This window comes from Diospyros lotus, chromosome 8 (genome assembly GCF_014633365.1).
Source record: "Diospyros lotus cultivar Yz01 chromosome 8, ASM1463336v1, whole genome shotgun sequence".
Taxonomy (NCBI): domain Eukaryota; kingdom Viridiplantae; phylum Streptophyta; class Magnoliopsida; order Ericales; family Ebenaceae; genus Diospyros; species Diospyros lotus.
This window is the reverse complement of record NC_068345.1, coordinates 31,368,818-31,428,760: the sequence shown is the minus strand read 5'-3', so window position 1 is coordinate 31,428,760 and position 59,943 is coordinate 31,368,818. Positions and strand designations below refer to the sequence as shown.

The 59,943-nt window shown below is 35.9% G+C and overlaps 3 protein-coding genes across 10 annotated transcripts; all 3 read right to left on the bottom strand.

Moving 5' to 3' along the window:
* Positions 1 to 5,787: 5,787 nt before the first annotated feature.
* Positions 5,788 to 11,130, bottom strand: LOC127808601 (SKP1-like protein 1A). Its single transcript, XM_052347173.1, has 3 exons — positions 11,116 to 11,130; positions 10,454 to 10,606; positions 5,788 to 6,175 (listed from the first exon to the last, which is right to left on the bottom strand). Exons 1-3 carry the CDS (start codon positions 11,128 to 11,130, stop codon positions 5,984 to 5,986), a joined length of 360 nt encoding a protein of 119 aa, XP_052203133.1. The 3' UTR covers positions 5,788 to 5,983.
* On the bottom strand, positions 10,898 to 38,105 carry LOC127807413 (SKP1-like protein 1A). 8 transcript variants are annotated; one of them, XM_052345243.1, is made up of 4 exons: positions 37,725 to 38,105; positions 28,211 to 28,551; positions 25,583 to 25,622; positions 10,898 to 11,344 (listed from the first exon to the last, which is right to left on the bottom strand). In XM_052345243.1, exons 1-4 carry the CDS (start codon positions 38,023 to 38,025, stop codon positions 11,196 to 11,198), a joined length of 831 nt encoding a protein of 276 aa, XP_052201203.1. In that variant the 5' UTR covers positions 38,026 to 38,105; the 3' UTR covers positions 10,898 to 11,195. The 8 variants fall into 8 exon arrangements, 7 of the variants coding, with proteins under 7 accessions (XP_052201203.1, XP_052201207.1, XP_052201206.1 ...); XM_052345246.1 differs by lacking the exon at positions 10,898 to 11,344 and adding an exon at positions 12,969 to 13,428; XR_008024679.1 differs by lacking the exons at positions 10,898 to 11,344; positions 25,583 to 25,622 and adding exons at positions 27,099 to 27,148; positions 27,282 to 27,451.
* Positions 38,106 to 55,338: 17,233 nt separating this feature from the next.
* On the bottom strand, positions 55,339 to 59,011 carry LOC127808600 (SKP1-like protein 1A). The gene is made up of 2 exons (XM_052347172.1): positions 58,681 to 59,011; positions 55,339 to 55,410 (listed from the first exon to the last, which is right to left on the bottom strand). The coding sequence occupies exons 1-2, from the start codon at positions 58,972 to 58,974 to the stop codon at positions 55,339 to 55,341; spliced, it is 366 nt and encodes a 121-aa protein (XP_052203132.1). The 5' UTR covers positions 58,975 to 59,011.
* Between the last annotated feature and the right edge of the window lie 932 nt (positions 59,012 to 59,943).

Here is a 59,943-nt window from a genome sequence, read left to right as displayed (position 1 = left end):
ACCCCCACTTTAACTTGGCCCTAGGATCCCTTCGTCTTCCTCTCGCATACACATTCTCAATCTCCTACCAACCAAAACATCTCTCTCACTCGTTCTCTATTCTTTGCATTTAGGGTTGTTACTTCTTCGTCGGTCGTCACTTTCAAAGCCATTAATTGCAGGCATGTATTTGTTTTCTTATCCTTAAAACCTTTGGCCAAACACGATTAGTATTCTCTTTAGGTGATTTCAGAGTCTTTTACCCTCTTCAATGCAATTTTTTAAATGACAACGTAATGGGTATGCAAATTAACGTTGCTCTGGCTCTACATTCTAAAGCTCGATTGAGTGAAGGATATACATTTCACTGATTTGAACATGTATCGGTTGATGTATCGATTAGATATCGATATATGTCAACCGATATAAGTTCAAACCAGAAGAATCCCAAAAAATGTTTTATATCGGTTCGGTTCATATATCAATTGTGAAAAGATATAAAAGTATATGTATGTATGTACCGACATCCTATAATAAATGCTAGATCGGTATACTTGTATCGGTTTTAATTTTATGTAAACTGATTATAGTACCGATTTCTGGAATGAATTAATTACAATGCCTACTTCGCAAAGAAAAGAGGCCTCCTCCTAGGATCCATCCATTTTCAAATTGAAACAAACCAACAGGGGTGATGAAGATACTCAAAGAAGAAGAATAACAAAAATGAGGTTCAAATGACTGTTAGTTAACGAATGTGGGAGGCAATTTTACCATTGTGTCACAAGCTATGAAACTCTTTCTTATGTATAACTAATAGTCTAATTTGAATCAAGGCTTATTTGGTGTATTGTGTGCATGTTTTTATTCTATATAGATGACAAATGATCAAGATACAAGTTAGGGTAGTGGTCGAGGGGGAGGTCGAGAAATTAATACCAACCCCAATGCTTTCTCACCCTCCCCACAACCTAGCACTCCTACCACAACCATTTTTCGCTCTTACCACACATCAATCTTTCACTCCTACCACACAACCAAATACTTTTGCGACCACACAATTGTCCAATCCATCCTTAGCTGGGGAGCTGGATCCTACAGACAAGTGTATATGGATCCAACCTATCCTTGGATTATAGTGAGTTTTTACAACTCAAACCTTATCTATTTTTTAGCTAACATATATGTGTGTGTGTGTGTGTGTTAATATTGGTCCTGACAAATTTTTGTTATACTTGTAGTTTTGACCCAACTATGGGACCTGCATCCTATATTTCTAGTATACTAAAATCCAAGTTTCAAGGGGGCTTGGAGATCGTGAGGCGAGGTGGATCTTGTTGTCAAAGATATGTGGTTCGAAGAGTTTAAGGTCAAGTAATTGAGTAATAATATTTTTTATGTAACTATTAACTCTTCATGATTGTTTAATATATTCTTAAGTGTTGGTCCTTTAGGGTATGGCCACTCAAGAGGGTTATGAATTGAGTGATTAAATTTTTTTTTAATTTTAATAAATATTCTCGATTAATGATTTTATTGAAAAATATATATTTGATAAATATAATAAATTATATTTGAGATTAATAATAAATGTAAGCCACAAGATATAACAAAAATAAATACAATGAGGCACAAGACAATTTATAGTGGTTCAGCGTTTTCACATACACCTAGTCCACTCTCCCAAGATCTAATCACCCTTGGGGTTTCACTAAAATAATTTCATTAAGATTTCCACACTAATTCACCTTGGAAACTAGATACACACCTAGATTACAATGGGTTCTAGGAAAACTATCAATACCAAGGTTTTCTCCCTAACTTATCTTGAAAACTAGATTCACCTAGATTTTAACGGTTTTAGGAAATCTATACAATCCATGATGATAATTCAATTGTTACAAATAATTTGTCCACACTTGGACACAAATAAACAATTAAGCACAAAATATACAAGGCAATAATATTTAAATAAATAAATAAACGGTGACCTCAGTTTGAATAGAGAAGATCGGATTCGGTTTTGCAATCTCTTTTTCTCCTCTTGCCTTGTGGCTCTTCGGTGGGTAAACAATGAAAGGAACTTTTGCGATCTCTTTTTCTCTTCTTGCCTTGAAAATTAGCTTGAGAACTTTTGGGAGCTTTAGATATGTAATATGTGCAATAGATACTCAAAAAATGAGTTTGAGGGGTATTTATAGGCATTTTAGCCACTAAAGAAATGATTAATATGGAATTTAAAATTCAAAAAATGTTTAGACTTTATCAAACAATAAGAAAACATGTCTCACCTTTAATTCAAAATAAATTTATTTTTTGCATAAGAAATCAAGATTTGAAAATTCAAATATAAACTTTTGAGATATAAATGATTAAAACAAGAAAATATGTCTAAAAGCAATCTCTTATAATTCAAAATAAATTTACTTTTTGCATGAGTAAGAGAAAACATGTCTAAAACTAATTTTTTTTAATTTAAAATAAATTTATTTTTGTATGAGAAAGAGAAAACATGTCTAAAAGTAATTCTTCTTTAATTCAAAATAAATGTACTATTTGCATAAGTAATAAAAACATTTATCAATAAATAAAAATTCAAATATAAACTTTTGACACATAAATGACACAAAGAAAGAAACATGTCTAAAGATAATCCACCTTTAATTCAAAATAATTTTACTCTTTGTACTAACTTTTAATTCAAAATAAATTTATTTTTTATATGAGAAAGAAACACATTTATATCATAAAAATATTTTTGTTAATCATCAAATTTTAATTAATATGAGCAAGTTGGCTCAACATCAAGTATGCGTGCAGAAAAAATAAAAGTGGTCGCCACATTATGAGCAAGAAGTTAGGAAACATTTCAATAGCAAAGGCTCGTAGGCATTAAAGAATGCATTGAAAAAAGTAAGGGATGGGCATGATAGAGAGGCAAATGGATTCATGATAATATTTGGAGAGTTTTAAAACAAAAATGGCAAGACATAGATTGGGTGCAAAAGAGTCTAAAGAATGTCCAAAATAGATGATCTGGAGAGGATTCCTCACTTGACACAGGTGGTAGCATATCAGCAGTTGAGCATAGGAAAAGATTGGTAAGTTTTAATTACGCATCATTAGTACATGAATTATTGTATTGAGTTCAGTTACGTTCCATGAAGAAACTGTATATTTAACTTAATAGATATTATGTTCATTTGTTATCTTTTGTAGAGAAAAAAGTTGAATAGGGAACCAACCAGTTTTGAACTTTTTACAAGAATAAAACCCTACAAGGAGAAGGACGGTTGGGTTTCAAGCAAAGCTGCATCAGTTGCTGTAAGCACCTATTTTTTAATAAAATTTAATTTTTGAATGGTCATTGTCGGTAAATGTTTAATTTGTTAGTTATCTACTTGACTTGCATCTAAATTTCTTGTTTTAGGATGAGTTTTCTAGGCAATGAAGTGATAGAGACTCATCCCAAACATCTGAAGAGAGGAGAAATTCGGCTTAGTTGTTAAGTACTTCTGACAATGATATATTTTTGGACGAGGTAGGAGGACACAACAAGAAGAAGCGTATTTTTGGTCTTAGGACACCGTTTTCGAAGTATTGTTCGATGCCTTCATATAGTACAACAGTGAGTCTGACTAAGTTGGATGTTATGCATCGAATAGTCTCTAACCTATCAACGGAGATGTAGTTTGCGCAAGAGTAGATGTGCACCTAAGAAGATATGATACAATTCCAACAATCAATGATACAATCTCTCTTCCAACACTTGGGGATTAGCCAGATACCCCCAAGTCGTCCTTCACCAACTTCCACTCATCTAGTGGTTCCAAGTTAGCCAATTGCACCATCCGACCCAAGGACTTCACCTCTTCTTAACCCCCTTAATGATGACATGTATGATGATGACTTGGATGGTGATGACTGTTATTTTTAATTGTGCAATTATTAGTGTGTTTGGAGTTTGGTTTTGTGGATATTGAATTTAAAATGGTTACAAGTTTTGAATTTGATATTTTTGGATTGTGAGGCACTTGAGAATTAGAGATAGATTTGTTTTCCATCTCTAAATTTAGAAACGGATTCAAATCTGTCTCTAAACGTAGAGACAAAATTGTAATCTATCTCTATAGCGACGAATTTCATTCCATCGCTAAGTTCACTTACAGTTTATTGATGACATTGAAATCCATCGCTATAGAAATGGATTAAAAAGTCAGATTTAATATGTCTGTAAACTAGCAACAATATTGTAATCTGTCGCTATTAGTGATGGATTGCAATTCTGTCGATAGTAACAAATTTAATTCCGTCAGAATATAATTCATCGCCATAATTAGTGACAACCTAATTCAAGCGTTGATTAGCGACGAATTCAAAAATCCATAGCTAAAAAATTAGCAACGCCTACTGTATTGATGAAAATATTCTGTCTCGAACGCTAACAAAATAGCGATAGATTTTTTCCATCACTAAAACCCTATTTTTTGTAGTGTATTTGATGTTTTATACTTATTCACTATCTTAAAAATTGTGACGTGAGATTTACTAATATGTTTGTTGTTTATTTTCACATGTTTTCTTGTTTAGTTTTTGATAATTGGGCACAATATTGTGTTAGTTTATCTCTTGTAATGAATTTTGGAGCAAAAAATATCTAGACATAGTCAATTTAATCTAGTTAATTAGTCTAATTACGTTGTTCACAAATAATTTATTATTCATGTTTTGGCTTCTGAGATCAAGTTTAGACGCCTCAATCTTGTCTTAGCCTTCCTACGCTAAGAAATAAGAAAACAACCTCTATCTCGCTAATATATTAGGTGAGATATAGGGCGAGATACCAAGGTTTAGGACCAAGGATGGACAAACCTTGCAATTTTGTTGCTAACATTGTTAGTGAATGGCCAAGAAGGCGGTATTTTGAAAAATATTTTTAAAAGGTGATAAAGTAAAAATTAATTATAAAAAATTGGTAACTTTGACCCAAAAAAAAAAGAAAAAAGAAACTCTAGTTTCTCCCATTAAACAATCTCTCTAGACATATTTTATTATCACCTTTTATTAAAGTAATTTTTTTTGCTGAACTTGCAGCTAATATAAAAGATGTGAAATTAAAATTGTATATAAGGATATATTTTTTCTTGAAGTAGTCTAATTGACGATTTCGCTGGGTGGTGCGTCTTTAACTAAGAGTATTATTGGGAAGGGATATCAATTATTTAGATAATTATCACTATTATATGTATGTATAGAAATATATAAAAATAAATAAGTATATTATTATTTTTCTATTTTTCTCAAAAATATATTTCTCTAAAACTAGGCATGTTGTTTAATAACAATTAGCCCTCAAAGTGCCAACCTTCGAGAGAGTTCAGACTTCAACGAAAATAGGAAATTTAAATTTAGTATCATATTTAAATAGAATTTAAAGGCATATCTAAAATAATTATTTTTCATAGTTTAGATGACCCTTACATACAATATGAGTAATAACATGTCAAACTAAATTCACAAATCCTACCTTTATAAGTGAGACAGGAGTTGAATGAGATTCATTACACTTGAAAATCCCTTAATTGACACTAATTTAATCCTTTACTCAAAAAATCAAAATAAAATAAATGCCCTTAAAAACTTTTTTGTGATCATATATGGAACCATTATACAAATACATACAATCATAGACTCAATACCAAACCCGAGTAAATCATTCGAGCCAATATTAGGTGAAGACGTTGGATTGCTCATTTGTCTATTTTGCAAACAATGGTTAATACATAAAATGAAAGTTTTTTTTTTTTTTGCTATTTTAATGCTGGCATAATTTTATACTACTATTATAAGAATAGGATTCAAGTTTTCCCACTTGGATGGGAGGAATTACAATGACCCTTGCTCAGACTAAACCACATTTTGACATGAGTTTGCAAAATAAACTTGGATGGATGAAAACGAGGAAACAACCATCATCACAAATGTAATCAAGCGGTTAAATCTTTCACTCGAAGGCCCACTGGTTCTCCATGCGGATTTCCTCTTTCTCCTCCGGGGTAAAATATTTTATATTGAATATTTTCTTAATTTCTTCAGGGGTTTTTTCCTTGATCATGTTCGCAACTGTCTGGCAAGTCAGGTCCAACAAGCTCTTGATATTCAGACAATTTGCAGCCTGAAAGCCGAAAGCAGAATTAGATTAGAATAGTATGTGCTACTTGAAACGGAAGATGCATAATTCCATCATCCAGCTGGTATGTAAAACCATGAACATGTCATTTGAAATAACAAATAACCCTCCATGTATCTTAGCTAAGCACCTGTTTATTTACAGAAGATGTTAAAAGATGATCTTATGCTAATGCAACAGCGTATATGGAAAGCCAAGAACATAGTTGCTGGGTTCCCACCCCCCAGGCGAACTGCGCGATTCGGATCACCCATTCCAAATCGTAGCTCTTTTACATCCTGGAATTGGAAGGACCCCAATCTAGATCCCCAAGAAAGGGATCCCATGCAGTGCATTAGTTTAGTTAAAACAATTAAAAACTCGGGGAGAAACTTAAAGTTGGAAAAATTTTCAAAGAAGAATAGAGTAAACAAAGCTCGCCTACCTCAATTTCATGTACATTCCAATGCATTTTGAATTATATTCAGACCTGTCTTCGTGTGCATTAACAGGATGCTTCATTCCATTAGTTGTACAAGAAGGTAGAAAAAAATTCAAAACAAAATAAAACAAACTAACTTCTATGGCTACCCTCTCGGTACCATAAAATTAGCACTAATGTACCCTATACCTGTTCCGATACAATGACCAAATGTACCACATTCCTGGTAACTATGGCTAAGCACAAATGATAATAAAACCAACTGACAAGATATTGGGGGGCATCTATTCACGGAAAAAGGTTTGTGTGATCTTTACAATGAAACCTCCCCTGACTTTGTCTGAAAAGATAAAAACAATAACAACACCACACTTTTTTTTTTTAAAGTTGTTACTGGAAAGGTGTGTATATGTACCTAATCCCTTCCATTTTGTGGGTTTTGTGAATATTGAATTTCTTTTCACTTTGTCTTTCGGGATTCATGGATCCCAAATAGATAAATAGTGAAAAAATAAATAAATTAAAATTTTAACCAAAGACAAAAATTTTCTTGACTATTTTATTCCAGTATTGTTTAACCAAAGATTTCTTTTGGATGCGTACCCTTAGCAAGAGTATTTCTTGGAAGGGATATCAATTATTCAGATAGCTTCATCCGATGATTGGAACTGGAATTTGAGGGAGGAAAAGAAAAGAAAGTTAGACAATGTTATCATATTTATGTGTGTATAAAAATATATGAAAATAAACATTTATTATTTTTACTTTCCACAAAAAATTATTCCTCTAAACCTAGGCTAAAAGAATATGCTCATTGAGTACCAAAATAACAAATGAAAATGCTCCTTACTCTTGTGTTGATCATATATGAGAAAGTAGCAGGGGAATGATTAAAACAAGCATTATATGGATACATGCATACAATCCATAGATTAAATTCCGAATCCAAATTAAGCATTTGAGCCAGTATAGGCCAAGACCTCAATGCACAAGCAGCAAGAGGAGTTTAGCGAGCAGCCAAGCACACCATAATGACAAGCAATAGTCCAAACATAAAGATGCAAATCCAGAAATAAAAGGAAACAGACATTTATTTGATATTTCATTGCTCAAATAAGTTTGTTAGTATGATAAAGAATAGGGTTTGAGCTTCCCCAATTGGGAGGACTAAACTAATCCATCCTTGCAATTTTGTGCAGATGGAAGATGACACTCGAGTAAATCACATAGCTCAGACTCCAGATTTTGACAAGAGTTTGCAAAATAAAGTGGGATGGTAGAAACAGTCACCCTCAAATGTACTCAAAAGTTAAAAACATAAATTAACACAATCATATTACATATTCAATGGTTCTCCCCATGGAACTTCTCTTCTTCCTCAGCATTACAATATTTAATATTGAATAATTTTCTTATTTCTTCAGGGGGTTTTCTCTTGATCATGCCTCCATGATGTAGGAAAGAATAGTAAATTTAGAAATTAGTATTCTTTATTTTATTTATTTAGTTTATTTCTTTTTTATTTATTTTCTAGTTTCTCTTAATTTCTTTTATTATCTTTTTGTTTCCTTTAGCTAGTAAAATCCTAATTAGATTGGGATAATGTTTACAATCTTAATTAAATTGGATCAAGGAATCCTAGTTAGAGTAGATTGTAATCTATTAGTTGCTCGTTAATAGTTCATTTTGGTTGTAATTGAAGACAGCCTTGATTATTGACATTGATTAATGATATTATTTTTCAGTAATTGAGATTACTCTTGTTATTTGTTTCGAGTTCTGTGTCACTCCAATCATCTAGCAAGTTAGGTTCAACAAGCTTTTGACATTCAGAAAATTTGATGCCTGGGAGTGAAAAGGAGAGTTGGACTACAGTAATATAATGTATCTGAAAGTTGAAATGACAAATGGTAGAATCCTATCATTCAGATGGTAAAACTATGAATGTTTCATTGAAAAGACAAATAACTCTCCATGTATTTTACCTGAACAGCTAAATATCTTAGAGAAGATGTTAAATGATCATCTGACAACTAATTTAAGAGCATGGAAGGAAGCTAAGCATAAAAGATTGGAAAACTAATAAGATAACAGGAGGCAACTATTATAGGACAAAAGTTCATGTGGACATTACCATCGATACCAAATAAATACAAAGACGACACACAAACTTAATATGATAAAACAACTACAACAACTAAAATGTTAAGGCGCATTCTTTTTTTTTTTTTTTTTAAAGAAAAATGTTACTGGCATGGAGGTGTCATGTGCATATAACTCATATAACCTAATCTCTTCCATTGTGGGCTTTGTAAATATTTATTTTTTTTTCACCTATTCTGTTGGGATTCTTCTTTTAATATGAATATCAGAAAGATGAAAATGAGAAAACTAAAACATTCACAATGCCACCGCCCCCAAAAAATTTTCAATTTTTTTATCTCCACTTTCACAACTGCCACTCCCTTTTTTTATCTCCAATATAACCCTAATGCGCTAGTCCAGGGACTATTGACGAAAGCATTAAATAAACAAGTTTCAAATTGAAAACTATTAATAATCAATTTAGGGGGCGTTCGTTAAAATGAGCAAGATAAGGTGGTATCAAGATAAGATTGAGATGTTTTTCGGATCAAGATATGGAATGATCAAGATAAGGCCGGGAAGTATTCCAAAATTTCTATCAGACTGTTTGTTAAATTTTTTAGAATCCACTGATAATTGTATTTTTTCTTTCCATGTGTTTATTAATACATATGATAAGCACCAAGATAAGGGTTTTTTTTTATCAAAATATCCGTATTATCAAATTTATGATTAAAATAGTATTTTATGATTAATATGAATTGTCAAAAAAATTAAGATTAAAATTAAAAATAATATTTTATTTTTCAAATTCATGTCCAAAAATAAATTTAAAAAGAGTTGAAAAGAGTTAAATAAAATATATATAGAGAGAGAAATTTAAATTTTAAAAATCAATGAAATGAATAATGTCATTTAAATTTTAAAAATTGTCAAACATATAATAATTTAAAAATATATTAAAAAATATTAATTATAAGAGTTAAATAAATAAGATTTTTTTAATAAATTTAAATCTTTAAAATGCACTAAATGGCATTAATTATCTTACAAGGGACAGATAAGTAATTCAGGCTTATCTTGAAAGAGCAAGATAAATTTATCCGATAGAGGAGGTCGAATAAATTTATCTTGAAAGGGGGAGATAAGAGGTCACGTGAAGCATTTTTCGGAAATGGTCAGATAAGGTTAACAAACGCGTTGGAAATATCAAACATCCGGAATGCTTCCCATATCTAAACTTTTCTCCCTCTTATCTTAGTTAACAAACACCCCCTTAGTAAATCCCATCTAATTTGTATAAATGACTTATAATTCTATAATGATATAGGCATTAAATAGTTTTATTTGCTAGAAATGGCTTGCAAACCCACCCTAAAGTAAGCCAACATTCTCAACACTCTAAGCCTAGCCGAACGCCGTCCCAATTACTTGAGATGAGTTCAACATGGAATTTTCAATTCCAAACTTATGAATTCAATAACCTTCAAAACAACAAAAAAGAGAAAAAACACTGCAAAGCTATTTAGAAATTTAGAATTCAAGTGGTTTAGGGAGAAATCAAGAGTAAAGTTCTGTCATACGTGTTAACGTTAGGAATCCGATTCAATTAAGTGTAACAAAGGCATGAGGGTGTTATACCATAATGAGCTCGATCAGAGCGACGAAGCAACTTTGACAGATTCGAAATCAAAAGTATTGAGGTTGTTCTGTGTTGGTCGATCTACAGACTCTTCAGCCTCTTGACGTGTCTCTTTCTATAGACTATACTCCATCACATTCTCCAGAATCTCATTGCTAGCATCGGGAAACTGAATGAAACTATCGCCGCAATATTCTATTGCGAACTTAATCACTAGCGACTTGAAAGCCACCGCTTCGTTGATCTCAAAAGCAACGCCGTCGGAGCTCTTCAAGATCACCTTTCTCGTCTACGACCACAACATACTTCTCTCTTGATCGAAAGCCTCTCAATTCTAGATTTTCAGACCAGGAAGAAAGAAATTTACCAGAGAAATCAAAATTTGAAAGCATATTACAGGGAAACAAGCAACTTCTCGAGGTTTGATTTGTGGTCTGCGATTGGACTTTTTTTTTTTTTTTAATTTGTATGTAGTTATGAGCATACATCAGAATAAGAATAAGAAAAATTCTATTTGCAACCACATTTTTGCTATTCGTAGTCATTAAAAATTCAAATTTTTCTTCCCATCACGTGATAACTCTTTACAGCTAAATTTTTCCAAAAATACCCTCTTTTATCACACCTTTGAAATACATCAGCAAATGAAATCACGACAGATATATATATTTATATATACATGCGTGCACACATACACATATATACACACACATACATACATATATATATATACAGGAAGCGTGGACATGAGAACATATATACACACACATACATACATACATATATATATATATATACAAGAACCGTGGCCATCGGGGTGACCATAGCCGCCGGAGGTGCCAACTTCACAGCCACCCAAACCTTGGGGTTTGGGGCCTTCAGTTTATTGAATCTTTGCTAGTTTTAAGATCCCATCTTCTAATTGAATGATCCCAGGATGCAGAATTTATTGTTTCATTTTGTGGCCAAACCACAGAAGACACACACTGAGAATGACCCACCAACCAGTGTAGAGATAGAGCCTCTCCTTGTATAAGACAAGAAAAAATATGAGTTGTAATGTTAAAGCAGTAAAATATTTAATGTAGAGAGATCAAAATCTAAATAAAGCATTTAGATTAATATAATGTAATAAAAAGGCAGAATAAAGCAATTAGATTGATACTAAGACCTAAATTCATCAAAAAAAGATAGAAAAAATAACGCATGGGGAAGCACCTCAAATAAAGATTCATAGATTTTATTACTACTTTCACTTTCACTTCCTATATATATATATATATATATGTGTGTGTGCGCTTATATATATGTGTCTGCGCGTGTGTGTATACATATATTTATGTTTGTGTATGTGATGCAGGCATGTGTTTATATGTGATTGTCAATATATATATATGTGTTTTTTTCTACTCTTATATTTTAATCTATTTTTTCGTTTTCGATTGCATCATATTTGATGTTTTTTGTTGCATTATCTTTATTATGAATGAGTGGGTGGCTACGTATGACTGGCAAGTAATTGATCGGGAGAGAAAATAGTTGTGAGGGTAAAATGAGTTTTCAAAAGAAGATATTTTAGGCATATTAAAATGTGGCTGTGAAGCGAAAAATAGTGGATGCGAATAAAATTTCTTTATAATAATTATTTTGTCCCTCTTCCTTCCCCTTTGAAGGATTTAGGGAATGCTCCTTAATGCTGTGCAAGTCAATTACGATTCAACAAATCAAAATGTTTAAAATTTAAAAAATTATCAAATCAAACTAATTACTCGTATCAAATGGTCAGTTTGAAATTGGCTAAGGTAAATTTAATTATATAAAAATTATTTGATAAATTAATAAGTTAAGATTAGCTTCAATTATTATTATTTTGTAAAAATATTTTTAATCCAGGTAATATGTCAAAATGTTTAAATTTTTTATTAATATTTTATTTTTAACCATAAATTCAACTTAATACAGATTCAAACTCAAAATCAAATGTGATTATAATAGGATTGAATCTTAGATATGACCCTAACTTTGGCAAAAATAGATCATCTTTCTCGAAAATCTCATTGGGCAAAACGGTTAAGGTATCCTAAATCATATGTTTATTCATTTGAAACTAAAAACGCCAACACTTTATTAATCTTAAAAATATAACTAACTAAATCTCCTCAATACCACTTTCATAAGCAATTTTTCTTCAAAAAATAAAAACTCTTACCCTTTATATCCAAACCAAGGCCCCACCATAGGAGACAAGTTTAAAATTATTAAATTTCCTGTAAACAAGTTCATTTCTAATGTTTAACCACCTTAAGGATCCAATTGGATAAAAGAGCGAATTTTTTTCTATTTAATTATACCAAATAAAAACAGCTAAAATGATCCTATAACAAATCCCTCAAATTAGATTGAAATGTAGTTTAGAAACGGCCTAGGCAAACTCCCTCAAGTCACAGTTGTGTTAAATTTTAAAATATAATACAAAAACTATATATTTTTACCATTTTTTAAAATTGTTTTTTGAGGAGATATTTTATTATTTAAAATAATACATTTTCTTAAGATCAATATTTTCTATGAACTCACATTTCAAATCATATGAAATTAACAACTATGGAAAGACACATGGCTTTTCCTTCACTATTCCATAAGCTTAAAACTTAAAAGAAAAAGGGAATTTTAACCATATTCCTTAAAAGAACAGAATTTGAAATTTCCCACCTGCAAGGACTACACTCACCATTCTTAGCAAAGTTCTGTATGGATGAAGACCACACACACTCATACAAAGCACAACAGTTGAGTCTTGGACTCCACATATTGACAAGAGACTACAAAATGTAAAGTTCAGGGATGGAAGACACAAACAAGCATTCTCAAACGTAATCAAATTAGTTTAAGACACAAATTAACGTGAAATCGTATCGCATTAATTATTTAGATCTTTCACTCGAAAGCCCATGGGTTCTCCCTGCGGACTTCCTCTTCCTCCTCTGGGGTAAACTCGTTTTTAATGTTGAATGTTTTTAATATTTCTTGAGAGGTTTTTCCCTTGATCATGTCCCCAACTGCACCGCAGGTCAGGTCCAACAAGCTCTTGATGTTTAGACAATTTGCTGCCTGAAGAACCCAAAACGAGACTGGGATTGGAAGAATGTATGGGGCATGAAATGATGAATTCATGATGCTATATTCAGATTGGTAAAACCATTAATATTTCTTTGAAATGAGAAATTACCCTCCCACTTCTTTTAGCTATGCCCCTAACTATCTTACAGAACATGTTACACGCTCATATGATTACAAATAAAACATTCTGAATGGCAGCTAGGAAGAAATTATCAGAAAACTATTACACAAGTACAAGGGAACATTACAATCAAAACCAAAAATTCTGAAAACAAGATGCAGGTTTTGCCCCAAGAAGATAGAAATCAGAAGAAAAACAGATATTCAGAATGCAACAGTCATAAACTTAATCCCATTAAGCGGGGGTTGAATATATGAATTCCAGATCTTCAGCTATTTCTATTCATGGTCATATCCAAAAATAAATATTCAAAAAGCTGACAACAGGTAATGGAAAAGATATATGAGCTATATGCATGCCCCTACTAATCCGTAACGATTAGAAAAAATAATCATCCATTGGTCATTAGACCAGCACATAATTCAAGTAAAAACGTTCCAACAAATTATGCTAATGGAGCTCAATACAAGTCCTTGTTTGGTAAAATCCTTCAAAGAAAGGACTCATAAAGACTAAAAGTACGACAAAATAATGCATTGGAAAGGCAAATGAGATTGAACAAATAACGGATACAAGAGCGGGTCCTGAAACTTCGTCACTATTGCCTCCCTTTCCAATAGGTTGCCATTCCCCGTTAATCACTTGCCTCTAAAAAGGAAGAGAACTACCAATAATCCCAATTCTAGCAAAAGGTTTGGCTGGTTCCCAGCTCTATTCAATTAATAGAAAGAGGACATTCCAAATATATGAACACCATGTTCCTACAATTGACGATTCAAGAACGTTTGTTTTGAGCAACATTCACATCTCTGGTAAGTGTGGTCTGCAACAATCATCTTGCAGCAATTTTAGATCAAAAACATTACGTTCATCTCCTATGTTTTAAAATGGCTATCAAAGCATATCATCATCTGTAATTTCTACATAACACAAAGATGGATCAGAGAAACAAAACATACAAAATTAGTATTATTGATCCATCAGTTTCCAGTTTTTGAAGTTTAATTCCATTTTCCTGTGTTAATGGTCGCTGTGTCGTGTGAATTGAAGACTGTCAATAACCAATTTAGTTCAGATGAGTTCAACATTCGAATATTCTATAGTAAACCTGTGGTGTGCATCAATAACCTTAATAAAGGCTATTACAACTCATGTTGTTTTAGGGAGAAATCAAGATATGCGCAAGTTTTTGTTTTTGGGTAACTGATAATAATTGATTCGCAAGAACGAGGCATGGGGATCTCATATGTGAATGAGATCAAACAGAGTGCTGTGATCAACTTTGACAAATTGGAAATCGAAAGTCTTGAGGTCCTCTTGGGTCTGTTTGTATGGAGAAGACTGTTCATCCTTGACGTGCCTCTTGCAATACTCAACCAGCTTCTCCAAAATCTTGCTCATCATGTTGGGCAATTGAATGACATTGTCATCGCAAACCTAAATTGCGAACTTAATCATCTGCAACTTGAAGGCCACTGCTTCATCAATCTCAAAGATAATGCTGTTGGAGCTCTTCAATGTCACCTTCCTCCTCAACAACGATGGCGACAATGACATGCTTCTCTCTCGTTTGAAACCCCAAAAGTCAAAATGCTTCATTTCTAGAGGATCAGACCCCTTGGCACACTCCAAAAATCAAAGCGCGGATTAAGCATATATATATATATATATACACACACACACACACATAGGAGAAAGGGATGTTGTGCTGTGCTGCCACACTTTGAAGTGGATTTATTGCACAGCAGATGCACGCACAGTTGGTTAACAACTTGTGTAAACTACCTTTGTAATTTTATTTGAGGTTGCTCGTGCGTGTCGTTCATCTCTAGCCTTGCAAGTTTTGGTTTTTAGTTTCTGGAGGTAAATTTTAATGGTCAAATTAGTATTTGATCGGAAAAGAAGCAAAGACCGATAGAATAACAAGTAGGAGGATAGCAAATATTTATCTACCATTGAAACATTAAAGGTTTTTATAGCTCACCCAATTATGGTTTCAGTGTGATCTTAGTTGAAAACCTTACATGGGATGTGACCTCGAGCATAGTTAACGAGTGGTCTCAAGACTTCGAACCATATTAGTAGAGTCATGTGCATTAATTAGTAAGGCACAAGGTCTTGCCACATGGCGGGTCCCCCCCTAGATGTTTTCCAAGTAGTCTTCATGTTAGGTCATCAAGATTACGTCACGTGTCGACCTCCCATTAGTCCACATGTCCCCTTTGGAGTCGTACATGTGGTGCTTTGAGAATGGTTGGTAGGTTGATTAGTTACCTCTATTACTTGCCCCCCACTCCTACAACTGAGCTCGCTCAAGTGAAAGAATACTCCAAGTACGACTCTTCCTCTTCCATTTCTCAATGTTCATTTTTCTTCTCTTTCTTTCTTACTCAAGCACTTTGATGAACACCTTAGATTACACCATGTCATTGTATTTGGAAGAAAAGCAAGAGGCATTGGTCTTTATAAGTTGATCCTCACCCTGCTTGATAACTTCTTGCTTGGTGTCTCCCGCTCGACAATTTCTTGCTCGATCCTCCCTTGTTTCTTTGCCTACCTTCTTCATAAATAGGCATGTCTTATGCAGAAAATTGAATAAGCAAAGAGTGAAATAATTTCTCACATAGTCGGAATGTACATGATGGGATCCCCTTATAGAGGAGTAGAGAAATCACATAAAGAAACCTACCTTCTACAATAAATACAACATATGGAAAGAATACATATCTGCACTATTAGGAAAGTTTCCTAAGTCTAACTTAGGAAACTTCATATTCCAGATTAGGAAGGCATCTAAAGATCTGCTGCATTCTTTGACCACCACACGCACACATATCACCACACGCACATATTTCTTCGTATGCATCAACACTCTCCTTCAAGCTAGTGAATATTCCTATCATTCCTAGCTTGTCTATTAAATCTTCAAACCTTTTGACCTTTAGTAAGGAAATATGCTACTTGATTTTCTGATGACACGTAAAGAATTTGAAGTAGCCCGAATCCAACTTTTCCTTAATGAAGTGTTGGTCTAGTTCTATATGCTTTGTTCTGTCATGTTGAACATGATTATGAGCAATACAAATAGTTTACTGATTATCACACAAAAGTTCAATAGGACCTTGCACCTTGACCTTCAAATCCTCTAGGATGATTTGCAGCCATAACAACTCACACAAACCAAGGGCCATAGCCCTGAATTCTGCCCCATCACCTGATCTTGTCACAACTCCTTGCTTCTTACTCCATTGACACCAAATTGCCTCCTAAGAACACATAATATCTAGTTGTGGATCTCCTGTCAACTAGAGATCCTTCATAATCTGCATCAGTAAATCCTTTGATATCTAAATCAGCCCCTGGTGCAAACAGAATACCTTTGCCCGGTGTGGCCTTTAGGTAGTTCAAGATCCTCCTCACTGTATACATGTGTTCCTCGGTTGGGCTATACATGAACTGACTCACTAGGCTGACAGCAAAAGTTATGTCAGGCCTAGTGTGAGAAAGATATATCAACCTGCCCACTAACTGTTGGAACCTACCCTTATCCACTGCCTCTCCATTAGGATTCTCCTGCAATTTGATGTTAGGATCTCCTGGTATGCTAACCCGTTTTCCCCTTATCATACTTGTTTTAGCTAGCAAATCAAGTAATTCCTTACGTTGAGACAAGAAAATCCCTGCCTTAGAGTATGCTACTTCAATCCCCAAAAAATATTTTAGACCACTAAGGTCCTTAATTTCAAACTCCTTAGCTAAATTTGCCTTGAGAAGCTATTGTTCTTCCTCATTATTTCCCATAACCACAATGTCATCAACATAAACTAGTAAGGTTGTTACCTTATCTCCCACATGCTTGATGAAGAGAGTATGATCTCCTTTACTCTGATGGTATCCTATAGATTTCATGGCCTTAGAAAACCTGTCAAACCAGGTTTGTGGGGACTACTTGAGCCCATATAAAGCCTTCTTAAGTCTGCATACTTTTCCTACACCTTCTTGCTGAAATCCCAGAGGTAACTCCATGAATACCTCCTCCTCTAAATCTCCATGTAAGAAGTCATTTATTACATCTAGTTGTTGTAGCTTCCACCCAAAATTAGTTGTTAGAGATATGAGAACTCTGACTATGGTCATCTTTGCCACGGGGGCAAGGGTCTCAAGGTAGTCTATGCCATAGGATTGAGTATAGCCCTTGGCCACCAACCTTACCTTATACCTTTCTAGGGTTCCATCAGTCTTGTATTTTAAATTGAAGATTCACCTGCAGCCCATTGGCTTGACTCTCTTGGGTCTAGACACCAATTCTCATGTCTTATTTTTATTTAGGGCCCTCATCTCCTCCAACATTGCTTCCTTCCATTTTTAATCTTTTAGAGCCTCTTCTACTGACTTTGGAATAACAATAGCATCCAAAGATGTTAGGAAGCTTTTATGGCTTTGGGAAAGGTGACGATATGATAGGTAATTGGCCAAGGGATGTTTTGTACAGTTTCTGACCCCTTTTCTTACAACAATGGGAAGATCCAAATCATTAGGTTTAGGATTAGATAGGGCTGGAATGGAAATTGTGTGAGGTGCAAAATTCCATACCTGGGTTCGGATCTAATGTTGATGCAGGCTAAGGATCATCAAGGGGCTGTCTTCTTTTGAATACATAAGGAAAGCCCTTTAAACTTAACTGGGGATGGCAGCTGTTGGACTGCTTGTTCGTTGCAGTTTGCATTTTGATGGGAGGAATTAGGTAAAGAAGTATGTTGTGGAGAGGGATAAGGGATGAGATTAGGAGGCTGATCAGTACCATCAAGCTCACTGGAGCTTGGTGTTGTTGATTCGAGGTTGGGGAAGAAATTCCTAGGGTCTTAATCCTCATCCCCTACAATATTCGCCTAAGGACCAACTTGAGGAGAACCAAAAAATGGCTGAGACCCAACAAAGGTGACATCTTTGGAGACATAAAACTTTCGTGAGGTAGGGCTATAACATATGTAGCCTCTTTGGGTAGGAGAATACCCAAGAAACATCTTTGAGCTCTAGGATCAAGTTTGTCCCGATTGACTTTAGGAATGTGAACAAAACACACACAACCAAACACTTTAAGAGGTAGAGGGGAATGCAAACTCAGATATGAGAAAAAAGATACTAGACATTGGAAATAACTTTGGTTGTTTAGGACCTTAGATGGAACCCTATTAATCACATAAGCTACTATTAGAACAACTTCCCCCAAAAAATGTTTAGGGACATGGTGATGGTGAAGAAGAGTTCTGGTCACATTGAGGAGATGTCTCATCTTCTATTCAGCTAATCCATTTTGTTGTGGAGTATCCATGCAGGAAGATCATGGAATATCCCCTCTTGTTGCACAAAATTTTTGGATGGATATGCCAAATTGAGTGGAAATCATTTCGCAAAAATAGGGCAAGACAGTCCCATGGCAACCTTATCTTTTAACAGAAAAATCCAACACATGCAAGTATAATCATCTATAAAGGAAATAAACCATTTTTCCCTAGAACAATTTGGTATCTTGGATGGCCCCCAAATATCATAATGGACTAAAGAAAATGGCTTAGATGACAATTTATTGCTGATTGGATAGAACACTCAATGGTGTTTAGCCATTACACACACATCACACTGAAAACTACTAGGGTCTAGAGTCTTAAACAAGGTGGGAAACATATCTTTTAACAGAACAAAGGGGGGATGGCCTAGTCTAAAGTGATGGAGCCAAATGGTGGAGAGATCCGAAGTTGATTGGGATGAACAAGCAAGCCTCAACTGTCTCCTTTTAGGACAATCACTCTCCTCTTGTAAGACATACACTCCATTTTGCTCCTCAACCACACTAACCATCTTCCCTGTATCCCTGTCCTGAAATTTTCACATGTGAGGAGAGAAGACTGCTTGGCAATTTAGTTCTTTAGTAAATTGATGAATAGAAATAAGGTTGGTAGCCAAATTAGGTACATTAAGTACCTGGTTGATAGATAAACTAGGACTAAGATTGACTTTGCCCTGGCTTGTGATGGGAATTGAAGTTCCATTGGCAATAGTTATCTGTTTAGTGGTTTCAAGAGGCTCATATGTCTCAAAAACAGGGAGGTTAGGGGTCATGTGATCAGTGGCTCCCAATTCAAGGATCCACACGTTTTTCCTATCAGTTTTAGAGGTTGAAAAAGAATTAGAGTTTATGTACTTACCTTGTTGTGCAAGAGAACAGGATGCTCCATCCTGGATTGTCCTTAGGAAGAATTTAAGCTTGTTAATCGTCTCTGCATTCAACTGATTAAGATCAGTTCCGGAGGATTCTATCTTATCAGTTACTTCCTCTTGTTCCTTGCTTGTAAGATAGACCTGGTACTTTAGATTTCTGAATCCACCTATCTTGCTCAAAACAACCTCCTTGCCATGAAGCTTGAAGCATGTATCCCTAGTGTGCCTAGGTTTTTTGCAGTAGGTACACCACTGCCCTTCACAACCTAAGTTCTTGGTTTGAGCTTCTAACTTCCCCACTTTAAACCTCACTCCCTCTTTGTTGCTAGTCATCAAGGCAAAACTTTCAGGGCTATGCTCATAACACCGCTTTGATTTTCCTCACTCCTAACAATGGCAATCACTTCATTGAGAGTAGGGAGTTTATCTCTACCAAAAACTTGAATTCTTACTTGATCAAACTCTAGATTTAAGCATGCCAAGAATTCAACAATCGTATCTCTTTCAAAAATCATATTGAGGGTGGCAGCATCTGCACTGCACACCATTTTTATGTCTTGATAATGATCAAGCTGCAACCATAAGCCCTTCATCTGATTATAGTATTCTGTAACAGTTGATTGACATTTTCTAGTAGAGTCAATCTTTGTCTTAATCTCCAAGATCATTGAGGCATCTTGAAGCTTTGAGTAGGTTTGCCTCACCATTTCTCAGATCTCTTTTGCGGTACTTAAAAACATGAAGTTCTTACTAATCTCAGTCTGCATTTCACTCCACAGCCAAGACATGATGAGAGAGTCCTCAACATCCCATGTTGTGAAAGTAGGATCCGAGTCTTTTGGAGAAGGTGCAGTCAAGTGGTTGATCTTCCCACGGCCTTTGAGAAGAGTCCTAATGAGTTGAGCCCACTGCAAGTAGTTCCTACTGTCTAGACGGTAGGATTGATGCACACCTGACAAATCTCTAGCTCCTGTGGGCTGTTCAACCAGAGTTGATTCTCCAGTTGTCAAGGTGGGAGCAGTTTCTGAAAGTTCTAACATGTTCGCCAAATTGATCGGTTGAACAAGAAAGAAGCAATGAAGGCTTAGACGAAACAATTAGTCCTCCCTGTGGACTCCAAGTTTTAACTACTAAATATGTTAGTCCAGGAGTGGTTGATCATGTTCTTAAAGTGGAGACCAATCTTGATTTGATAGCTATTGCAGGAGGTGGTTGTCTTGGACTTGAACTCGATAAGGTTTCTTCTATTGAAGTTCTAGGTCAACTTATGGCTGGAATTGATCTTAAGAACTTAAGAACGAAGAAGAAGAGGGCTAGAAGGAGAAAGAAAGAAACAAGAACAAAACAGATAAAGAAAGCTAGTATTGGATAAGAGTAGTGGTCAATTGCTGAAGTTATTGGGGACAAGAACTCTCTCAAGGAGATGGGAATTGTCACAACCCCTAGGATCCCCAAGGATAGATTAGTAAATATAGTAGTAGTTAGCTTACATGCATTATACAGTAATTGTAATTTTCTTTCCCTTTTCTATTAGAGATGTTTGTCTTTAGCTATAGGCAGCTACGCTTATTGTTGTACTGCACATGGGTGCATGTGGGAGGCTGTTAGGCTATATATAAGCCATGGTTGAAGATGGGAAGGCATGTTTGAATTAATGAATAAATTCTCTCATTTCCTTCTCTTGAATTCTCTCACAATCTCCCTCCCGTTTTCCTCTACTCTCTTTCTAATCTCTCCCTTTCTCTGTTTCGATCTACAACTCTCCCTCTATTCTGTCTATTATCTTCCCAATTTCTGTCCAATTCCCCCTTCAATCATTCTATTCTTGATCCTAATCCCCTTGAATTCTTTCGATTTTCAATCCAAACCCTAGGTAACCCTAGGTACATGACACTATCTTCGGGGAAGACAATTGGCAGTGCTGAGGAGAAAAATGGTCTTTATTATATCTTAGGGTCCTGTCATTTCCTTGGAGAGCCTATCCGATCCTCCTTATCTGCTATTTCAAATTCTAAAGTCATGCTATGGCACAAGCGTTTTGGACATCCTAGTTTTGTATCCTTCTTTTTCAATCAATAAAAAGAGTCTTTCTTCTCATTGTGAGCAATGTATTCTTGCTAAACAAACTAGAATTCCACATCCAATTCATATCTATAAACCTTCTAAACCATTTTACTTGGTCCATAGTAACATTTGGGCACCAACAAGAACTCCTAATCTAACTAAAACCCCTTGGTTTATCACCTTCATAGATGACCATACAAGAGTTTGTTGAGTTTTCTTAATGAAAGACAAATCCGAATCTTGTATTGTCTTCAAAAGGTTTCATCAAATGGTGAGAAATGTGTTTCAATCATCCATCCATGCTCTGCATTCAAATAATAGCCGAGAATATTTCTTAAATGAATTCAACCATTATCTAGTTAAGCACAATATCATTCACCAAAGTTCATGCCCTTACAATCCTCAACAAAATGGGGTGGTAGAAAGAAAAAATCGCCACCTTCTTGAGGCTGTTAGGTCTATCATGTTTACTGGTTCAGTACCTAATTCTTATTGGGGGGAAGCCATTCTCACGGCCTCATATCTCATTAATCGACTTCCATCAAAGATTCATGCATTCAGAACTCCCTTAAGTGTCTTCCTTGAATTCTACCCTTATCATACTAGAATCCTTAATTCCCTTTCCCCAAAGGTCTTTGGATGCACTGTTTTTGTGCATAATCATTAAACATCTCAATCCAAATTTGGACCTAAAGCTCTTAAATGTGTGTTTGTTGGATACTCTCCTACCCAGGAAGGATATAAATGCTATTGTCCTTCTACCTGGCAATTCATTGTGTCTTGTGATATCTCTTTTCTCAAGCATCAACCTTTTTATCCTCATATTCCTTTGCAGGGGGGCAAGTCTAGTATAGAGAAATATTAGGATCCTACCATTTCTCTTCTTACCTATTCACATCCTTCCTTTCCTCCTACTATTTATGTTTCTTCTCCTACTGTTTCTCCGTTACCCACTGAAAAACTCATTGAAACAGTCCCTATTTCTACCCAAAGCTTGGTGCCTAATCAAGGGAGAGACAAGAACAACCAGGTCCAGGAAGTTCAGGCTCCTGAAAAACCACCATTGGTTTATTCTAGAAGGCCACGTGATCCTCAGCAAGGCCCATTGTCCAATCCAGAGATAAGTCCAAAGACTAATGATATGGAAAGGGCGGAATCTACAGGATTTGATGATTTAGACATCCTAATAGCACTATGAAAAGGGGTGAGATCATGTACTAAACATCCTATTTCTAATCATTTGAAGTATTCAAACTTATCTCCTTAGTTTAGAGCCTTCACTACTAGAATTGATGAAATTGAGATCCCTAGAGATATATATCATGCACTACAAGATTCAAAATGGAAGGCAATAGTTATGGATGAGATGCATGCCTTTAGAAAGAAATGGTACATGGGATATTGTGAGGCCACCTGATAGCAAAAAGATTGTTGGCAACAAGTGGGTGTTCAAGGTTAAGTATAAGTGGTAACATTGGTAGGTATAAGGCTAGACTAGTAGCCCAAGGTTTCACACAAACTCAAGGACTTGACTATGAAAAGACTTTTGGTCCAGTTGGTAAGCTAAACTCTATACGAGTTTTACTTTCACTGGCAGTCAATCTTGATTGGGAATTGCACCAATTGGATATAAAGAATGCTTTCTTGAATGGTGAGTTGGAAAAAGAGATCTACATGAAGATACAACCTAGTTTTGAGATAGAGAATAAAACAGGGAAGGTCTGTAGACTAAAGAAATCCCTATATGGCCTTAAACAGTCCCCTAGAGCATGGTCCAAACGGTTTAGTGTTACTCTAAATCAGCTTAGGTGCAAGCAAGGATAAGTAGACCATACCCTATTAACAAAGGATGCAGCAGATGGAAAAAGAACAATTCTCATTTGTGTATGCAGATGATATTATCATCACAGGGGATAACAACCAAGAAGTTGAGAATCTCAAGAAGCAGCTAAGGGATATATTTGACATAAAAGACTCAGGTAAACTAAGATATTTTCTTGGAATGGAGGTGGATAGAAGCAAAGAAGGTATTTTCATTTCTCAAAGGAAATACACTCTAGATTTGTTGAAGGAAATAGGTAAACTTGGTTGTAAACCTGCCAACACCCCCTTAGAACCAAACTGAAAATATAAAGAAGAAAGCAGACGTGAAAACCAAGTGGATAAAGGAAGATACCAGCGCTTAGTTGGGAAGCTAATCTACCTATCTCTCATTCATCTTGACATTGCATATGCTGTGAGTCTAATAAGTCAATTTATGAATTCTCCCACAAAAAAAAAAAAAAACTTGATGAAACATGTCACATCCTTAGGTACCTCAAGGGAACCCAGGAAAGAATTGTTATTTAAAAAAAAAAGGCAGGGGAATTATGGGGTATGTAGATGCAGATTGGGCTGGCTCCATTGAGGATAGTAGGTCTAAATCAAGCTACTACACAAAACTATGGGGTAACTTGGTTACATGGAGAAGCAAGAAGCAACCTGTAGTGGCTCATAGCAATGGGGAAGCAGAGTATAGAGCCATTGCTCAAGGTATATGTGAAGTTATTTGGCTAGAGAAACTAATGAGGGATCTAGACATATACATATATTCTCTCCAATTAGGCTATATAGTGACAACAAGTTAACAATAAGTATTGTAAATAATTCAGTGCAACATGATCGGATGAAACATGTGAGAATTGACAGATATTTTGTCAAACAAAAACTCGAAAATAGGGGTATAAACCTTTCTTATGTTCTTACTGAGTTTCAAGACATAGATATTCTTACTAAGGCAATGCCAAAACAAGGTTTTGAATCAATCAGAGGCAAGCTAGGAAGTATGGATATCTATTCACTAGCTTGAGGGGAAGTGTTGGAGAAGATAGAAAAAGAATGAGTTCAAGTTATGGACGAGAGGCAAAGAGATACGGTTGTTATAAGAGAAAAGATAGGAGAATTACAAACTAAAAGGATGAGTGGAAGAAGAGATGAAGCAGTTCCAACACAGAAGAGAAGAGACAAGTTAAAGTTCAAAGTTTTGTTTTAATCAGTAATATTTGAATGTAGTGTTGTTTGAATTTGTTGTATCCTATGTTTAAAATATCTTGTGCATATATTTCCAACCTATGATTCAAAAGTGTGGAAAACACTTATTTTTTCATTCAGCTTCCAAAACACTCAAGATAATCCTCCTACTCATCCGGATTATTTTTTGTTCAAATAAATAGTGAAAAAAATAAATAAATTAAAATTTTAAGCAAAGCATAAATTTTCTTGACTATTTTATTTGAGTATTATTTAACCAAAGATTTCTTTTGGATGTGTACCCTTAGCAAGAGTAATTCTTGAAAGTGATATCAATTATTTAGATAGCTTCATCAGATGAATGGAACTAGAATTTGGGGGAGGAAAAGAAAAGAAAGTTAGACGATGTTATCATATTTATGTGTATGTATAAAAATATATGAAAATAAACATTTATTATTTTTTGCTTTCCACAAAAAATTATTCCTCTAAACCTAGACTAAAAGAATATGTTCATTGAGCACCATAATAACAAATGAAAATGTTCCTTACTCTTGTGTTGATCATATATGAGAAAGTAGCAGGGGAATGATTAAAACAAGCATTATATGGATACATGCATACAGTCCATAGATTAAATTTTGAATCCAAATTAAGCATTTGAACCAGTATAGGCCAAGACCTCAATGCACAAGAAGTAACAAGAGGAGTTTAGCTAGCAGCCAAGCATACCATAATTACAAGCAACGGTCCATACATAAAGATGCAAATCCTGAAATAAAAGGAAACAGACATTTATTTGCTATTTCATTGCTCAGATACATTTGTTACTATGATAAAGAATAGGGTTTGAGTTTCCCCAATTGGGAGGACTAAACTAATCCTTCCTTGCAATTTGAAGATGACACTCGAGCAAATCACATAGCTCAGACTTGGGATTTTGACAAGAGTTTGCAAATAAAGTGGGATGGTAGAAATAGTCGCCCTCAAATGTACTCAAAAGTTAAAAACATAAATTAACACAATCATATTACATATTTAATGGTTGTCCCCAAGGAATTTCTCTTCTTCCTCAGCATTACAATATTTAATATTGAATAATTTTCTTATTTTTTCGGGGGGTTTTCTCTTGATCATGCCTCCATGATGTAGGAAAGAATAGTAAATTTAGAAATTAGTATTCCTTATTTTATTTATTTAGTTTTTTTCTTTTTGTATTTGTTTCCTAGTTTCTTTTAATTTCTTTTATTATATTTTTGTTTCCTTTTAACTAGTAAAATCCTAATTAGATTGGGATAATGTTTACAATCTTAATTAGATTGGATCAAGGAATCCTGGTTAGAGTAGATTGTTATCCATTAGTTGCCCGTAAATAGTCCATTTTGATTGTAACTGAAGACAGCCTTGATTATTGACATTGATTAATGATATTATTTTTCAGTAATCGAGATTACTCTTATTCTTTGTTTCGAGTTCTGCATCACTCCAATCGTTTGGCAAGTTAGGTTCAACAAGCTCTTGATATTCGGACGTGCCTGGTAATGAAGAGGATAGTTGGACTACAGTAATATATGGTACTTGAAATTTGAAATGACAAATGGCGGAATGCTATCATTCCGATGGAAAAACTAAGAATGTTTCATTGAAATGACAAATAAATCTCCATGTATTTTAGCTGAACAGCTAAATATCTTAGAGAAGATGTTAAATTATCATTTGACAACTAATTTAAGAGCATGGAAGGAAGCTAAGCATAAAAGATTGGAAAACCGACAAGATAACAATAGGCAACTATTAGAGGACAAAAGTTCATGTGAACATTACCATTGATACCAAATAAATACAAACACGACACACAAACTTAATTCTGATAAAACAACTACAACAACTGAAATGTTAAGGCGCATTCTTTCTTTCTATTTTTAAAAGAAAAATGCTACTGGTGTGGAGGTGTCGTGTGCATACAACTCATATAACCTAATCTCTTCCATTGTGTGGGCTTTGTAAATATTTATTTTCTTTTCACCTATTCCTTTGGGATTCTTCTTTTAAGATGAATATCAAAAAGATGAAAATGAGAAAACTAAAAAATTCACAAAGCCCCCCCAAAAAAGGGAAAGGATTAGGTTATTTAAATGATATGCACACACCTAGTTGCCAAAAGAATGTCACATTTGGTCATTGGACTGGCTCAAAATTCAGAGTTAAAATGCGTTCACAAATCTAAATGTTAATAGAGCTGAGTTACCTGTCCTTATTGGGTAAAATCCTTAACAGAAAAGATAGCCAAAGAGCTCACTAAACAGGAAACATAAAGACCAGAATTAAAACTAAATAATGCATTGGAGAGGAAAACAAAACTGAACAACTAACAGATACAGGAGCAGGTACAGAAACTTGTCATTACTGCATGGTTGAATAGTATACTAACTCTTTAAAGAAGCCAGCTATCACAAAATCCATTTCCATTGTTGGTATGTTCAAAAACGTTTGTTCAACACTTGCATCTCATGGTCAGTGGGGTCACCCACAATCATCTAGCAGCAATAGGAAATCAACAATCCATCCATTCCCTACGTTTTAAATTGGCTAGCAGCATGTCTTCACAGTTAATCCATACCGTCCACAAAAAACACCACATATGATTGAAGAAACAAAACATATAATATAAACGTTATTGAACCAGAAACTATAACGGAGAAAATAATTTAATATAAACCAGAAAGACGAAGTACATGTCTCTGCTTTCACAACGGCCACTCCCTTTATTATCCCCAGTATGACCCTAGTGCGCTAGTCTTAGTCCTAACCATGAGTCAATTTTCCAATGACATGGTTAGGACATCCGTCAAATTCTAGTCTTCGAACTTGAGTTCCATCTGTTCTTATGTTAATCTCACCTCTAACCAAACTTTTCTTATGTTAATCTCAGCTGCAAGCGGCGTGAATTATCTGAACATAATAGAATTTCCATGCTAGTTTGAATGGTATATTAACCCAATTGATTTTAAAAAAATACGCAATAACTTGAGGTAAACTTGGTTGAAAGTAGTCCAGGGACTGCTGACAAAAGCATTAAATAAACTAGTTTCAAATTGAACACTGTTCATAATCAATTTAGTATAAATGAATTCAACATGGAAAATTCCATTCTAAACCTGTGCACTAAATAACCTTAAAAGCTATTGGAACTCATAATGTTTTAGGGAGAAATCAAGGCTTATACGTAATTATCCCTATTAAAGTCTGAAACCCCGTTTATAATCATCAAGAACGGACGACATAACCAATTACGATGAAATATTTATATATACAAGCAGAAAAGAGTAAGAAATAGGCCCCCCGGCGGGGGGTGTATACCTGAATGAGATCAAACAGCGTGGCCTGATCTACTTTGACAAATTCAGCATCAAAAGCCTCGAGGTCGTCCCGGGCCTGCTGATAAGGAGACTCTTCAGCCTCGAGGTGCCTCTTGCAATAATCGATCACCTTCTCCAAAATCTTGCTCGTGACGTTGGGCAACCGGATGTAATTATCGTGGCAATCCTCGATTGCGAACTTAATTACCACCGACTGGAAGGCCACCGCTTCGTCGATCTCAAAGACAACGTCGTCGGAGGCCTTCAAGATCACCTTCCTCGTTGCCGACGACATGGTTTCTCTCTTTGTCCAAAACCCGCTGAACGCGTCGACGTCGTTTTCTGGGGGAGAATTAGGAAGAGCGGAAATGTATTAGATGAACCCAAATATGGTCTTCTCCCTTGTCAGCCTATCAATGAGATGGGGAGTCACATTATATATACACAAAAAAGAAGAGGGAGACGCGTTCAACATCTTGTTCAATAACGATTCCATACTACATCTTGTCCATGCCCTTTTCTATGTATATTTATGTGGACCCCAGTGGAGGGGTTTATTATAACCTCATTTTTTAATGAAAAAAGGGGGGGGGGGGGAGACATAGCTAGGTGTTGTTGAAAAAAATATAGAGATTTTTATAATTATTTTGTACATTTTTATAATTTCACAATAATTTTCAAATTATCATCTCAAAAAATAGAGAAGAAAAATGTGAAAGATAATGGGTTTGACTATGGTGGCAAATACACATATAACTTGCGTTCTATCTTGGATTATATGAATCCGACCTATCCTTGGATTATAGTGAGTTTTTACAACTCAAACCTTATCTATTTTTTATTTAATATATATATGTGCATGTGCGCACGCGTGCATGCATGTTAATATTAGTCTTAACAAATTTTTGTTATACTTGTAGTTTTAATCCAATTATGGGATCCGCATCCTATATCTCTAGGGAGCGTTTGTTAAAATGAGCAAGATAAGGTGGTATCAAGATAAGATTGGGATGCTTTCCGGATCAAGATATGGAATGATCAAGATAAGGCCGGGAAGTATTTCAAGATTTCTATCAGATTGTTTGTTAAAATTTTTAGAATCCACTGATAATTGTATTTTTTCTTTTCATGTGTTTGTTAATACACATGATAAGCACCAAGATAAGAATTTTTTTACCAAAATATCCCTATTATCAAATTTATGATTAAAATAGTATTTTATGATTAATATGAATTGTCAAAAAAATTAAGATTAAAATTAAAAATAATATTTTATTTTTCAAATTCATGTCCAAAAATAAATTTAAAAAAAATTGAAAAGAGTTAAATAAAATATATATAGAGAGAGAAATTTAAATTTTAAAAATCAATGAAATGAATAATGTCATTTAAATTTTAAAAATTGTCAAAACATATAATAATTTAAAAATATATTAAAAAATATTAATTATAAGAGTTAAATAAATAAGATTTTTTAATAAATTTAAATCTTTAAAATGCATTAAATGGCATTAATTATCTTACAAGGGGTAGATAAGTAATTCAGCCTTATCTTGAAAGAGCAAGATAAATTTATCCGAGTGGGGAGATCGGATAAATTTATCTTGAAATGGGGAGATAAGAGGTCACGTGAGGCCTTTTCCAGAAATGGTCAGATAAGGTTAACAAACACGTTGGAAATACCAAACATCCGGAATGCTTCTCATATCTAATATTTTCTCTCTCTTATCTTGGTTAACAAACACCCCCCTAGTATACTAAAATCCAAGTTCGAAGGGGCTTGGAGATTGTGGGGCGAGGTGGATCTTGCTGTCAAAGATATGTGGTTCGAAGAGTTTAAGGTCAAGTAATTGAGTAATAATATTTTTTATGTAACTGTTAACTCTTCATGATTGTTTAACATATTCTCTAGTATGCGTGCAGAAAGAATACAAGTGGTCACTGCATTATGAGTAGGAAGTTGGGAAACATTTCAATAGCAAATGCTCATAGGCATTAAAGAATGCATTGCAAAAAGTAAAGGATTGGCATCATAGAGGCAAATGGATTCATGATAATATTTGGAGAGTTTTAAAACAAAAATGGAATGACTTAGATTGGGTGCAAAAAAGTCTAAAGAATGTCCATAATAGATGATCTGGAGAGGGTTCCTCACTTCATAGATGGCAACATATCAGCAGTTGAGCATAAGAAAAGATTGATAAGTTTTAATTACACATCGTTAGTTCGTGAATTATTGTATTGAGTTCAATTACGTTCCATGACGAAACTTTATATTTAACTTAATAGATAATATGTTCATTTGTTATCTTTTGTAGAGAAAAAAGTTGAATAGGGAACCAACTAATTTTGAACTTTTTACAAGAATAAAACACTACAACGAGAATGACGGTTGGGTTTCAAACAAAGCTGCATCGATTGCTGTAAGCACTTATTTTTTAATCAAATTTAATTTTTAAATTGTCATTGTCGTTAGTTGTTTAATTTGTTAGTTATCTACTTGACTTGTATCTAAATCTCTTGTTTTAGGATGAGTTTTCTAGGTGATGAAGTGATAGAGACTCATCCCAAACATCTGAAGAGATGAGTAATTCGACTCAATTGTTAAATACCTCTGACAACGATATATTTTGGACGTGGTAGGAGGACACAAGAAGAGGCGTATTTTTGGTCTCGGGACATCATTTCCGGAGTATTGTTCGATGCTTTCATCCAGTACAACAGTGAGTCTGACTGAGCTGGATGCTATGCGTCGAATAGTCTTTAACCTATTAACGGAGATATAGTCTGCACAATAGTGGATGTGTACCCAAGAAGATATGATACAATCCCAACAGTCAATGATACAATCTCTCTTCCAACACTTGGGGATTAGCCAGATACCCCCAAGTCGTCCTTTACTAGCTTCTACTCATCCAGTGGTTCCAGGTTAGCCAATTGCACCATTCGACCAAAGGACTTCACCTCTTCTTGACCCCCTTATTGATGACATGTATGATGATGACCTAGATGGTGATGACTGTTATTTTTAATATTTGTCGTGTAATTTTTACTTGCGATACTATTTCTCTTAATTAATACTTATTTGTTTTTGTAGTAATGTGTGCAATTATTTGTGTGTTTGGAGTTTGATTTTGTGGATATTGAATTTGACATGGTTATAGATTTTCAATTTGATATTTTTGGATCGAGAGACACTTGAGAATTAGAGATAAATTTGTTTTCCATTTCTAAATTTAGAAACGGGTTCAAATTTGTCTTTAAACGTAGAGACAAAATTGTAATCCGTCTCTATAACGATAGTTTCCGACGATTAGAGGCAGTCACCTAACACTCAAGGGCCTGTCGACCAACATACCCAAAAACCAATAAGATTCAACAACCGTATCTCCGTAGATCTAAACTTAAAACTTTGGCCAAACCCAAATATTGCGACAAACGGATTGCCAATCACCACTGACCATCGTGGCCGGTGATTTTCGATGATTAGAGGCAATCACCTGACATCTCTATCCCCATTGACCAATATATCCAAAAACCAGCAAGATCTAACAGTCGAAACTCCGTAAATCTAAACTTAAAATTTCAGCCAAATCCAAATAAGTTTAGAAGACTTACCACCTTCTAGATTAGGGCCAATGGTGACGTGCAACGGACGGGAAAGAGAAAGAGAGAGGGTTGGAGTTGCTGTAATGGAGAAAGCTCCGTTGCACGGGTGAGATAGAGAGAGGGGGGAAGAAGTATGAGGAGAAAAGAAACATGATAGGGAGTGAGAAAGAGAGAGAGATGAGTTGAGAGTATATATATATTGAGGGTATAATTATAATTGTCATAGTGACTAAATTTGTAATTTTGTACTGGGTGGAGTGGCTTTGAGGGTGGCACTAAAGGTGACTAAATAGCATTACTCAACATTAAATAAAGATAAAAAAATAACTAACTAATTCATCAACTAATAAGAATACTGGATTTAACAAGAAACAAGCATAACAAAATATCCAACTATGTTCAGAGATTAAGTATTGGCCTTAATAAAAAAACAAGCTACCGATATCTTATTGAGAAAATCTCATTTCCACCAAAAGGGTTGCTTTGCTTCTCAACTTAATTCAATTAGCACCAATGGGTGTTAAATTTATGAAAAATATTATTGGTACATCACTATGTACACTTTGGACTACACAATGATGTACTAATATCTAAAATGTCCTCACTCAAAGCGATGAAGCGAAGGATATTTATGTCATTTATGTGTATTGTGTAAACCAAAATATACATAAATTATGTACAAATAACATAATCCTAAATTTATACATTAGCCTAGCCCACCTCATAGTTGGTATAGAAAAGTTTGTTTAGTACCATATCTACACATGTATTTCCAGTAGACATTTTGCAGCTGAGAATCGTGAATCAAGGGTACACAACACTTGCCAAATACTCCAAATTCTTGTCTGACACTCATCCAAACAATTCTGATTAATTATATGTTATTTATTTTTTCACCACTAGAGACTATTAACACTTGGGGGGCAACTCGATGTTCTTGACAGATTGTAGCATGTGCATCAATTAAATAAAAATGACTTTATAATTTTAAAAGAAAAGGTCAAAAAATTAATTATGAAATAGAAATAATATAGATTTATATTTAGTGGCTCCATGGTGGACCCGCGACGGAGGGGAGGCAGCTGCCCTAGGTCTCTCCTACTCCCCCAGCTCCTATATATTTAGGGGGCGTTTGTTAAAATGAGCAAGATAAGGTGATATCAAGATAAGATTGGGATGCTTTTCGGATCAAGATATGGAATGATCAAGATAAGGCCGGGAAGCATTTCAAGATTTCTATCAGACTGTTTGTTAAATTTTTTAGAATCCACTGATAATTGTATTTTTTCTTTCCATGTGTTTGTTAATATATATGATAAGCACCAAGATAAGGGTTTTTTTTTTACCAAAATATCCCTATTATCAAATTTATGATTAAAATAGTATTTTATGATTAATATGATTTGTCAAAAAAATTAAAAATAATATTTTATTTTTCAAATTCATGTCCAAAAATAAATTTAAAAAGAGTTGAAAAGAGTTAAATAAAATATATATAGAGAGAGAAATTTAAATTTTAAAAATCAATGAAATGAATAATGTCATTTAAATTTTAAAAATTGTCAAAACATATAATAATTTAAAAATATATTAAAAAATATTAATTATAAGAGTTAAATAAATAAGATTTTTTAATAAATTTGAATATTTAAAATGCACTAAATGGCATTAATTATCTTACAAGGGGTAGATAAGTAATTCAGCCTTATCTTGAAAGAGCAAGATAAATTTATCCGACGGGGGAGGTCGGATAAATTTATCTTAAAAATGGGAGATAAGAGGTCACGTGAGGCCTTTTCCAAAAATGGTTAGATAAGATTAACAAACACGTTGAAAATATCAAACATCCAGAATGCTTACCATATCTAACCTTTTCTCCTTCTTATCTTGATTAACAAACATCCCCTTAATGGCTTCATGGGTGGACTGACGGGGCAAGTAAGGTATCTGCCCCAGGTCTCTCCTGCTCTCTCCAGCCCCTCCTACCCTTTCTCCAAGCAACTAATTTCTTAAACACTAATTAAGTAATTTAATTTAAGTATTACATCTATAATGATCTAAAAAAAATTTAAACTTTATCTATAATATAAGGCAATTTTTGTTTACAAAAATCCGTCAAACATTACCTTCATAGCACCTTTGTTTCACATCGAAAACTTTTGAAATAACATACCAATATATTTAAACTTAGAAGCCACATTGAGTAAGAAAGTTAATAGATATCTATTAACATAGTACAACACCAATTTTTTTATTTGGTGGGAAACATCTTAGTAGTAACACCACCAAACCTTAATCCCACTAGATGAGGTCCACTAAATCAATTCTATCCAACCAATTATCTTTATCCAAGACCATATCTTATGTACAGAATCCATGTGTAAAGATACAATGATTAGAACATCTTTAATAAATCACATCTAGTTTGTATAAATGACTTGTAATTCTATAATGTTATATGCATTAAATAGTTTTATTTGCTAGAAATGGCTAGCAAATTCACCCTAAAGTAAGCCAACATTCTCAACACTCTAACCCTAGCCGTTCACCGTCCCAATTACTGGAGATGAGTTCAACATGGAATTTTCAATTCCAAACTTATGAATTTAATAACCTTCAAAACAAAACAAAACAAAACAAAAAAAAACTACAAAGCTATTTAGAAATTTAGAATTTAAGTGGTTTAGAGAGAAATCAAGAGTAAAGTTTTGTTATACGTGTTAACGTTAGGAATCCAATTCAATTAAGTGTAACAAAGGCATGAGGACGTTATACCATAATGAGCTCGATCAGAGCGACAAAGCAACTTTGACAAATTCAAAATCGAAAGTATTGAGGTCGTTCTATGCTAGTCGATCTGCAGACTCTTCAGCCTCTTGACGTGCCTATTTCTATAGACTATACTCCATCGCATTCTCCAAAATCTTGCTGCTAGCGTTGGGAAACTGAATGAAACTATCGTTGCAATATTCATTTGTGAACTTAATCATCGGCAACTTGAAAGCCACCACTTCGTCTATCTCAAAGGCAACGCCGTTGGAGCTCTTCAAGATCACCTTCCTCGTCTATGACCACAACATACTTCTCTCTTGATTGAAAGCCTCTTCAGTTTGAATTTTTAGACCAAGAAGAAAGCAATTTACCAGTGAAATCAAAATTGGAAGGCACATTATAGGAAAACAAGCAACTTCTCAAGGTTTGATTCGTGATCTGCAACTAAATTTCTTCTTCTTTCTTTTTTTTTTTTTTAATTTATATGCAGTTATGAACATACATAAGAATAAGAATAATTATTTTGTCCCTTTTCGTTCCTTTTTGGAGAATTCAGGGAATGCTCCTTAAGGTGGTGCAAGTCAATTATGATTCAACAAATCTAAATTTTTAAAATTTAAAAAATGATCAAATCAAACTAATTACTCATATCATATGATCAGTTTGGAATTAATTGAGATAAATTTAATTATATAAAAATTATTTGATAAATTAGTAAGTTAAGATTAGCTTCAATTATTATTATTTTGTAAAAATATTTTTAATCTAGGTAATATGTCAAAATGTTTAAATTTTTTATTAATATTTTATTTTTAACCATAAATTCAACTTAATATAGACTCAAACTCAAAATCAAATGTGATTATATTAGGATTGAATCTTAGATATGACCCTAACTTTGGCAAAAATAAATCATCTTTCCCGAAAATCTAGTTAGGCAAGACGAATGAGGTATCCTAAATCATATGTTTATTCATTTGAGACTAAAAACACCAACACTTTATTAATCTTAAAAATATAACTAACTAAATCTCCTCAATACCACTTTCATAAGCAATTTTTCTTCAAAAAAAAAAAAAAAAAGAAGATCTCTAACCCTTTATATCCAAACCAAGGCCCCCACTATAGGAGATAAGTTTAAAATTATTAAATTTCCTGCAAACAAGTTCATTTCTAATGTTTAACCACCTTAAGGATTCAATTGAATAAAAGAGCCGCCATATAAAAATAGTTATTAAAGATTTGAGAATTTTTTTCTATCTAATTAGACCAAATAATAACAGCTAAAATGATCCTATAACAAATCCCTCAAATTAGATTGAAATGTCGTTTAGAAGCTGCCTAGGCAAACTCCCTCAAGTCGCAGTTCTGAATGGATGAAGACCACACACACTCATACAAAGCACAAGAGTTGAGTCTTGGATGGAAGACACAAACAAGCATTCTCGAACGTAATCAAATTAGTTTAAGACACAAATTAACGTGAAATCGTATCGCATAAATTATTTAGATCTTTCACTCAAAAAGCCAAGGGTTCTCCCTGCGGACTTCCTCTTCCTCCTCGGGGGTAAAATCGTCTTTAATTTTGAATGTTTTAAATATTTCTTGAGGGGTTTTTCCCTTGATCATGTTCGCAACTGCATTGCAAGTAAGGTCCAACAAGCTCTTGATGTTTAGACAATTTGCCGCCTGGAAGAACCCAAAACGAGACTGAGATTGGAAGAATGCATGGGGCATGAAATGATGAATTCATGAATGCTAGATTCAGATTGGTAAAACCATTAATATTTCTTTGATATGAGAAATTACCTTCCCACTTCTTTTAGCCATGCCCCTAAATGTCTTACAGAACATGTTACACGCTCATATGATAACTAATAAAACATTCTGAATGGCAGCTAGGAAGAAATTATCAGGAAAACTATTACACAAGTACAAGGGAACATTACAATCAAAACCAAAAATTCTGAAAACAAGATGCAGGTTTTGCCCCAAGAAGATAGAAATGAGAAGAAAAACAGACATTCAGAACGCAACAATCATAAACTTAATCCTATTAGGAGGGGGGTTGGCTATATGAATTCTAGATCTTCAGCTATTTCTATTCATGGTCATATCCAAAAATAAATATTCACAAAGCTGACAACAGGTAATGGAAAAGATATATGACCTATATGCATGCCCCCACTAATCAGTAACAATTAGAAAAAATAATCATCCCTTGGTCATTAAACCAGCACATAACTCAAGTAAAAATGTTCCAATAAATTATGCTAATGGAGCTCGATACAAGTCCTTGTTTGGTAAAATCATTTAAAGAAAGGAATCATAAAGACTAAAACTACAGCAAAATAATGCATTGGATATGCAAATGAGATTGAACAAATAACAGATCCAAGAGCGGCTCCTGAAACTTCGTCACTATTGCCTCCCTTTCCGATAGGTTTCCATTCCCTGTTAATCACTTACTTGCCTCTAAAAAGGAAGAGGCCTACCAATAATCCCATTTCTAGCAAAAGGTTTGGTTGGTTCCCAGCTCTATTCAATTAATAGAAAGAGGACATTCCAATTATATGAACACCATATTCCTACAACTGGTGGTTCAGGAACGTTTGTTTTGAACAACATTCACATCTCTGGTAAGTGTGGTCTGCAACAATCATCTTGCAACAATTTTACATAAAAAACATATGTTCATCTCCTATGTTTCAAAATGGCTATCAAAGCATATCATCATCTGTAGTTTCTACATAAGAAACACAAAGACGGATCAGAGAAACAATACATATAAAATTATGCGCAATCAAAGCATATTATCATCCGTAATTAGAACTGATGTTGTTTTGGTGAGAAATCAAGATATGCACATTTTTTTGTTTTTGAGTAACTAATAATAACTGATGCCCAAGAACTGTTGGAACAGTAGAACAAATCTGACCGTGGCTACAGAAATTTTACAAGCTCAACAAGCAGGCAGCAACCAATATATAGATGCAGCCACAAAAGATTCCCACAACAATAACCAGAGATATTTCAGCAACGACAGAGGCACAACACGAATATATGTATATATCTGTAACACCAAGACGACAACAATAGTCGAACTGAAAGACTTAGGAGGCTGAAAATCAAACCAGAAAGTCGACGAAGAACAGATCTGGAAACAGAGACAACGGTCAAAGCACGCCGGAGGCGCTGTCCTGAAGGCAGACGCGCCCTGTTCCGGTTGCAACAGGCTACGACGACTGACCTCGCAGGATATGACGGCCAGCCCGGAGACTGCAACCACGGCGGCGGGCTCTGGCAGGACTCACTGGAACAACTCTCCACGACAAGTAGTAGACAACAGGAAGCAAAGAAGAAACCGCGATGCAGACTCACGGAGGTACCCAGCCTTTTATAGGGCTTCGGGGATGCTTGAATGGACGCCAGCATTTACAATCGGCATAAATGGCCATCTCTTGGAGCAGCCAAAACGATGGAGACTTTAAGATGCAGACTATTTGGGGATTCCGACCGCCATAGGAGGATTATGATGGGAAAGGGAAATAATAAAATAATGATATAATTATTATTTAAATTTTTTGATATATAAAAAATATATATATATCAGCCCGACCTGCTGTCCAATTGGACGGCAGCGGCGGCGGCGGCACGCGTGAAACCCAAAGGGTTCGCCTGCTCACAAAATTTGGGCGCCCCTTAAGACCCAAACCCAAGTGAAAGGGAAGAGTATAATTACCCATTCCCACAAGGGCGGATCTATGTGTGAGCTGCTCTGGATTGAAGACCAGGACAACCCACAACAAAAATTAAATTTATAGAGTAATTTTTTTGATTATTTAGTATTAGCCCAGCTCAAAGTCATTCCAGCCCACCCTTCTCTTCTCCTTTCTCTCTCGACCTCTCTCTTGCTCACGGCTCACCCTCGTTGCCTCTCGCTCTCTGCCTCTCTTTTGCTCTCGCTCGCCCTCGTTGGCTCTCTCTTGCTCTCGCTCGCCCTCGCTGGCTCTCTCTTGCTCTCGCTCGAGCTCAGCCCCTCTCGCCCTCACTCTCTGCCTGACTTTTTGGTTACATAAAAATTTTATTACATTAACTTTTTAAATTTCAGCCTCCCCAACCAAAATTCCTAGATCCACCCCTGCATTCCCATCTCTTTGCCTAACCAATGTGGGACACAAACTCACACTTACACTCACACACTAGGATACACAACAAGAATGAGGTATGGGGATCTCATACCAGAATGAGATCAAATAGTGTTGTGATCAACTTTGACAAATTGGAAATTGAAAGTCTTGAAGTCATCTTGGGTCTATTTGTATGGAGAAGACTCTTCAGCCTCAACGTGCCTCTTGCAATACTCAACCACCTTCTCCAAAATCTTGCTCATCAATGAAATTGTCATCGCAATCCTCAATTGCGAACTTAATCATTTGCGACTTGAAGGCCACCGCTTCATTAATCTCAAGATAACACTGTCAGAGCTCTTCAACGTCACCTTCCTCTTCAACAATGATGACAACAACACATGCTTCTCTCTCTTGTTTAAAACTCCAAAAGTTAAAATGCTTCGTTTCTAGAGGATCAAACACCATATATATATAGCAGACATGGGTGTTGCGCCGTCCGAATTTGCTGCCCTACTTTGAAGTGGATTTATTACACAGTAAATGCACACACAGTTTACAACTTGGGTAAACTACCTTCGTAATTTTATTTGAGGTTGCTCATGCATCCCGTTCATCTCCAACCTTATAAGTTTTGGGTTTTAGTTTCTAGAGGTAAATTTTAACAATCAAATTAGTATTTGATAGCAAAAGAACAAGCAAAGAGCGATAGAATAACAAGCAGGAGGATAGCAAATATTTATCTATTGTTGATGTTGAAATGTTGTCTCGAGTATATGGTATAAGTGAATGATGGCAATGTGTTAAAAGGCCATTGAAGAATTAAATAGAAGTTTATATCTCAAACTATAATTAATGAAAATTGGGGGGGTTAAACTGTAAATATCTAATGTCTTCTCTAAGAATAACTGCCCACTCTATAAATAGAGTGCTAAGGGGTGTGTGCGGCCATTTTATTCTCTAAGATGAAGGCTAGAGTTCTAATTTAGCTTTGTAATCTTGGAAGAGAAGTTGTTGCATGTACTCGGGAATAGGGGGGAGATCTTGTTGTTGTACAGGTCGATTTTCTTTGGTTTAATAAGATTGTTTGGGGTGCTCTTTGAAGGCTGGATGTAGGTTTCCTAAAAGGAAACTGAACCAAGATAAATCTTGGCGTTTGTGTGATTTGTTTTATGTTTCTTGTTCTTATTTTCTTTCTATTTGATTGCTTCAATTTTCTGTTTCAATTCCTATTAACACTGAGAGGGTTTGTGAGTGCTGAGAGAGGCTTATATCATCTAAGGATAATTCCGCATAGTCCTAGGTTAACAAATTGGTATCAGAGCATATCCCTAGGTTCAAGATTAATCTAAGAATCTTCAAGATTTTCATCTATTTAAATATCTATTATAGAACAGTGTTATAAATAGCTGCAACTAGGTATGATATTGAGAAGTTTGATGGCTAGAACGATTTCGGCCTTTGGAAGATGAAAATAAGGGCATTACTAGGGAATCTAGGACTAGAAGAAGCTTTAGATGAGGAAGAAACACTGCTTGAAACCTCCACTAAAGAACATAAAAAGGAAAAATCAAAAGAAAAGAAAGAAAGATATTGATAAGAAAGCTTTTAACACCTTGATTTTATGTTTAGGGGACAAAGTCTTGAGGGAAGTGGCCAAAATGACCACAGCATCAGACCTTTGAAAAAGATTGGAGACCCTTTACTTGACTAAAACCCTATCTACTAGGATATATTTGAAAACCAAATTTTTCTCCTTTAGAATAGATGAAGGTAAGAAACTGCATGAGCACATAGATGAGTTTAACAAGTTATGTTTGGATCTTGAGAACATAGACATCAAATATGATAATGAGGATAAGGTCTTAGTCTTATTGCACTCTCTACCAAAGTCAAATGAAACCTTTGTTGACATCTTAAAACATGGTAGAGACAAGTTATCTCTAGATGATGTGACCGAAGCCTTAAGTTCCAAGGAATTACAACATGAGGTTGAAGGAAAGAACTCTATACATGATGCTCTGACAATTGTGACTAGACTAGAAAACAAGGACCCTAAATTTAAGGGTAGGTTTAGGTCAAAATCTAGGAATGACAGGAAAATGATAAGATGCTATCACTGCCATGATGAGGGACATATTAAGAAGAATTGTCCCAAAAGAAAGAGTGAACTCCTAGAGAAAAATCCTGGAATTTCTTCATCTGTGTGTGAGGTTGACTATGATAGTGCAGATGTCCTATAAGTGTCTAGAAATATTGGAAAAGTAGCATAGTTTCTAGGTTTAGGGTGGACTTATCATAGGAAATGTTTTTTCAATCCATAGAGTCATAGTAGGTGATAAGGTGTTAGTAGATAATAATCAAGAGTAAAGTATCAAGGGATTGGAGATGCAAGGGAAATAGGAATCATGTAGATTTGGTAAGATCACCAAAAGTAAAAATCTCCAAATCAGACCTTGTATATGTCAAAAGCCCATTAGAGATTAGTTTCTAGGATCTAGGGGGACCTATCTAGGCCTTGTCTCATGGTGGAGCTAAGTGATGTGAACCTAGTAGAGATGGTGTGTCCCTAAGAAATTCCCAAGAGTATATGAGCTTGCTGGAATTAAAATAAGCTTGCTGAAAATTGCTTCTGGTATGAAAGGTTAGGTGGAGTAGAGTTGTGGAATAGGTATGCCTAGGTCTTATAAAGCTAAGGTTCTTACCTATGTGAGAAAACTCTACCAATAGGACATAAAATTAGCAGATGCAAAGGGCAAAGAGATGGAATATGGGATGCTGGAAAAATAAAACAGCATGTATTATCCTTTGGGAATGTCCTAAACTAACCTATGAACCAGGATATAGCAATAGGGAAATCTGGATTAAGCAAGGAAAGGGAAATAAAATCATCTTGTAGAAAATGAGCAAGGGAATAGAAAGTTTAGAGTGCTGCTTAGGATGGGTAGTGATAGGTCTTAAGTTAGGTTCCAGCGAGGTATGAAAATTTGGGTTTATAAGATGCTTATGCACCATCTTGAGTGCTAAGGATAGGGTGGGATATAGAACCCCTAGTATAAGAAAGAGGGTTGCACTCATGTCCAAATGAATGGCATGGAGCCATATAAATTTGGGGAGAAAATTAACCTTGGACTTAAATGGAATATCCCTTAGGTTAATGGGGTGGAGTGCTGTTGTAATGTCTATTTGTAAATTAAGGAAGTGCTGGGAAATGGGAAAAGTCTAGGGAAATGGCTAGACATGGCCATTGGTTATAGCAGCACATGAAGGCTTAATTTGGGTCAAATAGGTGTCACTAATCAGCTAGTATCCATGGAAAATTAAGAGAGACATTGGTTTTATAGAGTAGCCCAAGGGATTAGAGGTTAGAAAGAAAGGTAAGCAAGGTTTATTGCTTAGAATGTCTCTCTATGAGTTCAAGTAATTCCAAAGTCAAAATATTATAAGAATTGGAGTCTCTTATGATGGTCCAAGGGGTTAAAAATGAGTGCATGAAAAAGCTGTGTCAATTTCAATGGTATGCCTAAGAAAAGTAAGGCAGCTTCATTGATAGTTATCCAATGAGAATCTCAAGGTGTAGCTGAGGTGGTAGTTTAGTGTTTGAGATTGTTGGAAGGAGGAGAAGCTGGAAAGATAAGACATAGAGGTTGGAATAGAAATGGACAACTTGAGGCAGCCTAGGTCTCCTAATCATAAGCATATCTTAGTAGGCTGGTAGTTAGAAAAGTCTCAAGAAAGTTGAGCAGTTCTCAAAGTTTGAAACAAACATAAGAGAAAGTTAGTGGTAAATCCTAAAAGGCCGATTTTGGGAGCTAGGAGGAAGTCTAGCAAAGTTAAGGCCAATCCAGGTAAGGTTCACTGTGTTGTGATGCTGTGTAAAAGGATGGAACCTTTGGGATTAAGGCATAACATTAATTATGGATTTGGTTTATGGTGGAGTGTACTTAGACAGAAAGTTATGTATTTTAGGTTGCTGGTTGTATAGCTGGAACCCTAAAGTATAGTCTAGGTAAGAGGAGTTGAAACAGTTAATGGGTAGTCCATTTGGCTTAGTCTTTAGTCCCACCATGTAATATATCAATCATATTGGTGTTAGGAATATGTTCATTAGGAAATCCATTGAGGAGGATAATATCTAACGAGAGTTGTAAGTTTAGTCATTGCAGCTGAAATTTATTCAAAGGTGGTCCATTGTTATATTTTTTCAGCATTGTTTTGTTTGATGTGTTTGTGTTTTTGAGTGATCAGGTTTATGCAGCAAGTCATATAAGAGCAAGATTAGAACATGAGTTCATCTATGAAAGGCCAAGGCTTGATGGATGAAGGTTGAAGTATACTCAAGACAATGGTGGAGATTTGTTGAAATGTTGTTGTTAGATAAATATAAAGGAGCTGTTTTTATATACCTCAAGAGTACAACATAAGCATATATATATACATACATTTACTTAAAGATAAATACATTAATACCCCCTTACTTATCTTATTTAACACTCCCCCTCAAGCTGGAGCATATATATTGAGCATGCCCAGCTTGGTACAAATATAATTCACACGAGACCCTCTAAGCGACTTGGTGAGTAAATCAGCCAGTTGATCATTGGAACTCACATATGTTGTAACTACATCCCTAGAGAGCACATTTTCTCTAACAAAATGACAATCAATTTCAATATGTTTGGTTCTCTTATGAAACACAGGGTTAGAGGCAATATGCATTGCAGCCTGGTTGTCACAAACCAATTGCATAGGCTTAACCTGCGTAACTCCTAACTCCTCAATTAATTGTTTCAACCACACTAGCTCACATGTTGTTACGACCATTGCCTTGTATTCAGCATCTGCACTGGATTCGGCAACAACAATTTGCTTCTTACTTTTCCAAGAGACTAGGCTTCCACCCACAAAAATACAGTATCCAGATGTGGATCTCCTGTCACTAGGTGATCCTGCCCAATCAGCATCTGTATATCCCACAATCTGACTGTGCCCATGATTTTGATACGATATACCCCGACCAGGGGTAGCCTTAATATATCGAAGAATACGGATCACTGCATCCCAGTGACTATCACAAGGTGAATCCAAGAACTGACTTACCATACTCACAGCAAATGAAATATCAGGACGAGTGACAGTGAGGTAATTAAGTTTCCCAACTAATCGACGGTAGCGCCCATGATCAAAAAGAGGCTCCCCCTGTCTCGGTAACAGCTTGATATTTGGATCCATAGGGGTATCTGTAGGTTTACATCCAAGCAATCCTATCTCTTCTAGCATATCCAAGGCATACTTCCTTTGAGAAATATAGATGCCTTGCTTTGACCGAGCTACCTCAATACCCAAAAAATATCTCAAAGGACCCAGATCTTTCGTCTGAAACTGTTGGTGAAGATATACCTTTAATTTAGTGATACCAACATCATCATCCCCTGTAAGTACTATATCATCAACATACACCACTAGAAGAATGTGGCGGCCAGACTGAGAACGATGAAAAACAGAATGATCAGCTTCACTCCGAGTTAACCCAAACTCAAGAACAGCTGAACTAAATCGACCAAACCAAACTCGAGGAGACTGTTTTAAACTGTATAAAGATTTTCGAAGGCGACACACCAGTCCAGACTCCCCCTGAGCAACAAAGCCAGGAGGTTGCTCTATATACACCTCCTCCTGTAAATCGCCATGGAGAAAGGCATTTTTGATGTCTAATTGATGAAGAGGCCAGTGAAACATAACAGGAAGGGATAAGAAAAGGCGAACATAGGAGATCTTAGCAACAGGAGAGAATGTATCACTATAATCAAGACCATAAACCTGAGTGTATCCTCTAGCAACAAGGTGAGCCTTAAGACGATCAATCCGGCCATCAGGACCAACTTTAACAGTGTAAACCCAGCGACAACCAACAGTAGACCTACCTATGGGAAGAGGTACTAAGTCCCAAGTCCTAGTGGAATGTAAAGCAAACATTTCTTCGACCATAGCAGCTCACCACCCTGGATGGGAAAGAGCTTCGGGAACAGATTTAGGAGGTGAAATAGAAGATAAAGAAGAAACAAAAGCAGAATATCCAGGGGACAAATAATCATAGCTAACAAAATGGGAGATAGGATGGCGAGTACCTTTACGAAGAGCAATAGGCAAGTCAAGATCAAAAGTCGAAGGCGACGGACCAGAGGAGGAAGAACGAGTTGGCACCGGGGATGAGTCAGGAGACGGCTCCCGCGAACTAGCGACAACAGTCGGTGCTGGTTGGGCTACGAGATGTGGACGTCGTTGATAGACCTGAAGATCAGAGCGATCAAGGCGAGAGGCAAAGGATGGTGGAGATGGTGAAGGCGTTGGAGATAAAGGTGATGTGAGGTTAAGAGAAGGAATAGGTAAAGGTAACCTAACAGACACAGAATCGGAGATCGCATATGAAGAAGGGAAATAAGGAGATGACTCAAAAAAGGTAACATCCGCTGAAACAAAACATCGAGTTAATTAAGGAGAGTAGCAACGATACCCCTTTGGAAGGAGAGAATAACCCAGAAAAACACATTTGACGAAACGAGTAGATAACTTATCACGACCTGAGGCAAGATGGTGAACAAAGCACGTGCTCCCAAAGATACGAGGGGGAAGAGAATATAAGTCAACCCGAGGAAAAATAATGGAATGAGGAATCTGGTCATTAAAAACAGAAGATGGCATGCGGTTAATTAAGTAACATGCAGTTAAGATAGCATCACTCCAGTATTGAAATGGAACATGCATATGAAGAAGAAGCGTGCGGGCTGTCTCAATTAAATGGCGATTCTTGCGTTCAGCTACCCCATTTTGTTATGGGGTTCTAGGACACGAAGTCTGGTGAAGAATCCCATTGGATGCCATATAAGATCTGAATGGGAGAGACAAATATTCAAGAGCATTATCACTACGAAGAACATGGATAGGCAAATTGAACTGTGTTCTAATTTTAGCACAAAATGTAATGAAGATTGAAAATAACTCTGAACGCGTTTTCATTAAATATAACCATGTAGTCCGAGAGAAATCATCAATAAATGTTACAAAATAACGAAAACCGTCTTGTGAACTGACACGACTGGGACCCCATACATCTGAATGGACTACTGAAAAAGGAGAACTAACACGTTTAGTAACTTTACTTGGGAAAGAACTACGAATGTGTTTCCCAAATTGACAAGACTCTCACTCTAAGGAAGAAATACTAGAGAGACTGAGAACCATCTTCTTGAGATTGGGAAGAGATGGGTGCCCCAACTGACAATAGACTTGTAGTGGGGAAGTTATTGTCATGCACGCCACTGAAGAAGCAGGGAGAGACAGATAGTAGAGACCGTGAGACTCAAGCCTCGTGCCAATCGTCCGTTCAGTCCCCCGATCCTACACAAGAACAGAATCAGACGAGAAAGTTATAGAGCAATTAAGACTGCGAGTGAGTTGACTGACAGAGAGCAAATTAAAGGTACATTGTGGTAAATGTAAAACAGATGATAATGGTAAAGTAGGAAGAGGTAATGCGATACCAATACCCGTGATTGAGGCTTGAGAGCCATCAGCCAATGTAACAAGAGGTAGAGACTGCGAAGTTTGAACATGAGATAGGAGAGAACGATTACCAGACATGTGATTGGTGGCACCGGAGTCGAAGATCCATGGGCCAAGAGAAGATGAAAACTTAGTAAAGCAGGCAGTAGGGTTACTAGTGTCAGCAAAGGATGTGATAGGTGAAGTAGCTTGTTGTGTTGCCCAGAACTGAAGAAACTGAGCATACTCCCCCCTGGAGATAGTCACTGGTGAGGAATCACTGGGTGTGATAGATGCCTGACCCTCTGAAACGCCCACAACCATGTTAGCAGTACTGGTTGCAAGAGGTGGACGTCCATGTAGGCAATAACAAGTCTCTCTAGTGTGACCAAGGCGATTACAATAGGAGCACTAGGGCCGTGGACGACCACCACCCCGACGACCACCACGACTAGTCGAGGTCGTAACTAGGGCGGAGTGATCTCTAGCAACGGACATGCCACAATCAACAATAATAGAGGAGGCTCTAAGTAGTCTGGTAAATACTTCTGTTAGAGGAGGAAAAGAGGCACTGCCGAGAATCTCTGTCTTAACCGAGTCAAGTTCTGGTCGAATTCCATGAAGACACAGGATAGTAAACATTTGATCACGTTGTTGCTGTTGTTTCCTGATATTGGTATCAAAGGGCATCAACTCGTTAAAGTTAGTAATAGAAGCTTGAAGCTTACCCAAATATGTGGTCATATCCAAATCAGTCTGTCATAAATTGAATAAGGCACCAATCACATCATAAATACGAGTGATGTCACTAGTATACAGCTCACGAGCCCGAGTCCATAGGGCACTACACTCCCGAAGAGGTCGAAATATCGGCATTAAGGTCGGCTCAATGGTCTGCCACAATAAACTCAATAATTGGGCATCCACTCTCCGCTAAAGAGGTTGATCCCCCTCAGAAACAGTTGAAATAGTCTTCGATAAATGATCCTCAAGGCCATGACCAAGAAACCAAATTTCAACTGCACATGACCAAGCGGGATAATTATGTCCGCTCAATTTCTCCGTTGTAATAACCGGTGTGCCCGAAAAATAGGGAATGGTCACCGGTGTGGACATGGTGGAGCGACTTGTGGATGAAGAGTGAGCTGGAGATGAATCCATGATACAGAAAGAACAGCAAATCTGGAGCAGATTTGATTACACAACCAAAGAGAGGGAAGACAGATCTGGAGTAATGGCAGATCTGGAGCAGATTGGGTTACACGACCAAGGAGAAGAAAGAATAGATCTGGAGCAATACTAGATCTGGAGCACAAAAGCTGAAGCTGTCACCAGAGTTCGCCTGAGGATGGCCGGATCTGGACAGGCGCGGCGAAGGCGACGGAGAGATGACCGGGACAGAGGCGGCGACAGTGAGGGCGAGCTCGGGCGCGGTCGGATCTGGAGGGCGAGCTTGGGCGTGGGCGCGGGCATGGCGACGGCGAGGGCGTAGGTGCGGCGACGGCAAGGGCCCAGGCCCAGCGACGAAAAAGGCGAGATATGGGCGCGGCCGGACCGGATCTGGAGAAGAAAAGCTGCGATAGTGAGGGACCAACGGCCAACGAAGAGACCTGCGGTGATGACGACGGCAGGCGAAGCGACCGGCGGTGATGGCGTCGGCTGACGGCGGTGGCTAGGGTTAGGTTAGGGTTTGTGCTCTGATACCATGTTAGATAAATACAAAGGAACTATTTTTATATACCTCAAGAGTACAACATAAGCATATATATATATATATATACATACATTTACTTAAAGATAAATACACTAATACCCCCTTACTTATCTTATTTAACAGTTGTCTCGAGTATATGGTATAGGTGAATGATGGCAGTAGCAGTGAATGATGGCAGTGTGCTAGAGGGCCATTGAAGAATTAGTTAGAAGTTTTTATCTCAAACTATAATTAATAGAAATTGGGAGGGGGGTTAAACTGTAAATATCTAATGTCTTCTCTAGGAATAACTGCCCACTCTATAAATAGAGTGCTAGGAGGGTGTGCAATCATTCTATTCTCTTCTATTGTAATGAGTGCATTGTATTCTATTAGATGAAGGCTAGAGTTCTGATTTAGCTTTGTAATCTTGGGAGAGAAGTTGTTGTATGTACTCGGAAATAAGGGGAGATCTTGCTGCTGTACAGGTCAGTTTTCTTTGGTTTAATAAGATTGCTCAGGGTGCTCTTTGAAGGCTAGATGTAGGTTTGCTCAAAGGAAACTAAACCAGGATAAATCTTGGTATTTGTGTGGTTTGTTTTCTGTTTCTTGTTCTTATTTTCTTTCTGTTTGATTGTTTAAATTTTTTGTTTCAATTCCTATTAACATCGAGAGGGTTTGTGAGTGTTGAGATACGCCTATATCATCTAAGGGTAATTTCGCATAGTTCTAGGTTAACAATTGAAATATTTAAGACTTTTATATCTCGCCCAATGATGGTTCAAGTGTGATCTTAGTTGGAAACCTTACATGGGATGTGACCTCAAGCATAGTCAAGGCATGGTCTCAAGACTTCGAGCCATACTAGTAGAGTCAAGCGCATTAACGACTAAGGCACAAGGTCTTGCCACATGGCAGGTCCCCCCTAGATGTTTTCCAAGTAGTCTTCATATCAAGTCATCAACATCACGTGTCAACCTCCCATTAGTCCACATGTCCCCCTTGGAATGGTACATGTGGTGCTTGGGATTGGTTGGTAGGTTGATTAATTACCTCCATTACTTGCCTCCCACTCCTACAACTGAGCTCCCTCAAGTGAAAGAACATTCCAAGTTTGACTCTTCCTTTTCCATTTCTCAATGTTCTTTTTTCTTCTCTTTATCTCCTACTTAGGCACTCTGATGGACACTTCAAATTACACCACGCCATCGTATTTGGAAGAAAAGGAAGAGGCACCAGTCCTTATAAGTTGATCCTTTCCTTCTGACTTCGTTTCTATACTTCTATGATTCTATCTAATCCTTGTTGTGTGCTCAATGTCTCCCTACTTGATAACTTCTTGCTTGGTGTCACCCTACTCGGCAATTCCTTGCTCAATGCCCCCTTGTTTCTTTGCTTGCCTTCTTCATAAATAGGTATGTCTTATGTTAGTGACTCTCAGAATAGGTCCTTTGGTGCATCTGTGTAGAATTCAAGCACTAATAGTAGTAACTTTAGTAGCTTGGATTCAAGTAGAGTTAGGTTCTTCTGTCGGTTGGAGGTGAGGTTGGTGGAGAATGCAGAGCCAGTACCAATAAAGCCCAAGGATGTTCTTGGAGACCTTATCAAGGATCTTTCTGTGCTCGACAACGAGGACATTGAGATCCTCATACATAGATTCCTCCTTCCCATAGAGGGTTACGAATATATCATGCTTGAAGATCTTCTTGCCAATTGGGCACCACTGAATAGCTGGGTCATGTACAAGAAAACCCTTGAAGTAGGTCTTCATCTTCATCTTCCCCATCTCATTTATACCATCTTTAAGTTCCTCAACCTCAATCCATCCTAAGTTACCCATCGGATGAAGGGACTTGGCCACCTTCCACATTTGTTGATGAGGTAAGTCCATTCTTCCCCATGCTCGACTTTTCCTAAAAATATTTTGACTTTCCACTTTCAATCAATTTGAGGCACAGTACACCTTCATGGTCGCCTCAAGGATGAAATTCATTGTTGATAATCCCTCCTCCATCGAAAGATGGAAAGGGAGGTTCTTTTTTTGTTCGAAAGAAAGAAGAAATTCCTTTCCTTTTTCCAACTAGGTGGAGAACGAATCAAGCACCTACCCCAAAAATTTGACTATTTGAGACTAAGAAGTTGAGTTTGCAAGTCTTTCTCAGCCTCAAACACATTACTGACTTGAAGCTCGTCTTTGACCAAGCTCTCTCACTCGACCTTCTTTCTCCTAGTCTTAACACTAAATGGGGTTCACCCTTAGGTTCTTAACTCTTCCTTTCATTTTTTGTTCTAAGTGATTTTTAGTCGAACTTCTTGCATCTTTACTTTATATGTTTTATCCACTAACGTAGTTTTTATGCTTTATTTTTCTTTAGTTGAGATGGTGGACTGGGTATGGTAGTTCAAGGCTCCAAGGGCTGAGATGGAAATCATGAAGACTAACTGGTGCCAAGCTCGACGGTAGGGGGAAAATGTCCCACCCCCCTTCAAGTAGAAGAAGTCAGCCACTACCGCCTCCATTTCCAAGGCCCTAATGTAGAAGAGAGCTCCATCACCCAAGTCACCTGCCAGCCAATATTGAGCCACTAATGGGGAGCGTTTCTACGGGTTCTCACCTTGCTAGCTCCTTTGCAATCCAAGGCCACATCCACATCCCCAAGAGGAACACCAGGAAGAAAGATTTGTGCTTGGACACGACAATGGCCCAACAACTTCTTTAGGGCCTTCTGACCCTGGCAAATCGTCAGACCACCAAGCTCACCAAGAACACCCTTGAAGCCCTTATGTGTAAGAATGTAACTTAGGTAATTCTATTTTTAGTCTTTTGATCGGTTCATTTCATAATGAAACTCCACTAATCATTTTGTAAATCTTGTTCGTCAAAACATCGTCCTGTTCTTGGCCATCAATGAGAGGTTTGCCTTGGCATCACAAAAGGCCTTGGACTTGGACAATGGACTATTTTTGAAGTCCAAGGCTTTGGAGGAGAAAGAGACCAAGTTTGCGGAGGCAAGATCAGCTACTCATCAAGGTTCCAAGGTAAGGAATGAGAACTCCAAACTCAAGGAACAATTGAAGGAAACCCACTTAATTTCACAGAGAGATCAACATTTGGCAACTTGGGGAGTTAGTGGATCTTCCACTAACTCTAGATTAATTTTCATAATCTGCCAAACAGAAAGTGTCCACAGTTTTTTTTAACCAGTGACAATTTGCTCTGATTTTGAAAAGACAGTTGACAGTTTTTCAACACCTTGAATGAACCCCAATCTGGATCCCTAAGAAAGGGATCCAAGCAGTGGATTAGTTTAGTTAAAAACAATTAAAAACTCGGGAAGAAACTTAAAGTTGGAAAAATTTTCAAAGAAGATTAGAGTAAACAAAGCTTGACTACCTCAATTTCTTTTATATTCCATTGCATTTTGAATTGTATTCAAACCTATCTTTATGTGCATTAACAGGATGCTTCATTCCATAAGTTGTACAAGAACGTAGAAAAAAATTCAACACAAAATAAAACAAACCAACTTCTATGGCTACCCTCTCAGTACCATAAAATTAGCACTAAGGTACCCTGTACCTGTTCCTGTACAATGACCAAAGGTACCATATTCCTGGTAACTACGGCTAAGAACAAATGATCATAAAACCTAATGACAAGATATTGGGAGGCAACTATTCACAGAAAAAGGTTTACGTGAACATTACAATGAAACCTCCAAAACTTTGTCTCAAAAGATAAAAACAATAACAGCACCACACTTTTTTAAAAAAGTTGCTACTGGCAAGGAAGTGTGATACCTAATCCCTTCCATTTTGTAGGTTTTGTGAATATTTATTTTCTTTTCACTTTGTCTTTCAGGGTTCATGGATCCCAAATAGATAAACAGTGAAAAATAAATAAATTACAATTTTAAGCAAAGACATAAATTTTCTTGACTATTTTATTTGAGTATTGTTTTACTTAAGATTTCTTTTGGACGTGTACCCTTAGCAAGAGTATTTCTTGGAAGGGACATCCATTTTTTAGATAGTTTTATCAGATGATTGGAACTGGAATTTGTGGGAGGAAAAGAAAAGAAAGTTGGAGAATGTTATCATATTTATGTGTATGTATAAAAATATATGAAAATAAACATTTATTATTTTTTGTTTTTCAAAAAAAATTATTCCTCTAAACCTAGGCTAAAAGACTATGCTCATTAAGTACCAAAATAACAAATGAAAATGCTCCTTACTCTTGTGTTGATCATATATGAGAAAGTAGCAGGGGAATGGTTAAAACAAGCATTATATGGACACATGCATACAATCCATAGATTAAATTCAGAATACAAAATAAGCATTTGAGCCAGTATGGGCCAACACCTCAATGCACAACAAGCAGCAAGAGGAGTCTAGCGAGCATCCAAGCATACCATAATTACAAGCAACAGTACATACATAAAGATGCAAATCCTGAAATAAAAGGAAACAGACATTTATTTGCTATTTCATTGCTATAATAAGTTTGTTAGTATGATAAAGAATAGGGTTTGAGTTTCCCCAATTGGGAGGACTAAGCTAATCCTTCCTAGCAATTTTGTGCAGATGGAAGATGACAATCGAGCAAATCACATAGCTCAGACTACGGATTTTGACAAGAGTTTGTAAAATAAAGTGGGATGGTAGAAAGAGTTACCCTCAAATGTAAGGAATGAGAACTCCAAACTCAAGGACCAATTGAGAACTCCAAGATCAGCTACTCATCAAGATCCCCAAGAAAGGGATCCCACGCAGTGCATTAGTTTAGTTAAAACAATTAAAAACTCACGAAGAAACTTAAAGTTGGAAAAATTTTCAAAGAAGATTAGAGTAAACAAAGCTTGCCTACCTCAATTTCATGTACATTCCAATGCATTTTGAATTATATTCAGACCTGTCTTCGTGTGCATTAACAGGATGCTTCATTCCATTAGTTGTACAAGAAGGTAGAAAAAAATTCAAAACAAAATAAAACAAACTAACTTCTATGGCTACCCTCTCGGTACCATAAAATTAGCACTAATGTACCCTATACCTGTTCCGATACAATGACCAAATGTACCACATTCCTGGTAACTATGGCTAAGCACAAATGATAATAAAACCAACTGACAAGATATTGGGGGGCATCTATTCACGGAAAAAGGTTTGTGTGATCTTTACAATGAAACCTCCCCTGACTTTGTCTGAAAAGATAAAAACAATAACAACACCACACTTTTTTTTTTAAAAGTTGTTACTGGAAAGGTGTGTATATGTACTAATCCCTTCCATTTTGTGGGTTTTGTGAATATTGAATTTCTTTTCACTTTGTCTTTCGGGATTCATGGATCCCAAATAGATAAATAGTGAAAAAATAAATAAATTAAAAATTTAACCAAAGACAAAAATTTTCTTGACTATTTTATTCCAGTATTGTTTAACCAAAGATTTCTTTCGGATGCGTACCCTTAGCAAGAGTATTTCTTGGAAGGGATATCAATTATTCAGATAACTTCATCAGATGATTGGAACTGGAATTTGAGGGAGGAAAAGAAAAGAAAGTTAGACAATGTTATCATATTTATGTGTATGTATAAAAATATATGAAAATAAACATTTATTATTTTTTACTTTCCACAAAAAATTATTCCTCTAAACCTAGGCTAAAAGAATATGCTCATTGAGTACCAAAATAACAAATGAAAATGCTCCTTACTCTTGTGTTGATCATATATGAGAAAGTAGCAGGGGAATGATTAAAACAAGCATTATATGGATACATGCATACAATCCATAGATTAAATTCCGAATCCAAATTAAGCATTTGAGCCAGTATAGGCGAACACCACAATGCACAACAAGCAGCAAGAGGAGTTTAGCGAGCAACAAAGCACACCCTAATTACAAGCAACAGTCCATACAAAAAGATGCAAATCCTGAAATAAAAGGAAACAGACATTTATTGGCTATTTCATTGCTCAGATAAGTTTGTTAGTATGATAAAGAATAGGGTTTGAGTTTCCCCAACTGGAAGGAGTAAACTAATCATTCTTTGCAATTATGTGCAGATGGAAAATGACACTCGAGCAAATCACATAGCTCAGACTCCGGATTTTGACAAGTGTTTGCAAAATAAAGTGGGATGGTAGAAACAGTCACCCTCAAATGTACTCAAAAGTTAAAAACATAAATTAACATAATCATATTACATATTCATTGGTTCTCCCCATGGAATTTCTCTTCTTCCTCAGCATTACAATATTTAATATTGAATAATTTTATTATTTCTTCAGGGGGTTTTCTCTTGATCATGCCTCCATGATGTAGGAAAGAATAGTAAATGTAGAAATTAGTATTCTTTATTTTATTTATTTAGTTTATTTCTTTTTTTATTTGTTTCCTAGTTTCTCTTAATTTCTTTTATTGGCTTTTTGTTTCCTTTAGCTAGAAAAATCCTAATTAGATTGGATCAAGGAATCCTAGTTAGAGTAGATTGTTACCCATTAGCATAGTTGTTAAATCAAGATTCGAATCGAAAATCGAAATCCTTATTTTATGAATCGTGAATCGAGAATCAAATCGAATCGTAAGATTCGATATACATTCTCAATTTCAACTACAAATAATATATATCTATAGAAAATAAATAATGTGCCCACCATGATCAATTCTTTTAAATATAAATAGATAAATAAACTTTTAAATATATTTGCTAAGTTTAAAATTATACCAAAAGGCAAAAGTATATTCATGTTGCCTTTAAATTCAAATTGCACCAAACCAAACCACTTTCAAAATAACAAACTAGAAAAAAAAAAAAAAAAACCTACAACTATAAGGTTACTAATAAACTCCATTGTCCATAATCTTTACTAGTTATCAATCATCTTCATCTTCAAGTTCAAGAGCATCATCATCTTCATCATCTTCTTTGTTTTCAAAGATAGCCAAATCGAACGAATATTTGATTAAAGCACACATGTAGACAAAGTCGCATGAATTGGATGAATCGGACGAATCGAGCTATTCATGCAATTCACAGTCGATTCGTCCGATTCATAGTTGATTCTAAGGGATTTTTTATTCACCCTATAAATTAGACTCGATTTCTATATGAATCGAATTGAATTGTACGATTCGAATCGTGAATCATACGATTCTAAGGGATTTTAGATTCACCCTATAGATTCAATTCGATTTCTATATGAATTCAGTCGAATCATACGATTCGAATTGTGAATCGTAAGATTCTAACAACAGTGCCCATCAGTTGCCCATAAATAGTCCATTTTGGTTGTAATTGAAGACAGCCTTGATTATTGACATTGATTAATGATATTATTTTTCAGTAATCAAGATTACTCTTATTCTTTGTTTCTAGTTCTGCATCACTCCAATCGTCTGGCAAGTTAGGATCAACAAGCTCTTGATATTCGGACAATTTGATGCCTGGAAGTGAAAAGGAGAGTTGGACTACAGTAATATATGGTACTTGAAAGTTGAAATGACAAATGGAGGAATGCTATCATTCAGATGGTAAAACTATGAATGTTGCATTGAAATGACAAATAACTCTCCATGTATTTTAGCTGAACAGCTAAATATCTTAGAGAAGATGTTAAATTATCATCTGACAACTAATTTAAGAGCATGGAAGGAAGCTAAGCATAAAAGATTGGAAAACTGACAAGATAACAAGAGGCAACTATGAGAGGACAAAAGTTCATGTGGAAATTACCATTGATACCAAATAAATACAAACATGACACACAAACTTAATTATGATAAAACAACTACAACAACTGAAATGTTAAGGCGCATTCTTTCTGGGTTTTTTTTTTAAAGAAAAATGTTACTGGTATGGAGGCATCGTGTGCATATAACTCATATAACCTAATCTCTTGCATTGTGTGGGCTTTGTAAAATTTATTTTCTTTTCACCTATTCTGTTGGGATTCTTCTTTTAAGATGAATATCAAAAAGATGAAAATGAGAAAACTAAAACATTCACAAAGCGCCCCTCCCCCCCCCCCCCCCAAAAAAAAAAAAAGGAAAGGATTAGGTTATTTAAATGATATGCACACACCTAGTTGCCAAAAGAATGTCACATTTGGTCATGGGACTGGTTCATAATTCAGAATTAAAATGCGTTCACAAATTTAAATGTTAATAGAGCTGCGTTACCTGTCCTTATTTGGTAAAATCCTTAAAAGAAAAGATAGCCCAAGAGCTCACTAAACAGGAAACATAAAGACCAGAATTAAAACTAAATAATGCATTGGAGAGGAAAACAAAACTGAACAACTAACAGATACAGGAGCAGGTACAGAAAGTTGTCATTACTGATGGTTGAATAGTATACTAAATCTTTAAAGAAGCCAGCTATCACAAAATCCATTTCCATTGTTGGTAGGTTCAAAACCGTTTGTTCGACACTTGCATCTGATGGTCAGTGGGGTCACCCACAATCATCTAGCAGCAATAGGAAATCAACAATCCATCCATTCCCTACGTTTTAAATTGGCTAGCAGCATGTCTTCACAGTTAATCCATACCGTCCACAAAAAACACCACATATGATTGAAGAAACAAAACATATAATATGAACTTGAACCAGAAACTATAACAGAGAAAATAATTTAATATAAACCAGAAAGACGAAGTACATGTCTCTGCTTTCACAACGGGGAAATTCTATTTGCAACCATAATTTTTACTCTTCGTAACCAGCGTAAAGTAAAATTTTAATTTTTACTATTTACAACCAGAGTGATTTCTTTTTGCAACCATTCATATTTCAAATATACCCTCCAAACACCCATCCCTCAAAAGATACCTCCACGCGCAACAAACCCACTCTATTATTCAAATAACAACAGCTATAGCTAAATAGATATAAGATATTAGAAAATTATTAATATTTTTAAAAATTAAAATAATTTTTTAATATTATCAAATAACATACATCTATATAATTTATATTTAAAAATAATATAATTTATAATATCAATTACTAGTTCAATAACATAATTTACATACTACGAATGAATTAAATCAATGAATTCAAAAAAAACACAATATATATATGTAATATATATGTATGGCTATGTAATATGAAATCATTCTCACAGTATTTATAATATTATAATTATATATATACATACATATTATAATTATATATATACATATATATTATATATATTATAATATATAAAATATATATATATATATTCTCCTGAACCTCAGAGGTTCAGGAGAATTGAATTCTCCCGAATCTCAAGATTCGGGAGAATTCATATACTCCGAATTTATAAATTTGGAGTTGTATGAATCTCCCGAATTTTGAGATTCGGGAGTTGAGGGATGCCCCGAATAACGGGGTTCGGGGGCTAGGAGATACCTCGAATCTCGAGGTTCGAGGAACCCCAAATTACCCGAATCCCAAGGTTCGGGGGCATCCCCCAGCCCCCGAACTTTAGGGTTCGGGGCTTCGGACAATTTTGAAGTTCAGAGGTTGAGGGATGTCCCGAACCTCGGGGTTCGGGGGCTGGGAGATGTCCCGAACTCAGAGATTCGGGGAACTCCAAATTGCCAGAACCCCAAGGTTCGGGGCATTTCCCAGGTCCCGAACGTTAAGATTCGGGGCTTGAAGGCACCCCCGAAAAATATTTTTTATTTTTTAATTAATCTTATTTTTTTAATTCTTTTGTCGTGCAAGTAAATTATGTGATTTAATTCATCTGTAGTGTAGGTAAATTATGTGATTTAACTAGTGATTGATGTTATAAATTATGTTATTTTTAAAAATAAATTATATAGATGCATGTTATTTGATAATATTGAGAAATTATTTTAACTTTTAAAAATATTAATAATTTTCTACTGTCTTATATCGATCTATTAATAATTGTTGCTATTTGAATAATAGAATAAAATGGCTGTGGTGATGGTGGGTAAGGAAGTGGGTGCACGCGCTTGAGGAGTAATGGTGAATGATTGATCGTAAATAATTTAAATGAAGGGTAAATATGAGTTTTCATCTGAGAATATTTTAGGGATATTAAAAGTGGGTTACAGAGAGCAAAAATGATGGTTACAAATAGAATTTCCCTTCACAACGGCCACTCCTTTTATTATCCCCAGTATGACCCTAGTGCGCTAGTCTTAGTCCTAACCAGGAGTCAATTTTCCAATGACATGGTTAGGACATCCGTCAAATTCTAGTCTTCGAACTTGAGTTCCATCTGTTCTTATGTTAATCTCACCTCTAACCAAACTTTTCTTATGTTAATCTCAGCTGCAAGCGGCGTGAATTATCTGAACATAATAGAATTTCCATGCTAGTTTGAATGGTATATTAACCCAATTGATTTTAAAAAAAGTTGAGGTAAACTTGGTTGAAAGTAGTCCAGGGACTGCTGACAAAAGCATTAAATAAACTAGTTTCAAATTGAACACTGTTAATAATCAATTTAGTATAAATGAATTCAACATGGAAAATTCCATTCTAAACCTGTGCACTAAATAACCTTAAAAGCTATTGGAACTCATAATGTTTTAGGGAGAAATCAAGGCTTATACGTAATTATCCCTATTAAAGTCTGAAACCCCGTTTATAATCATCAAGAACGGACAACATAACCAATTACGATGAAATATTTATATATACAAGCAAAAAAGAGTAAGAAATAGGCCCCCGGCGGGGGGGGGGGTGTATACCTGAATGAGATCAAACAGCGTGGCCTGATCTACTTTGAGAAATTCAGCATCAAAAGCCTCGAGGTCGTCCCGGGCCTGCTGATAAGGAGACTCTTCAGCCTCGAGGTGCCTCTTGCAATAATCGATCACCTTCTCCAAAATCTTGCTCGTGACGTTGGGCAACCGGATGTAATTGTCGTGGCAATCCTCGATTGCGAACTTAATTACCACCGACTGGAAGGCCACCGCTTCGTCGATCTCAAAGACAACGTCGTCGGAGGCCTTCAAGATCACCTTCCTTGTTGCCGACGACATGTTTCTCTCTTTGTCCAAAACCCGCTGAACGCATCGACGTTGTTTTCTGGGGGAGAATTAGGAAGAGCGGAAATGTATTAGATGAACCCAAATATGGTTTTCTTCCTTCTCAGCCTATCAATGAGAAGGGGAATCAGACTATATATATACACAAAAAAAGGAGAGGGAGAAGCGTTGAACATCTTTTTCAATAACGATTCCATCTCTTCAACCACGATATGAAGTACGTATTGTCCAAAACCTTTTCTTTTACTCTATCTCTCTATATTTTTCTGGACCCCCAGTGCAGCGGTTTAGTACGAACTCATTATTGCGGTTGAATTTTGTTGGGAGTCGCTCTATAAGGCCGACGGGCCTAAAGAGCGACTCACAGAAAAGGATAAAAAAGACGATTTTGCCTCACTCATTTTGTAAATTTACAAAATGGACCACTACACCCCCCCTCTTTGTGCATCCGTCTGCCATGGTCACCGCGCCTCACGGCCGTCGTCTCGCCTCGCCTCGCCTTTCAGCCATGGCCGTCTCGCCTCGCCCTCGCCGACAGTCGATGGGGGGATCCATGGGAGGGGGAGGAAGAAAGCCAGCGTGGGGGCAAAATTGACTTTTTGCCCCCTTTCGGTAAGGCCGTCGGGCTTTCTAACATTTCTCTTTTGTTGGGTAAAGGTGATAAGAGAGATCTTACTACCGTGAATTGAGAATTTATTTTTTTAAAAATAAATATTATTATTATTTTTTAATTAAATTTTTATTATTTAATTTTAAATAAATTAAGATTTTATAATTATGTATATCAGTATATGTGAGTTTGAGATTAATAAATTACAAGTCACAAGATATAGCAAGAATAAATAAATGAGGTACAAGACAATTTATAGTAGTTCGGTATTTCTACACACACATACTCTATTCTCCCAAGGTTTCAACAACTCTAAGGGTTCCACTAATCTCACCAAGATTTTCGCATTAGTT

Bases quoted from the DNA above. Each gene is read 5' to 3' on its own strand.
- LOC127808601 (XM_052347173.1), bottom strand. The intron at 6,176-10,453 runs GTGATGGAGTAT...CTATTCTAATCT, and splicing joins GCAATGAGATTCTGGAGAAT to AATTCTGCTTTCGGCTTTCA.
- LOC127807413 (XM_052345243.1), bottom strand. From the start codon at position 38,025: ATGCTGGCGTCCATTCAAGCATCCCCGAAGCCCTATAAAAGGCTGGGT. The intron at 28,552-37,724 runs GTTTGATTTTCA...ATTCTCCCCCAG, and splicing joins TGTTCTTCGTCGACTTTCTG to AAAACGACGTCGACGCGTTC. The intron at 25,623-28,210 runs GTATACACCCCC...CTTTTATTTCAG, and splicing joins CGCTGTTTGATCTCATTCAG to GATTTGCATCTTTATGTATG.
- LOC127808600 (XM_052347172.1), bottom strand. From the start codon at position 58,974: ATGTCGTCGGCAACAAGGAAGGTGATCTTGAAGGCCTCCGACGACGTT. The intron at 55,411-58,680 runs GTATACACCCCC...TTTCACTTCCAG, and splicing joins CGCTGTTTGATCTCATTCAG to GCATCAAATTGTCCGAATAT.